At 38.4% G+C, this 72,089-nt stretch overlaps 1 protein-coding gene across 4 annotated transcripts; it reads right to left on the reverse strand.

The window, feature by feature from the left end:
- Positions 1-29,385: 29,385 nt before the first annotated feature.
- On the reverse strand, positions 29,386-60,492 carry VSTM2A (V-set and transmembrane domain containing 2A). Of its 4 annotated transcripts, none has more exons than XM_024249873.2 (5): positions 60,000-60,492; positions 58,036-58,202; positions 55,754-55,804; positions 52,587-52,923; positions 29,386-31,876 (listed from the first exon to the last, which is right to left on the reverse strand). In XM_024249873.2, the coding sequence occupies exons 1-5, from the start codon at positions 60,076-60,078 to the stop codon at positions 31,788-31,790; spliced, it is 723 nt and encodes a 240-aa protein (XP_024105641.2). In that variant the 5' UTR covers positions 60,079-60,492; the 3' UTR covers positions 29,386-31,787. The 4 variants fall into 4 exon arrangements, with proteins under 4 accessions (XP_024105641.2, XP_024105642.2, XP_054415140.1 ...); XM_024249874.2 differs by having other exon boundaries at positions 29,386-31,998; XM_054559165.1 differs by lacking the exon at positions 29,386-31,876 and adding an exon at positions 32,007-32,136.
- Between the last annotated feature and the right edge of the window lie 11,597 nt (positions 60,493-72,089).

Below are 72,089 nucleotides of genomic sequence, written 5' to 3' on the forward strand. Positions count from 1 at the left end.
AACCCCCGTCCTTCTAGCTCCACTGTGGGAAGGACACAGGTCATGGCTCTATCTATCACCTGAACTTCACTGCGTCACTTTGGCCAGGGGACACTGCAACCATCTATGTCTCCAGGGGCATAGATGGAGAGCTAGAGTCAGAGTCAGATCAGAGCTAGTCTAATTTGAAGACAGTTTAATAAAGAGACTCTTTACAAATGTGTGAGCAGAGCACAGGGGGTCGCAGTGCTCTGAAGCACCCTGGAATGTCCTTGTTCTCACTGCATCAGTATACTGGTTAATGTCGATAGACTCCTTCAGGACATCATGGGGAGATTCGTGATAGACTCCTGAATTCACATTGCAGGGGCTGCTTCCAAAGAACCCAACACGTCCTCTGGACCTTTGGACTCCTTCCTCTGGTGGCTGTAAATCTTGTGTGCCAAGTAGAATCATCTGGGAAGCTTCAAAAAGCACTGGTGCTTGGTGCAACCCCCAGAGATTCTGATTTGATTGGTCTGGAAGGTGACCTAAGCTTTGTGAATTCTGAAGGCTCCCCAAGTGCCTCTGATGTGACTGGAGTTTGAAAGCCACTGCTCTAGAATAGTAGAGAAGACTAGTAGCAGAATAGCTTTTTGTATTTTTAGCAAGTTCCCCAGATGACCCTGATAGGACCAGAGAATCTCTACCAGAACATGCCAGGGTAGTTGCAGGATTTGCACTTCACAGACTGTAAACCACTGCTGAGTTTCAGCTTCAGTTAGCCAACCTAGCAGATGATCTACGTTAGCCCAAGAGCTGGATGCAGCACATTAAATACAAAGCCTGAAGTGAGTGCAGAGATTTTATTGACAATGACCTGCTCAAACTTCATGCCTAACTCTCCTTGGTCTGATGCACCCTGCAATCTACCCTCTCACATGCTCCCCAGACCCTGCCGATAGAGTTTGGCGTGATAGTAGACATATTCTGATAGATATCCTTTTCCAGAGAAGCCCTGGTACTTCTTTGTCCTGGCTGTACTGGAATCTAACTTTAACTATGGGCCTGTAGGCATGGAGGAGAGGGTGTGTTCTGAGGAAAATTGGCATCAGCTTGTGGCCATAATGGTTTAGGTAAAGTCATTTCTAAGGTTTTATGTAAAGAAAGAGTGGCTCCTTCTCATGGGGAAGTTAAGGGGCTCTCAGAAAGATGTGGGAGTTCTACATCCTGAGCCTGTCTTCTGGGTCTATTGTCTCATGGGCCCATGCCTCCGTAGCAGGACACTGATATTGGTGTGCGAGGCCTGTGAGGGCTAAGTATTCCTCTGCAGTCCTGTGATCAGATGCCTGGCTTGGTCTTTCATCCCACCTGCCCCCTGACTCCAGGAGATAAGGAGGTCTTTCAAATTTGTTGCAGAGACTCTTGATTTCTACACATGTTCTTAATTTGATATTCACTGCTTTCCAGTCCACCCTAGGGCACAGTTTCTCAACTTCATCACTGTTGACATTTTGGGTTGGATAACTGTAGTGGTTGTACACTGTAGGGTGTTTAACTGTATCCCTGGTATCTATCCACTAGATGCCAATAGTAACCTTCCATCCCCAAGTTATGACTATCAAAAATGTCTTCAGACATTGCCAAAAGTCTCCTGGAGGGCCAAATTGCCACCAGTTGAGAACCACTGCTCTAAAGCTATCAGAAAATCCACATAATGCCATGATCTTGCAATCCGTATTCTCACTATAGGGACTAATTGCTACAGCAAATCGACTTTCTAACAACTTGCCCTCTACTTGCCCTTTATTCTCTTCCACTTTAATTTGAATAATCATGATCTCCCACATGCAGTTGGTTACTCATGTCCCCCTTCCCTATGGCAAAGAGAGTAACTCAATCCTAGAATCCCATGTTGAGGGGCTGTTTCCTGGAGCTATTTCTAGTACCAATTTCTGTATCAGTTAACATCCCAGCAGGAAACAGATGTTACACTCAATTTGAGCAATTTGACAACAGTTTAATCAAGGCACTATTTACATAGATGTGGGCAGAATGTAGGGAATCCAAAAAGAAGTGTACGGCACCCCTGATTTAGTAGTCGGGGAAGGCTCCATTCCCAACTCTAGGACTGAATAAGCCAGAAGAGAAGGGAAGGGAAGCGTCCCGAAATCCTCAGAACCAATCTGGAGAGATGGAGAGAGAGCTTTGTGTGGTGGTTGGGGCCCTTGCCAGCAACTCTCCTGCAGAGAGGGCTGGAGCCTGGAAAACCAACCCCTCTTCCTTTCTGCTCCTTCTCTCTTCTGCTGGTGGTCCTTATCGGCAGCCTAACTGCAAGATGGGGCAAGGAACCCCCCTTTACCAAGGTGTGATTGATCAGCCTTCAGGGACACACAACAGGATGACGAAAGGTGAAGACCAGATTTAGAGGAGCAAAAGTAAGACATTCAGCCCAGAAGCTGTGTTTCCAGTACTGGAAGGGAGGAACACATTGGGGAGAAGAAAAAAAATTCAGACACAGAGCACTGCTTGAAAAGATTGTCAGCAGCAAGAGAGATTGTTAAAATGAGAACGGAGACAGTTTGAAAAATAGGAGGAAAAAAATCCCCAAAATAAAGGGTATGTGTGTATGCATGTGTGCGCACGTATTCCTCCTCTTTTCCTCATATTCTCCAAGTTGTTAGGGTGAAAATTCCCATTTTGTTTGGTCAAGGTAAAAATTAAAGTGCTAAATTTTCCCTTAGCACTAAAATCCAATTGCTCACAAACTTAAGAGATTCTACCTCGGAAACAGTCCTTGCTTCCATTCTTTTCACATCTCCTCACCCACTGGCTTTGTTCTTTCTTCTAGACCAAGCTTATCCAACCTGCGTTCCCCTTATTTTGTTGGTGTTATTGTTCTGTTTTGTTTTGTTTTAGGCTGTTAGCAGCCTGAAGCCATGGTTTTTAGTTTCTGTCTCCAGTGATAAGTGGAAAAAATGGATGAGGAAGGGGTTTACTGGCCCAACTAGAAACAGAAACTAAGAATGCATAGCTGTATTCTCTCCCTTGGACAACCTTGTTCTAGATGATTCCAAAGGCCTGACATTTTTTGTTTCAGCTTTCTTTTTTCCAACTTGTCCTCTTCACTACCTTCAATTATGATTCCAAAACAAAATCTGATAATGCAAATTAATTGATTAAATAATTTTCGTTTTGTAAAGAAAGTTTACAAAACTTACCATAGCTTAAAAACAACCTGCACTCTATTTGTCCATCCTTGTTTTCTGAAATTCTACCCACATATTTCCGGGGTACATTAAACAGATCACGGCCTCTCAAGTCCTCCTCATTCCACACCTCCTCCTGTGTGCTCCTTACTCTACTGAGAATGAAGCCCTCCACACTGCCTGCCATGCTTCTCAGGGAAACATTAGTAGCCTACTTTCAGAAGTCACCTCCACTATCAATATTCCATGAAAGCTTAACCAAAGCATTTGGGCAGATTTAGTGCTAGGTAATATAGTTTTTATATGCATAAAGAATATTTAACACTTAAAAAAATTTTATTGTGGTAAAAACACTTAATGTAACATCCACCCTCTTAATAAATGCTTAAATGAATAATACATTGTTGTTTACTATTGGTCAACACTGTTAACATAAACAACAACAACAAATTACAACAATGTATCGTCTTTTGCCTATTAAACGGTCATGGCAGATGTCCCATGCTGGTAGGGATTTGATAGGATGACCACTCTCACAAATTTTCAGTTAGATGTTAAAGCAATAAAACATTTTCTGGAAGGGAAAACAAAAGACTTACCAATCCAAGTTGTTACCGCAATAAATTTGGCTTTAAAACTCAATAATTTATTAACAATTTATAAGACCCAATAATGAGACATGTGACTATTACTCCTGATATCAATATTATTTCTACTGCAGCCTCACACTTGTTAGCAGTTGTTACAGATAGGCACTGAACTAAGCACTTTTCTATTACACTGTTAAAGCCTCATCATGATTCTAGATGAAGAATTCTAATATCCTCATTTTACAGATGAGGAACTGAAACTCTGAGAGGTGAATTACATGCAAAAAGCTATTCAACTAGTGAATGGCACATCTTGGAGTAACACCCAGGTCTCTCTGCCTGAAAAGTCTATGCCTGTAACCATGACACAGAACCACAAAGAACCATCATGAAATTCATTGCAGCTTAATTCTTCTTTCAAACAATTCTAAGAACCATGGATAAGTGAAGTGGTGTCATTGTCTGGGGTAAATACCTGGGCTTCACTGTCTCATGCCAAGAAGATTTAGGACACAGACACACATGACAAGTTTAGGAGCGGAGGTTTAATAAGCAAAAGAAAGAGAAAGGAGAACAGCTTTCTCCCTTATGAGAGAGAGGGGCTTCTGAAAGGAAAATCCCGCCCATGGCACACTGCACTAGATTTTATAGACAGGCTTGAGGTGGCAGTGTTTGATTTAATGAGGGCCCACAGATTGGTTTGATCAGGTGTGACGTTTACACAGCACACGGAGAAGGCTGGTTGCCCCACCCTGATCTTATTACGCAAATGGGGTCTTTGCCTGGCTGGTGCCATATTTTCTTCTTACTGTACCTGTGGTTTGGCAAAGAGAAGGGAAGATAGAACCGCCATTTTGAAGACGCCTAGTCCCAGGTAGCTTTTTCCTATTGGCACAACTGCCAGCATTCACCTGTGCAAGCTTCCAGCTTGCTTGTCTATGTCTGCAGCTTGATATTACAGGCTGCTCTTTGTTAAAAAAGAAAATGGTTTTGGGGCTGCTTTTCATTAAAACAAAAACCTTACTGAGGACTCCCATACCCTCACTATCTGCCTAAGTAATTTCTTAAGTCCTATATCAAAAGAGCATTTTTATAAATCATACTACTACTCTATTAAGAAACATGCAGCCAGTACAATAGGGTTTTAGAAGATTTTTGAATAATATAGAAAATACTATATAAATTTGAATAAAAATAATATTAAAAAGGTATATGCCACATAATTCAAATATATATATATATATATATATACATGTTTACTATATTATTTTCTGGATTATGAAATTGTAGAGGATTTTTCTTTTTCATTTATGTTTTTCTATATTTTCCAAAATATCAGTTGAGATCATGTATTATTTTCAAAATAAGACTAAACTCATTAAAAAATAAACCCACGTTAGAAACCTAGAACAGGCCTTAGAGAAATAGGTATGACAAGAAAGACATCTGAGAATTGGGGCACCCAGCCAGTGACTCTCACACCTGTGTTGCAGCAGAAACCTTGAGAGGGCTAAATGCAGTGTGGATTTGGATTGCTGTGTCCCCAGCCACAGGGATTTTGATCCTGTAGATCTGGGAAGAACCCTGAGAATTTACATTTTTCACAAGTTTCCAGGTGAATTGAGAGCTACTATTTGAGAATCATTGATTTAGGGAAAATTGTTAAGAGGCTCTTTCTGGGCAGCAAAACTTATGACGCATTTCATAACTGCCTTCCTGAGATGTTACTTCTCCTCTCTCACTGCAGATCTCATGGCTTCTAATTTCTTGGCCTGTTTTCTACTTTTCTCCAATGAAGTATAGTCTCTGTTAACTTCCTGAGAAGGAGTAGTTAGGACATCTCTGTCTTCTTCCTTTAAAATTTTTTTTTGAAATATTCAACTTTGAATTCATTGCTGCATGTTTTTCGGTGTCAGAAATGCTCTGAAAAGTCAAATGCCCTACTGATCTCTAGGCCTTTGAAAGGCTTTCTTGATCTGATTTTCTTTCTTGGAGGCTTTAAGATTTGTTCTTTATCCTTGATGTTCAAAATTTCACAATTATTATTTTTCATGTGGCTCTGTTTTTGTTTACTTTTTAATCTGGTCAAGTTCTGTGAATAACTCTTGAGATTTTTATGACAGTTACTCTGAATTTATAGATTAATTTGGGAAGCATTGTCATCTTTATGATATTTAGCCTTTCTATCTATGAACACATTGTAAATCTCTCATTTTTTTAGCTCTTTTGTTTTGTAATCACATGTGTTATAATTTTCTTTTGAATGGCTTTCACTTGTATTACTAGGTGTTCTTTTTATTCTAACAACTCATGATTCATACTCTCTTGGTTATGCCAATATTTTCATGGAAAATGTTTTTAATACCCTGGCACTTCTCATTTCCTTGAGTTTTCCACTTCTAGTAATCTTACCCACAATCAATGGTCAGTCATTCATTTTTACCTTTAATATTGTTATTACCAATAATGACAACCCCTCCACAACCTCAATTTTAGGTATTACACTCTCTAACCATCACTTTGAATCACCTCTGCTTCCTTTCTCTACACTCTAACTTCATTCATTCACGGAATCCTCCAATCAGTTGCTCCACAGCTTTGCCACTGTCCCTCGGACCCCACACATGCCGCACTTCCTTTCGTTCCTAGCAGAAGAAGCCCCCTTGTCATTTGCTGTTGTCACTTTCACATACTTTCCTTTTATTTCTGGCAAAGCATTCCATGCAGTTAATTCCAATTCCCCATGCACTTTAAATGAGACTAGCGGAAAACATGCAATGATACTGGTGGGTCTCACACTAAATTCACAATCAGTGTACTTCAGAGAGTTTTTGGTGACAGTAATTCCATATTTCCCTAGTCTTTTTAATTTCCACTTTTCCAGAGGTCTCCTTTAGTCCCTCCCTCTCTTTCTATTTCTCTAAGAAAATGTAAATGTGAAAACGTTCATAGCTCCCGCACCAATATACCTGCATCTCTCTCACACACTCACTCTTTCTGTGTGTGTATGTGTATGTTTTTTTCCCTCCTTTGTCTTCCATTAAATTTACATCTTTCTGCTTCTAAAGCTGATTCCTCTATTCCTGTACTCACATTTATTCCCTATTTCTGACTCAGGCACCTGCTTGAATCATCTGTGTTTTGTATTATTAGGTTTTTTTTTTCTCTGTTGGACCATTTTCATCATCATACATGTAAGCTTAAAAAAAACTAAAAAAGTCCTCCCTTGGCTCTGTGTTCCCCTCCAGCAATGCCCTCCTTATCTGCTCATTTTTTAGAAAAATTTCTTGAAAACATTTTCTACACTTCTTTTCTTCATTTTACATTCTCTCATTCCCTCTTGGACCCGTGCAACAAGCCTCCACCCCTACCATTCTACAGAATCCTCACTCAAGGTCATTTGTGATCTTTATGTTTTCAATTCCAGTGACTATTATTTCTCAGTCCTCATTTTTTCCCATGTGACAGCAGCAGTTAAACAACTTGCTCTTCTGTTCTTGCTTTAAAAAGTTTCTTCACTTGGCTTCGGGGAATAGTTTAAATTAATCCTCCATCTCAAGGTATTTCTGCTAATGTAAAATCTCTCAGAGGAAAATTCTTCAGAAGTCAAGAACCTCTAGAGAATTATTAAAGAGGGACCGTTTTCATAAATAGAAATTATCTTTATTCATGTAAATGGAGGAGGTGAGTAAGCATCAGTTATTTTTCATTTAAAACTCCTTTTCTCCCATTTGCCTGTTTATCTCAGGAATAAGAATTTCATGGTCAGCAAAGTTTCGCCTTGTTTTATCAATGCAATTTCATTTTGTTGTTTTGTTTGATAAGAAATTAAAGTGCACAATAGGATGCCCACGGTGGTTTCTAGATGCATTGTTCAGAAGGATGTGTCCTTCATGTGTGCATGGTTTTGGGTGGGCACGTGGTCTTCTGATGGCAGTCACCTGTCTCTGCTGTTAACTTACCTACTTCTTATTAAAGATTTATGGTAGTTTACAAAGAAAATTAAAATCCAAGCAGATAATCAAAGTGGAAGCATCAGAAAATAGACTAAAGATGGAGACAAAAAAATGGTGCCAGAAATCAGACAAAGTTGAAAGAACTGGGTCAGCCAGAAGCTTTCCAGCAGAGAAAGCAGAAAGGAAAGCCTTTTAGTTATATAAATCATTGTCCACAAGATGAAAATAAACTAAATTTTCAGAAGACATACAATTAATTTCTTATGAGCACCAAAGAGGACTTCCTCTCAGAAGTAATGACTGCATGCGGTACATAAAATTATCCTTGACAGCATCATTTACATAAGCTCCGTTAATGTGTTCACAGCTTTTTTATTTTTCATATGGTACTCATTAGATGTATGTGCTATCACGCTAAAGTGAACTAGAATGAGAGTAAGAATTCTCATGGTCAGTGTGACAAGGCCTAGCTACCTAGATCTCTGATTTCTTTTAACTTAGAGATGAGGAAGTATCTTCAGGCAGGGAAAGATAGCAGTCTTTCCCCTGAAGTGTGGATTAGCTCAATAGAATTTTAATAAGTTCTGAGTAGCAATGAGCTCAAGGCTGTGTGCCCCAGATGAGTAGCTTGACTGCACTGAATCTGCTTCCTAATGGGGACCAAGCCACATGACTTAACAAATAATCACTTGAGGTAGTGTTGATATTCTCTTTTGAAAGCTTGAGATTACCAAGGCACCTGCCCAAATGGAGATATACCTTCCTCCATTTCAATGACACTCTCTCTTACAGGTGGGCAAAGCAGTCAAGAAAACCAGAGTGACACCAAAAAGCTGGTTCATTGAATAAGAGCAGATAATTACAGTCATGTTAGGACACAGGATATGAGCCCAGGAGCTTAACACCTACTAATGTCAATATAGAATGCTCAGTGTGTAGACAAATTAAATACCAACTAGACAAGTGGACATTCTAGATGTCCACTTTTCTCTTCTTGAGTGCCTTTTCTCTTCATGAGTTTAAAAATGCCTCAATGCTTTCATCATCTCGTGTTCCCTTTCTATTTTCAGATGCGTGTAAAGCAGTTGTTGGTGATGTGTATTTGTAATACTGGAGTCTTCTGTATTGTGTTCAACTAAATAAATCACCAGTGCATAACAAAAGCCTACAATCACATAAAATTACTCCTGCCTTGTTAAAATCTCATTTGTTATAGGAACTCTTAAAAACTTAAGGTGCCTCCAAGGAAAAATTATTACTACTCATACTGCAATAGGAAATAATGCTCCCTATAAATCAATACCAGCAGGGATGTTCTTATTAAAAAGGGATGCACAGGTCAATTGCTAATTTCCAGTTGACAGCGTAATTTAGTAAGGCATACTGTGCCCTTATGGTGACTAGTGATCATTTTCAGAAAGAGCAGGGGTTATTTTTGTCAGGTTCTGCTAGAAGCAATTTGCAATAGAAATAAAATAGAATCAAAATTTCAGATAGCAATTTCTTTTTAGATATTTTCTTTATCATAGACTTTAAACCGAATGGCAGGAAAATTAGTGACAGGTGATTGTCTTGGCCGGGCCGAGTTTGGTTGAAGGAGTGCTTCGCCAAATGAAGCTGGAACTCCCGAACCCAGAGACCTCAGGAAGGAGGCTGGAGGGGTGGCATGCAGCCAAGCCTCTGTCCTCAGGTGTGAGGACAGCCACACAATAACAAGCCACGTCTGTGCTCTGGATCAGGGTTTCTTGAACAGCATCTCCCGGGAGGTCTTGCTGAAATGCAGATTTTGATTCAGGCATGTGGGAGGGCGCTGAGATTCTTCATTTCTAACAAACTTGCTGGTGATGAAGGTGCTGCTAATCTCAGAAACACACAAGGTAGAAAGGCTCTAGTCTATTCATTTTCATCCAAGGCAGCCTTATCCACCCACTACCCACAGGAATTACCTTTCTATGAGGGAACATAGGAAGGCATGGTGCTGCTTATTTCCATTGCCCGTTACCTTATTTCCTAAATAAGAATAGTAGTTAACATCTTTTGAACACTTACTACATAGCAAGCACTGTTCTAATTAAAAATCAGCCTAGGCAAGCTAATGAGACTCTGTCTCTACACAAAAACTGAAAAAAATTAGCCGGGCATGAATCTGTGTGCTTGTAGTCCCAGCTACTCCAGCGGCTGAGGTGGGAGGATGGCCTGGGCCCAGGAGGTTGAGGCTGCAGTGAGACATGGTCGCACCACTGTACTCCAGCCTGGGCAGCACAGTGAGACCCCATATCAAAACAAGCAAACAAACAAAAAAAAGAACCTCACACCCACATTACATTTTATGACAACATTTTATTTAATTTTCCCAACAACCTTATGATACAGGTTCTATTATTATCCCTAGTTTATGGAAGGAGAAATTGAGACACAGGGTTTAAGATCTGAAATGATCCCAAAATGTGGCTGCCTGACTTGTGCTCATTGCACTAGTTCCTGTTCAACATGGCCTGAGCAACAGGTAGTTTAAACTCACACTCACTGCATCATCTTGAATGTGTTGTGCACAGTTTACTTCCTTTCAGGTTCTAGGGTCTGGTCCACTTATTTGGATATTATCAATGATTTTACCTTTTTACACTATCTGAATTAAAAGCATTGTTTTAAACAATGTATAAATACAATTAAAGAAATAAAGAAGCCCTAAATAGAAAGAATGGAATAGGCCACCTAAATTAAGTCAACTTGGAAACAATACATCACTGAATCAACATGCTTACTTTAACAAGAATAAAATCCACTTGGATTTGTCTACACAATTGTACAGATGGTGTCTTTTGTACTGTTTATGTTTATCCTGTTGCTCATGTCTGCATTGATGGATGGTAAAGTTATTTTTTTAGATAAAGTACTTTAACATTTTAGAAGTATTAATAGAGGGACTTTCATAATAAAAATTATTAAGTAGTACAGGACTGTAAATATCCTTGAATCCTATAGCTTAATACAACAATCAATAGTGTTCCTGTGTATAGCCTTCTAGCATTAATTATATGTGTGTGTATACTGTGTGCATACTGTATGTATATGTTGTATGATGTATGTGTGCATATATGTGTATACTGCATATGTGTGTATACTGTATGTATGTTTATTCTGTATGTGTGTGTATATGTGTATAGTATATATGCATGTGTATACTCTATGTATGTGTGTATACTGTATGTATATGCTGTACACTGTGTGTATAAGTGTATACTGTATATGTGTGTATACTGTGTGTATACTGTATGCATGTTGTATACTGCATGTGTACGCATATGTGTATACTGCCCGTGTGTATAGTGTATGTGTGTATACTGTGTGTATACTGCATGCATATGTTGTATACTGTATGTGTGTATATGTGTATACTGTATGTGTGTATACTGTGTGTATACTGTGTATATGTTATATACTGTATGTGTGTATATGTGTATACTGTGTATATGTGTATACTGTATGTGTGTATACTATGTATGTGTATACTGCAGGTATATGTGTATACTGTATGTGTGTATACTATATGTGTGTGTACTGTGTGTATACTGTATGCATATGTTGTATACGTGTATACCATATGTGTGTGTATACTGTATGTGTGTGTACACTATATGTATATGTTGTGTACTGTATGTGTGTGTATATGTGTATACTGTATGTGTGTATACAGTACGTATGTGTTGTTGCTGTTGTTAATGTAGCACAGTCATTATAAGTGAGGAATCTGAAACCAGAGAGTGATGTATTTTAAATTCTGATTCTACCATACCATCTTGGTGACATTGAGTCATTGAGATTCTACCATACTGTCTTGGTGACATTGTGTCACAGATTCACATTACTTAACCTCTTTGAATCAAGTTTCTTCCTTCAAGAGAGAAAATTGCAGTGTCTACTTCACATGTTTATGAGAATGAAATAAGTTAATATGTGTAAATATCAGAAATGTGGTTGGCACATTGTGAGTACTTGGTAATATTAGTTATTATCATATTTTGTGTAAAATTTCATGTTTTGATATTTTTCAAAAACATTTTTATAATGTTGTAAACACATATCCTTTTACCCACCCCCATAATGCCTTGATTATAAAACCTTTGAATTGATATATTGATTATTGTTTCCATGTTTGGATCCATTTGTCTTGGAATAGACTATGAAAAGTGGTTACAAATAATTTAAGGCTTTATATATTATTACATTTATTTAAAACATAGTAGTAGCACTTATATCTGATTGGTTTTGTGATCAACATGTACCCTTTTCATTACATCCCACTGTTTTGGGTTCATTTATTTTTCAATGTATTTATGCATGAGTTTTCTCTTTTTGCAAAATAAGAACTAAAAGAGAGGGCTATATCAAGACCTGTTGTCTGCTTTCAGGGTAGGAGTATTGGTCTCAGCACTTCTAACATCCACCCTGGTCCTTTGTGAGTTCCCATCTCCAATCTGTAACTGCTGAACAAGCAAAGCCTCGGAGTAAATGTCCAGCGATTCACTTCATGTGGTTCTGCTGTACTAAAATCAGATCGTGAAGCGATCTGGCTTGTTTATTGATGTTGAAGAGACGGTGGCATCCATGAAAAACCCCAATTCCCAGATTGCTTGGACATCGGACCTCTTCCTGTCTTCTCTGACCTCATCCTCTGATTGGGAGCATACACTTCTCTGCTGCCTCACAGCAGCTACAGCTCAGCCAAGGATGGCCGCTCCTTCCTCCCGGGGAAGAACCATTGTAATCTGTGAGCAGCAGCCCTGTGTGATGGATTTTGAGTGTGGTAGACTCTCAGGGACAATTCTAAATCCAGCTTCCTTGATGTTGTAATTAATATAAAACCCTTGCAAATTCTAGCAATACACTTACTGTCAATCTTAGCTTTTAAATATGGAATGAATTTTCATTAGTCTTCCTAGGCCTTATTTTGGAATTTTCTAATGAGACTTCAGTTTAATCGAAGCACAATCGGTAATCTTACTGAAAACCCAAAGGCATTGTACTTTAAAGAAGAACGTTTCTAAGAATTCTTAAACACTCTTAATCTTTTGCAAGTTTGCTACTTCTTCTGATGTCTTGAAGGCTATTTTAATTGGTAGGTGGGAAGGCGTGAGTCACCATCAGTTTCCCACAAACCTTGGTTCCATCCCTAGTAGGGACTGTGCGAACATTTTGTTTAACATTGTTATTTCATAGTTTGGAAAAACATAAAGCCCAAACAGCTTTCATTATTTGCCATGGCAACACAGTAAGAGGTTAAATCTGGTATTTTTAATCCCAGTGCTCATGAGTTGTCTTTCATGTGCAGATAATAAAATGACACTTTTAATTTTTTATTAGCACTTCAGAAACTTCTTCACATACATTATCTTATTTGCTTCTTGCAGCTGCCATATGAGACAGGCAGGGCAGAACTCATAATTCCCCCTGACAGATGAGGAAATTGGGGCTCAGGGAGGTTAAGTGGCTCATCATGGCCACGACACTTCTCTGGTGAAAGGCATCATTTTTATGGAAAGGAGCGTGGAGGAGGAGGAAGACACTGGCTTAGAAAACAGTATCTGTGAATCCTGTCTTTTCCTGTCTTCTGTAACTGGCTTAGCCATGTCATTTAAATTCCCTGAAATCTGTGTTTTTAAATGAGACACCTAAAATGAAACACACCAAATTACAGAAACACCTTAACTGCAAACCCCTAAGGTGAACTGGAAGCTTCAGATAATGAATGTGATGAGCCTAGAGTGGGTAAAGTCACGCAGGGTGGACCAGGCCAACAAAGAGGTCAGGTGACAAGGCAGGGAGGGGTAAAATACTGGCAATGACATGCAAAGGTAGCTTTTGTGACTATTACAGCCATGTCCCACACAAGTTTTGGTCAATGATGGCCCGCAAATATGATGGTGGTCCCTGAAGATTATAGTGGAGCTGAAAAAATCCCTATCTCCTAGTGGCTTAGCCTTCCCAGTGTTGCAGCACACGCATTCCTCAGGCATTTGTGGTGACACTGGTATAAATGAATCGCTGTGCTGCCGGTCGTAGGAAAGTCTAGCAATACAATGATGTACAGTACCTAATACTTGATCATAATAAATGACTGTGTTACTGGTTTATATGTTTATATACTATACTTTTATTGTTATTGTTTTATTTATTTTTTTTGAGACATTCTCGCTTTGTCACTCAGGCTGGAGTGCAGTGGTGTGATCTCCGCTCATTGCAACCTCCACCTCCCAAGTTCAAGCAATTCTCCAGCCTCAGCCTCCCAAGCAGCTGGGATTACAGGCGCCCACCACCACGCCTGGCTAATTTTTGTATTTTTAGTAGAGATGGGGTTTCATCACGCTGGCCAGGCTGGTCTCGAACTCCTGACTTCAGGTGATCCACCCGCCTCTGCCTCCCAAAGTGCTGGGATTACAGGCTTGGGCCACTGCACCCAGCTACTGTTATTTTAGAGTAGAGTATACTTCTACTTATTAAAAAAAGTTATCTGTAAAGCGGCCTCAGGCAGGTCCTCCAGGAGGTATCTAGAAGAAAGCAAATTGGCCCTGAAGACTCTCCAGTGGGACAAGATGTGTAAGTGGAAGACAATGATATTGATCATCCTGACCCCGTGTAGGCCTAGGCTAATGTGTGTGTTTGTAAGACATTAAAAAAAAATTAAGAAGTAAAAATTAAAAAAAAATTAAATAGAAAAAGCTTATAGAATAAGGATATAAACAAAATCTTTTATATATATATACATATATGTACATATAAAACCTACATAATGTGTATTTTAAGCAATGTGTTATTACAAAAGGGTTAAAAAATTTAAGTTTGTAAAGAAAAAGTAAACTAACATTATTATTGAAAAAATATTTCTTTATAAATTGAATGTAGCCTAATTGTATAGTGTTCATAAAGCCTACAGCAGTGCACAGTAATGTCCAAGGCCTTTCCATTCACTCATCACTCACTCATTGATTCGCCCAGAGCAACTTCCAGTCCTTCAAGTGGTAAGTGCCCTATGCTGGTGTACCATGTTTTGTCTTTTATACTATATTTTTATGTACCTTTTCTATGTTTAGATATGTTTATATACAAAAATACCTACTATTATGTTACAACTGCCTACAGTATTCAGGACAGTGGCGTGCTGTGCAGGTTTGTAGCCTAGGAGCAATAGGCCATACCATATAGCCTGGGTGTGTAGTGGGCTCTACCAGCTAGGTTTCTGTTAAGTACACTCTATGATGTTCATACAATGATGAAATCACCCGAGGATGTATTTCTCAGAATATATACCCATTTAAGTGACGCATGACTGTAGTTGTGATTATTTCCTCTGTTGAAACACTTATCTGTATATATAATTGATGAAGACCCATAATGTTTTTTGTGCTGAAGAATAGTGGACCTTACTGTTTTGGACATTATAACCTTTTCCCATAGTATCTGCTACTTCATGAAAATAATTGGATGAACAGGTGGTTTTTTTTGTGTGTGTGTGTGAAGAGACATTTAAAAAACAGTCTGAGATGTATCATCCTGAGGCTTGGGTTGTGTCACTAATGACAACTTGCAGTGCATTGGGGTGTGGTAAATAGGGTTTTCGTTGAACCAGAGAGTATCTGGGAAGAATCAGTATGGGATGGGGCCAAGACCATAGGGTGAGCCCAGGCCATGAAGATTTCTAATTGCCGACTTAACATAATTTATGTTTTATGGACACATGGGAGCTATTGAAAAGTTTTGAGCAAAATTATACTATGCATTCATTGGATGGGTTCATTGGTTACCAACTGGATTTAACAAGCTAAGTGACTTTAAAATTGGAAACTATTTACATTATGTGGTTTGCATATTATTATAATTGTGTACATATTTCTTACTTTGTTAGATGCTTATTATAAATATGATAAATATTATAAAGAATATATAGGTTAATACCTTGTGGCCATAGTTCCTGAAACCATTCAATATGTACATTCTCTACTGTATATTGTGGGAAAACAATACAGGACCTAAGATGAATTAGACTGCGTCAGCATTCATTTAGGATTCTAATTTTGCTGAGTTTAATGGTGACATCAGTAACTTCACCTCTTCTAGTTTTCCTGTCAATATAATTAGTATTTTGATTTTAGAGATTTTCGATGGAATTCTTCCCTATCATGCTTTAAGATTGGTCTCCTGGGGCCATCTTTATTGTTGTCTAGTACCAAGAGGATCCCCTATTTTTGCAATTTTATCTGTTCTTTCCCAATGCCCATACCCACTCTTCTCAAATTTATGAGTTTCTCCTTTCTACCCTCTCACTCCCTAAAGGAGCATAAAAGGAAGATAAAAGAGAAAGAAGGAAGGCGATCAAATTAATATGTAACAAAAAGAAGCATCTTTGTCATCTAAAAGCCTAGTCATGTTTCTACAGATAGGTATAATTTAAGAAGCTTGTATAAATCATTTTCATTCACTACCTGAAACTGTGGTAATAAAATGCAACGCTGCACCACAATAAACATCTAAAATGATGTGACAGTGCTGTTCATTCCAACCATGCTGTTGCTATAATAAAGGGAACAGGTATGTGTTAATGCTGGGGAATATGAGAATGTGTGCTGTCGCTGCCAATTTAAAAATGAAGTGAGGCTCTTGTTAAACATTTGACGCATTCCTGTCTTGGAACATTAAAATATTTTAGGCACATCAGCCTTATCCATAACTGTCATTGAAGCAAATACATACAAAACAGATTCTTTAAGAAAAATCTGCAAGAGGTTCGGGGGAAAATGAGCTTAGTTTCAAGGCAACCAGTGCTGTATCTAACACTTTCTGATATTCTCAGAAATTTGAAATACAAGTCAGATACAAAAGAGTTTGACTGTCTTTCTGATTCCTGAAATTCTGTAGGATGGAGAACACTCAGAACTCTCTCAGGCTTAAACAATGAATTTAGGCATTTTCACACACAGCTCAATCAAGGAATCTTCATTCTTTCCTTTATATTTATTTTCTTTTGCTTTCCTCCTCCCTTGTTTCCTCTTTCTTTCTTTATATGCATGCATTGTATTTCTACTCCATTTCAACTTCAAGAGCCTACACTACTGCTAAAGATAGCTATATTTTAGAGAGACTTATGAAATGGACCACTGGCATCCACCCATAGGTCTGTGATTCACATTTTCAAACCTTTGAATTTGACATGCAGGCAGAATGAAATCTTGTAGCAAAAATTCCTAGCTTGGCATCATGTAGAAAGTGTGTATGATATACTTTAAGGGCTCATTGCTTGTGTTATAGTTTTCTTTGCATAATCAACATAATCATAACATTTTTAGTAGCATAAGGATTAGTGTATATTTTGCATCTCGGTATGTGAAGATGTAATTATTGTTTGTCTTGATTTTTAGTGGAAGATATTGACTTCATAATTACTTAGTGACATTGGCATTTGACATTAAAGACATAAGAGTAATAGCAAAGTGATTGCTGCAACCCTGTCCAAATCCTTGACCTCAATCATGCTGAGTGGTGAGAGTGTCTCAAATTTTTTTGAAACACAGTAAAGTGTGTTGACATATTTTACAGCATCAGAGTCACCTTTTAAAAGAAGATTAATAGCTTTTGTTTTTTAGAGCAGTTTTAGGTTTACAGAAAATTGAGCCGATAGTACAGACAGCTCTAATATACACTCTCTCTCCTCTACTGTTTTCTCCTATTATTACCATCGTGTACTGGTGTACATTTGTAAATATTGATGAACTAATATTGATATGTAATTATTAACTAAAGTCTGTAGTTTACATTAGCATTCACACTTTGTCTTGTGTAGTTCTAAAAATGTACTTCATGTACTATTATAGTATCATACAGAATAGTTCCACTGCACCAAAACCCCTGTGCTTCATCTCTTCATATTTCCCCTGAACCCATGAATTCCTGGCAAGTATTACTCCTTTTAAGTCCCTATAGTTTTGCTTTTCCAGAATGTCATATAGTTGGAATAATACAGTACGCACCCTTTTCAGATTGACTTATTTCACTAAGTAATATGCATTTAAGGTTCCCCCATGTCTTTTTTGTGACTTGATAACACATTTCTTTTTGCTAATAGGCTTTTTAAAAATTCATATATAATATTTTCCATATATATGGGGTACATGTGAGTATTTGTTACATGCATATAATGTGTAATGATCAAGTCAGGATATCTGAGGTGTCCAGCACCTTGAGTAGTTATCATTTCTACGCACTGGACATATTTCAAGTCCTCTCTTCTAGCTACTTTGAAATATGCAATACATTCCTGCTAACTATGGTGATCCTACTCTGCTATGGAACATTAGAACTCATATCGCCTATCTAATTATATGTTTGTATCTACTGATCAACGTCTCTTCATTCCCCCAACCCACACACCCTTCTCAACCTCTGGTATCCATCATTCTCTGCATCTGCATGAGATCATCTTTTTTAGTGCCCACATCTGAGAATATAACTTTCTAGCTTATTTCATTTAACGTAACGACCTCCAATTCCATCTATGTTGCTGCAAATGACATGATTTCCTTCTTTTTTTATGGCAGAATACTATTCTCTTGTGTATACAGACCACATTTTCTTTGTCCACTTTTCTGTCGATGGACACTTAAGATTCCTTATCTTTGCAATTTTGAATAGTGCTGCAATAAGCATGTGAGTGCAAGTATCCCTTTTATATACTGATTTCTAGGTTCACAGTAAAACTGAGCAGAAAGTACAGAGAGTCTCCATATGCCACCTGCCCCATGCATGCATAGCCTCCCACACTATTAACATCCCCTACTAAGTTGATGAACCAACATTGACACACCATTATCAACTAAAGGCCATGCTTTACATTAGGGTTCACACTTGGTGTTGTCCATTCTGTGGGTATTGAGAAAGCCAGAATGCTATCTGTCCACCATTATACTGTCCTACAGAGTAGTTTTACTGTGCTAAAATCCCCAGTGTTTCACTTACTTACCCCACCCTCCCCCCAACACTTGGCAACAACTGATCTTTTTATTGTCTCCATAGTTTTGCTTTTGCCAGCATATCTTATATTTGGAATCATACAGTATGTGGCCTTTTTAGATTGGTGTCTTTCACTTAGTAATATGCATTTAAGTTTCTTCCATGTCTTTTCATGACATGATAGCTCATTTCTTTTTTAGTGCTGAACAATATTTGATTGTTGGCAAACCACAGTTTATTCACCTACTGAAGGACATCTTGATTGTTTCTAATTTGGGTAATTATTAATAAAGCTGCTATAAACATCTTTGTGCAGAGTTTTGTGTAGAAGAAGTTGTCAACTCTTTTGGGTAAATACTAAGGAGAATAATTATTGGATCATATGGGACAAGTATGTTAGTTTTGTAAGAAACTGCCAAATTGTCTTCCCAAGAGGTTGTACCATGTTGCATTCCTACTGGCATTGAATGAAAATTCCTGTTGCTCCACATCTTCACTAGCATGGTGGTGTCAGTGTTTTGGGTTTAGATATTCTCACAGTTATGTAGTGGATCCCATTGTTTTAATTTGGAATTCCTCAGTGGTATATGTGCTGAGCATGTTTTCATAGGTTTTGTTGCCATTGGCATCATACTTTCTTTTGGAAAGACGCCATATTTTCTTTGGTAAGATGACTGTTCAGATGCTTTAACCATTTTTAAAATGAGTCATTTTAAATTGTTTTTTGTATATTTGGGATGCAACTCTTTTATCAGATATGTGTTTTGAAAATATTTTCTCTTAGTATGTGGCTTGTATTTACCTTTTTTTTTTCTGTTCTTTCACAGAACAGAAGTTTTTAATTTTAATGAAGTTCAACATCAATTTTTTTTCTTTCAAGGAGTATGCTTTTGGTATTGTATCTAAAAACAAATTGCCAAATCTAGGGCAATTTTCCCTAAGTTTTCTTCTAAGAGTTTTATAGTTATAGCTTTACAAGTCTTACATTGTGATCCATTTTGAGTTAATTTTTGTGAAAGGTGTAAGGTCTAGATTCTTTTTTTTTTTTGACATTTGAGTGTCTGGTTATTCCAGCACCATGGGTAAAAAACTATAGTTGCTCCAAAGCATTGCCTTTGCTCTTTTGTCAGAGGTCAATTGGCTATGAATGTGTGGCTCTATTTCTGAGTTCTCTTTTTCACTACATTGATCGATTTGTCTATTTTGTTAATAGCTTTATAGTGAGTCTTGGAGTTAGGAAGTGTCAGTCCTTCACCCGTGCCCTGCTTCAGTGCTGCATTAACTTGAGTCATTCTTTCATAATTTGCATTACATTTTCCCATTGTGGATTTGCCCACCATATCAGAAGAGAAACTGCATGCTGATTAAACCAAAATGGAAGTCTGGACTATTCCATGAAGTGATCTTGTCATCAAGAGAAACTACAGAAGGAAATATTTATTTTCATCTGCTTTGCACTGGATGCTGAGCAAATCACTTTGGGAAACTTGAGCAAAAACAGATTAAAGCGAATGTTTAAACAGTTCATTCTCAGGCAGGTCCTTGATAGTTTTGCCGTATGTGTATATAGGCTCCTGGAGGCAGTTTTTGCTGCCAAAAAACTACCATCACATCTTACAGCAACAAAAATGGCAGAGAGTGCTAATATTTAGATAAAGGTTAAACAGATAATTTGAGTGAGGGAAAAAATATTTTCACAACAATTTTTAACATTAAGGAATAAAATTAAAAACCCTAAAAGCTTTTAGAAAAAAAAAATTGGACCAACCCTAAGATAAAATTCAGACTGTCTTCAGGCATTTTCTTTATAATGACAAATACCAGAGATCACCTAGGCAATGAATGTCTGCAGAGTATTGAGTGGATGAAAAAGCATTTAATGCCTATATCCTCAATACATTTATATTTTCAAATATATTTGCTTAGATTTATATAAAATATTCTCTTATAATTTTAATTTCTTCTATATCACTTCTGTGTCCCTTTCTTCCTATTTTAAATATATTTTTTTCTTTTGTCTGGTAGCTGTATGTGTCTTTAGCCCATTTTCCAATTAGTCAGTTCTTTTCTTATTTATAATCTCCTTAATATTAAGGGTATAATTCACTTATCTGTGTGTTTTTTTTCCTTTTTTCAAGTTGTTGTCTTTCAATTTTTTGTTTACTTATAGAAATTTTATGTTTCAACACAGTTTATTACTTTCCCTTGTAATTGCTTATTTCCAGTGCTTCATGCTTAGAAGTTTTCTTGCCACCAGTTTCGAATGTCTTGATTTTTCCATGTAATTGTCTAATCCTCTAGAATGTTCATGGGTTTGTGGTGAATAGGGACTATTCAACTGCCTTTTTAATCAAATCATAATTACTGATTGAATATCCCACCTTCCCAGTTCCTGTCCATCTCACCTTTATCATGTATTGTTATTTAAATACAATCAAGCACTTTCTGGACCATTTGTTGTGTTTCATTCATCTTCCTGTCAATTTTTGGACCTGCACCACAATCTTTTAATTATTGTACTTTCATTATCTTGGTGGTTAACTCTCCATTCATTTATCTTTAAAAATCTTCTTTGGTTATTTTCCTTCATTTCTTCTCTAAGATCAAGTTTAAAGTAATCTGGCAAAATCCCAAAAAAGAAAAAATCCACAAAAACTATCTAGGATATATTTGGAGATGCATGACTTTAGGAAGAATTGTTATCTTTATAGAGACTCATTCTGAAACAGTGTATAATTTTCCAATAATTAATCTTCCTTTGCGCCCTCAGTATTTTGCTTTGTTTTGTTTTCTTCACTTAGGTATGGCATATTTCTTGACACTGTTATTCTTGCTAAATTTATGTGTGTGTGTTCTCATTGCGAATGCATTTCCATTTCCATTATGTTTTTTCTAACTAACACAGAGGAAAATGCTGTTTTGTATATTAATATTTTATCTTTTATCATACTAGAGTCAATTACTAGCCCTAAAAAAGTCAGTTTATTCTGTTGTGCTTTTTAGCAGATAATTATATTACATTCCAATTGTAATGATCATACTCTTTCCAGTTTTTGTTTCTTATTTGTCTCTTTTGTGCTCACTAGATTATTAGATCAATATTAAATATTAAACATTAATAGCAGAGATTCTGGTTGTTTCTAAGCTTAATAGAAGTGTTTGTAGCGTTTAAAAGTTAAAAAGGTGATCTGTTGTTAGTTTTAAGTAGATTTAATTTCTTTTATTGAGAAAGTATCTTTCAAATTCAAGTTTATAAGGTTATTTTTAAAATATTTTAAATGTTATCGAATACTATTTATTGTCTATGGAGGTGATTACTATTTTTCTAGTGTATTGCAGTCTTGTACTATCTTGCCTAACTTCATCTTAAGTGCATACATATGCTTGCTTGGGCTCAAGGCCTGGAGCTCCGCCACACAGGGGCTGTTTTGGTTGCTACAACTGTTGAGTGACCAACTTGCTGATAGTAGAAACTGGTGCTGAGACCCCCACATTCCCAGGATGCTCTGATATTCAGTTGGTGACACTGGATTCTCTCCATCATGGAGGAGGTGAGCCTTTGCTTGGGAAAACACAGGCTTTCTGCATGTGGGTTTTCCTCTCTATGATCGTGCTTTTGCCGGCACTATTATCCCAACATTGCCTCTGATTAATGTGCTTATTGCACAGAGGACACGTGTTGAAGGACTCAGGCCCAGAGGACTCACCATACTACACCTAGCCTCCCTCTCACCCAGAAGCAGCTAATCTGATGAAACAAATGGCCTGGCCTCCGGAAGACTTAGCTATATCCTAATTGGAACCAACACCCAGAAAAAAAGAAGCACTGTCCTAAAGATAGTAGATGATTTGAATCAGCATGTGATATGGGGTGCTGATTTTTCCAAAGCTTGAATATATGGGTCCAGGAATCGAAGACCAAGTGGGAATGTTTTCTCCACTATTATGCAAGATTTCTCACTCACAGAATTTTTATATTCTTCTTCTATCAAGCTCTACTACCTTTGGTTCCAACGGAAGCATGCCTCTACCAGGTGAAAACACTAGTTTCATTTAACTGAAAATGGAGATTAATCCCTGCCATTTTAAGCTTTATATGCCACTGAATATGCTGTAGAGTATCATGACATGTAACTTATATTCTTCTGTAGTTTTTTCATGTTTCATCTCTCTCTCTCTTTTTTTTTTTTTTTTGTTTGAGATGGAGTCTTGCTCTGTCACCAGGCTGGAGTGAAGTGGTGCGATCTTGGCTCACTGCAACCTCCACCTCTGGGTTCAAGTGATTCTCCAGCTTCAGCCTCCCAAGTAGCTGGAATTACAGGCACACACCACCACATTCAGCTAATTTTTGTATTTTTAGTAGAGACAGGGTTTCACTATGCTGGCCAGGATGGTCTCGATCTCCTGACCTCGTGATCCACCTGCCTCAGCCTCCTAAAGTGCATGGATTACAGGCATGAGCCACCATGCTTGGCTCATCTCTTCTTATAAGTCTTAAAAATTTATTTCTTCCACTTTTTTCTTGACTTTATTACCCAGAGTTTTACTTATTTTGCTATTATTTGTCCAACAACTTTCTCATATCTGTTCTTTAAAGTTTTTCCATTATATAGTTTATTATTTTTATCTTTATTATTTCTTCTTATCCTGTGGTTCATTTGAATGGTAATTGTTACCTTCTCAAGTTGAGAATATAATTTATACAATTTCTTTCTTGTTTGGAAATAAAATATTTAAGAACATCCATTTTTCTAAAATTCAGAATTATATATACAAAGCATTAATTACTCTTTGTTTTAGTTTATTCAGGCTGTGAAAATAAGAATAACATAGGCTGGATGACTTAATCAAACACTGACTTCCTATGGTTCTGCAGGCTGGGAAGTTCGCAGATTTGCTGAGGGTTTGCTTCCAGCTCATAGGTTCGTAGTCAGCTGTCTTCTCACTGTGTCCTCACATGGTGAAAAAGGAAGAGGCAGGTCTCTGGTTCTCTTTTATAAGAGCACTAATCCCATTTCATAGACTTCACTCTCATGACCTAATTATTTCGCAAAGGCCTCAGCTCTAAATACCCTCACTTTAGAATTAGAATTTCAATTTATGAATTGATGGTTCACAAATATTTAGTCCATCATGGTCATGGTGTAATTGCTTTCTTTTATTTTCAGTGAGACTGAAAATTTTCATGTACTGGCTATTTTTTTCTAGAAAAATTATGATTTGCCCAAATTTTAAATTACTGAGGTATTTTTCTGTGTTTATTGAAATAAGATTTTTAAAATTAATATGTGAGGATACTGATTTTTGACAATCATGTATGTTGGTTTTTTTCCCTTAGTTTTATATCTTTTGAGCTTGAATCTTTACCTACTTAAAATTTAGGTGCTGTACTGTCATTTACTCTTTTCTCATTTAGATTTTACTTTGCTAGATTTTTTTCAAAGAGTCCATCAATTATTCATTCATAATGCTGTAAATAGCCCTAATTTATTTATTTTCTTTACTGCCCAGTCTTCCTTTTGGTGAATATACGACTTGCTTATATATTCTACTGTTAATGATTGTCATTTATGTTCTTCCCAATTGTGGGTTAGTAAAATGTTTCTAAGAAGAGTTTTGCATGGGAGATAGATGTGGGGTAATGGGCATCGTTGTTTTGTTCCTCATTTCTGATTATAAAAGGAAAAATATTCCATGTGTCATAATTAAGAACAATGTTTGCTAACATTTTTTAAAAATACCCTTTACCAGGGTAAAGATGGGTATTTTTCTGTTCCTATAGTTTTCTAATCATGAATGGATATTGAATTTCATCAAATGCCTTTCCCCCTCATCTAAGGAGATCTATGTATGCTTTTTCCTTTTATTCTGTGAATTGAGCACGTCAATATGTAAGCAAGTCTCCAGCTGCCACCATCTGCAGTTCTCCTCCTGAAGACTGTCCTGGAAGCTGCAGAAAACTGTTCTCTCTCCTCATAAGGCAGGCTTGAAGTGCCTGGGTATCAACCTCTAACTTTCTTTTTTCCCTCCCAGAGCCAGCACCCTCAACCAGTGACTGATAGGAGCTGGTATTTCTATATTCCAGATTCTCCTTTGGCTGGGGACAACCCTGAGGTGTGTGTTTCATGCTATCTGAAACCCCCGTGGGATTAAACTCCTGTTGCACGCAGTGATAACGAGTTTGATAACACATTCTGCCTAAATTTTTTTTTATCTTATTTCCTCCTCCTCTACTGGTGGTTCCTGAAACTCTTATATAAATTGATTAGACTCAAATTCTTGTCTTGCGTCTGCTTCTGGGGGAAATCCAATCTAAGATTGTTGAGCATTTTATTGTTGGTTTTTCCAACTTTGCATTCCTGGAATAAACCATGTTTATTTCAAGTGATATATTATATATTGCTGGGTTTGTTCTGCCATTATTCTGTGGATGATTTTTGCACCTACATCCATGAGTTAGATTAACCTGTAATGGCCTTTTCTCTCACACTGTCATGGTCAGACCCTCTAGCAAGATAATGCTTGCCTTATAAAATGTATTGGAGAGCATTCCTTGTCTTTTATTCACTGCAATAGTTGGTGAAAGACTGGAATTTTTACTTCCTTGAATGTTTAAAGATATGTTTGGAGCCATCCATGGCTTCACATATTTTATAAAGGTTTTCCATCCTGTAGAGTGTGTATATAAATACATAAAGGCCTCTAAGGTGCTGCTTCTTCCTGATCTGCAGATCTCATCAATAGGACATCCTAGGGGACGGTCAGGCTGACTAAATTATGGCTTAGATCTGGAAAATCAATGCAACTTGGAGGCAAAATTATAATGTAAAGGTACTTCCATCCCTTCCAGGTAAAAAAACAAAAAGAAAACAACAACAACAAAAAAAACCAAGCCAGACACCTCTTTTTAAAATTCTAACTGCAGTAAGGTAGAAAATTACCAAATTATAGACTACAGGACAGGAGCCAGGAACTCTGCTAATTTGCTCCAGTAAGGAGCCCACATGAGGACCAGCAGCAACCACTGTGCTCAGCACGGAAGCAAGCCTGTGATGGCCCAGAGTGAGGACTCCACTGCCCCGGGTACTGCCAAAGAAAGAGGGAGATCCACATTTCCTCCAGGGACAAGACATTGCTTTTTACTGACTATTTTGGTAAAGAGGAGACATTCCCGGTCCCTTCATAAAATTACAGCCTTTACAGGACAGAGAACCAATGCAGACTTTCTTCCATCTTTAAGGTATACCCTTCAACTGTATTTTTAGAAGCTGCAGAAATATTACATGTGGGTATAGTGGTCTCCTAGGGCTTAAGGGGGTCTAAGTATTCTATTAATCACTTGCCCCCTAAATCTTTGACTAAGGCACTCTAGTGACCCCAAGATATAGTATTAGTTCTGAGCCATTGTCTGATCGCACAATGAGGTGTATTTCTTTTTCTCTAATATTCTCCAAAGGCCTCTCTCTGTGGGAGGCTGAGAGTAATACTCCCAGTACACACAGGAAATATTATCGTTGGGGCCAGTGGGCTCTTCAGTGATGGTGCTCTAGGCTTATAAACTCTGCTGGTGGGTTTGGATCAGGGGCTGTGACTTTATTGTGGTGGCCCAAAACTCTGCTTTTAAGAACTGAAGAACCATTCTTATGAGGTTATACAAGTCAAGTGTGTCTTCAAGAAGGTTATCCTTCTCTTTCCTCCCTAGTAGCCCCATGGGCCATGTACCATTCAAAGTTGGTCAGACTAGTGATTACCCAGAACTTCTTCAAAGTCTTCTGCTCGCTCTCTGGGTACTCGGGATAGCACAGGTGGACTCACAGGCTGGCATGCTACTCTCCAATGCATTCCTCAAGCTTTGAAGAAGGAAATGTCTTCTGGAAGACCCCATGACTTGTCACTAGGGGTTGAGGATAACTCAAAATAGGAAGGGGTTCAGAGGATGATAAGCCAGAAAAGAAGGACAGAAACCCAAAACAACACGCAAAGATCACAGACATGAAAAGCAGCCCCATTGCCTCCCAATGCCAACAAGAGTCACAACTACTTTTAGCAGGGGACAAATAATGCATTTTTTTCTTCTTTGAATCATTTCTGACTTCCTGGCTTTTAATAACATAATAAGAGTGTAAAACTCAACTTATCATTTTCTATGATATATCCTCATTTAATTATGTTTGCTATTGGTATTCTATTTTGGAATAAATACATCTGTGATTTTTATTTCAAATTGTAGGTTGCAAAACCAATTTAATGTTTTGTGTCAAGCATGAACAAAAAAAGAGACAGAACAAAATAGAAATTATTATAATGCACTGCATATACAAAATAAGGGTAAGTATTGTTTTGTGAAACTTTTGTTTCTTTTCACATACAGTGAGATACAATAAAATACTGAATCATTCTTTAGATTTAACACAATCTGGTGGACAGTTTATATTATCCCTATTTATTTTCAACCTCACCTTTGATTCCTATCTCAGCTGGGGCATAAAGCCAACATAGATTTCAAGAAGAGTAAATACATGCTATTCTTCTCTGAGCTTTAACTACCTCAAAATGGTTTGTTTATTTCTTTAACAATGAAAACATAACTAAATATACAATGATTTTATCACAATGTTTCTCCCCTGACAACACTGTAATCCATTGTCCTCTGGGGTTTGTATTGTGGAGTCTAAGATCTAATTTTTTGAATGTCTGATAACGTGTGTGTGTGTGTGTGTGTGTGGTGTATATGTTGTAGCTCCTTTCCCTTCCTTATCTTTTTAATTACACTGCTTTCTCAGCACCTGTCTAAGAGTCAGTCTCTTCTTTCTGTCCACCTGCCCTTTCAATTTATATACTCATGCTTTTATTTTAAATTGCATTTGTAGTTATTACAATGAGTTCAGTGCCATCTCCACTCAAAGCGGTCCCAATCTTTCACTCTTTCCTTTGGCTCCTCAAAGTGATCAACTGTAAAGCAGAGGTACTGATTGCCTTCAAGCTTCGGGTTATAGGACCTTAGGCTGGGAGCTGATGGCCCAACATAGCTGATCTTCTGGTTTTGTAATGAGAGAAAATGGAAGACTCTCTCTGGAAGGAAATTGAACTCTTTAATAGTTCTGCCTATCTTTCTTTGCCAGATCAATTGTAAATTAGCACTAAAATGTCTCTAGAGTTACTAGAGACATTCTAACTCTAGAAAGTTACAGTCTCTCGTGCCTCCTGCATCTCTGCCATGTCAATACAAAGGGGCAGCTTGGCTGGAAGACTCAGTGCTGTGCCCCAAGGAGTTTTGCTAACAAGTTAGTTAAGCACCAGAAGAGGTCAGGCTGGGGAGAGAGCCTGTGTCCTGATTTTGGAAGTCATTCACTTTGGAATTTCCACACAGTCCTGCTCTGCCCTGTGCTCTCCCCTTGGTGTGGTCTTGTCTGAGGCGCCTTGCCTGATGATCTTGCCTCTCGCCACTCTCCCCACACTTAATGCTCTTGTCCTCTTTCTTGTCTTTGAGCAAGCCTAGATGGACTTCACCTCTGGGGTTTTGCACAAGTCCTTCCCTTTCCCTGGAAGGCTCTGCTCCCAGATCTCTTGCCAGGCTTCCTATCATTCAGATTTGCAGAAATGTCACCTCCTCAGAGCAGCCTCCTCTGACCTCCTAGCCATACCCCTGTATATTATCCTATTGGGTTTTCTTCTTAGAATTTATCAGTATCTTATGTTCTTGCTTTTGAATGTTTATTGTCTGTCTCTTCCTAGATCTAGGGAAGAGCCTTATCAATTTCGTTGCTGAAACCCTGACGTCTTAACACTTCCTGAAACACTGAGTGCTCCCGTAATTAATGAGCAGTTCTGAAAATAAAATTACTTGGGCCTAATATTTGAAATTATGTGCACACATATTTTTTAGCTTCATAGTCTTAACTCCAAAATACAATCATCAGAGTTTTATGTGTTATCTCAGACAGGTTACACTTACCTCCTGCAATTATTTTTTCTTATACAAACTATGTTTAATATTTTTACTTTAAAAAAAATAGGATAAATAACAGAACCACTTATTTGAATGGCATCTATGTATCCATTGCAAAGTTACATTGCTAGTCCTGAAAATTCAACCAACATCATCCTGTATCATTAGTCCATGCTGTTTATAACAAATTGCGATGATTTTTTTTCTGAACTTAAAAATGTGTTTTTTTGTACCCCCACCGGCACACACCCACACATATGTGTGTCTTAACATACTTTCCTAAATTATATTCAAGAACTTTAAGGCAAACCAGTTCAAAATTATAACTATCAGGTTTTCTTAGATGCTCAAAATCATCTAAACATTCTTCTTTTAGGCCAGCAAATCATAATCAAATCACTCAGAATCAATGAATTGATTGGCCGTATGAAGGACCACCTCCATAAAACAGATATGCAAAAATATACATGGAATTCCATTGGGTTCATGAACTCCACTAAGCTTATTTACTAACCCCAACTAGTGGCTTCTGCTTTAAATAATTTTTATCTTATTTTATTATTTTACCCTCATGTGTTTTCATTTGCATTATTTTATTGCAAGCAATTTATAAGTCTTTAAGAAAGAACAAAAGCATTCAACTTAAATTCAAGTAAGCAATTTTAATATTTTAGGATTCTCTCTTATGATAAACATTACATAAACTTGGAAACAAGGTTAAGAATGTCTGATAACTTATTTTTAAATCTTTATTCATATTCAAAGTTATGGTTATTTACAAAGTTATAGTTGCAGAGACAAAATATAAGGTTAAAATCTCTGAAAGATCTCCTTAATTTGTTTTAGTTTCTGTTCCAATTTTTAAGGTTCCATATTAACTTCTTGAGTGTAAAGCAAATAGTGCACCATGTTCTTTCTCAAAGTAGCCAGTGAATTGGACTCTTGGTGGCACAGTGACAGATAAATCTTCATTATTTTGGACACTGATACAATGAGCCTAGTAGCTCATTCCAAACTAGCATACATCTTTGATTATGAGCGTGGTAAACACTGCTGATACAGGTACAAGTCTGTGTTGCTTTAGAAATGACCAATCTCATGACCTAAATTTTGAGTAAAAGTACATTACATGTAGATTTTTCCTAACTTGACCAAATTTGAAACAGTATGCTTACTTATGCTTTAATGTATGCAATCTTTAAGGCCCAGATAAACTTAATAGATGGTGTTTATCTTACCATTATTTTATGCATTTTTAAGTATTAAACTTTGAAAGAAAATACATTTCTAGGTTAATAAAATAGTGCAATCAAAACCTTTATTAATTTTTCTCATTAAACTGAAATGATAAACCAAATGAGAAAAGTGGCAGTAAAAGATTTAGCATGAAATATTATTTCTCAGGTAATGTCAAGAATATTATGAAAATATATACTTGCTTATAACTGAATCAAAGAAAATGAATGCATTTACCTTTGAAAAGCAGAGGTACTGATTGCCTTCAAGCTTCGGGTTATAGGACCTTAGGCTGGGAGCTGATGGCCCCACATAGCTGATCTTCTGGTTTTGTAATGAGAGAAAATGGAAGAATCTCTCTGGAAGGAAAACTTAGGTCATTTATCTCTCAAGCTGTATCTATTCCATAATGTATATGGAACACTTTAATAGTTCTGCCTATCTTTCTTTGCCAGAGTAGAAAACAGGTTCAAAATAAAATAGTCTGAATTATCATAAAGCCAAAAATAAGAATGGAATATTTAAAATTATAATTCACTTAACCAGTGAAACTGAACACATTAATCTTCTTTAGTCAGGGACCTGCCATCATCTTTTGCATATTGTATTTAGCCAACAACCAAATTTTAATTTTTAATTAGGAGACATTAAAATATAATTAGCAGCAAATAACAGAATGACAAAGGTACAGAAATTCATAAAGGTCAAAGGAAGCGGCATTTTTAACCATAGCAAGAAATGTTCTAACATGAATTTAGGGAATTATGGTGAGTGCTTCACCTTCCCCATATTCGCCTCCAAGGCAAATTTTCTAGAAGCAACATTTCTATTTGACAAGAGTATAATGATAATAATACAGAAATAGCTGTCAAAACCAGAGAGTGTACATTCTTCAGAGTCAAGAGACTCTCAAACCTCAATAAACACCATATATAAAGGAACATAGCAAATTCCAACTTAGCACAGACGTAACAAAATTAATTCATCGATCAGAGACTGATACAATTTTGAATATGCACTTTCCAGAATGAAGCAGAGGACAATAGAGACCATCTGCAACTGTCAAACCTGTGGAAGTGAAACGATGAATTACAAAATTCACGCAGTGTATGAATTATCAACGAAAAACAAATGCTTGGTCAAAAAAAGTTGGTCAGTGGCCCAACACATAGATATTCTTAAGTATATATTTATATATATAATGATAAAAATCAGCTTGCATGAGGGTCGCAGTACATCTACTTTGAAGTTATAGCACACATACTATAAGCAATTTACAGAATTTGTCAGGTTTGCATATACAGGTATTGCAAAATGAATTAAAATACATTGAAATATAGAACACTCAAAATGTAGTTCTATAAACCTCCTAGGATTGACGGAGATTGGCCATAACCAGCACTTGCCACCATTGAACAAGAACTGAAATCAAGAAAAGAAGAAAAATCCAAGAAAAAAGGGGAAAATAAAAAAAAATTCTTTCTCATGTTATTCCTTATTTAAAGTAATGTCCTCCTTGTTGACTTGCAGTGTTGATAGTTTTGTTCTTGCCCTAAAAAGGGGGTTTTGTCTGATGATAGCTTCTGTTCTGTAGCCTTTTGATCTCTGTTTGCTTCCTGAAGATGCTGGGTCCTTTAGTAGGAAATTAGTGGTATCCATAGTGAATATTCCCTATCCTGATGACATTCAGGCCAACCCTTGAGCAGTCAGTGAGATGATTTTAGTCGCCGAAAGAAAAGGGAAAAAAATAGATCTTGCTATTAGAAAACTTCACACTAATTCTCTTAAAATAAAAGATCAGTGTTTTGCCAAAGAAAATATGATCAACAAAGCATGTGATAGCCTCTTCATTTATGCTTCCAGAAGCAGGCGCTCCTTGTGTAGTGAATTAGAGTACAGTGGGTGCAGGGTGGTGCTTGGAGTTTAGGGTCAACTTTGCTGTCCGCTCCGTAGATTTTACAGGCGATTTGCTCTTTGCTTTAAGAAGAGAAAGTGATATTGGAAAAAAGTCAGCACTTTAGATTAAAGCAAAGCACCCTTCACAAAGCCACAAACAAGAAGCAGGACAGAAAGTCCATGGCTTGTAGCTATCCTCGCACCTGCGGAAGAAGTTATAAGATATTCGCTCATCTTGAAGATTTCCAACGCTCCTTATTAGGCTGTTTTAAACACATACATATATATATTTAATTAGCTCGCCAGCTTGGCTCTGGTGCTCATGAATGTCTTGGCATGCACTGCAAACAACAACACATACAAAGGATTTCAGTCCCAGGAAGTTGGTGTTGTTTGTTCTGTCTGTTTTCAAACAATGCCATCCCATGGCTGGGAACACTGAGAGGGGCAAATCCAGATACTTTTCCCTCGAGTAATTCCTTGAGGATCATTCCCTAAGGTCATCTGGTTCTTCCTATACTGGTACCTAAAAACATATCCTTTTTTTTTTCCTACTGCATGAGCATAAATCCACAGGGGATATGACACAACCCGAGAACAGCAGGCTCCTCAACGAGGGGCAAACTTGTTCTAGGGTGGGTGCATTTGGGCATTTACTTTTATAGTGAGTTTTTTTTTTTTTTTTTTTTAAATCCTTGAAATCTTGGAGAAAGTTAGTGCTATCAAGAATTGGAAACTCCTGAAAGAGCTCCAAGACTATCTCAGGGAAGAAATAGTAGTTTTGCATTCTTTTCTTCATATATTTTATTCAATAAGCTTCTAGCTACAAATGACATATTGAATACCTTTATTAGTAAAAAACAAAAATGTGATGAGGATCAAAGCATTACCGTCTTTCATTTTTAACTGGAGAAAGATTAAATGTGTTTGAAGGGGGTAAGCGTGGGGAAATGCAATCTTTTGAATACTTCATCTAAATAATGTTTGGGTCCACATTGACAATGATAAAAATTGTGGCAGAACCCCTTGTTCTCTAAAAGTCACTGTATGTAGAATAAATATTTGGGGCTTCCAAAGTAGCCACTTAGTAAACTCACATTACTGTATTTCTGCTAGGTTACTTTAGTGTTGTCATTGATTTGCCTTACTGGTAGGTGGGCTATATATTTACCAGTATACAGTATCTCCTCACAGAAACCTAGTGACTGGAGGAAGACCCAGAGGTTAGTAATGGGGCTCTGCAGAGTGGTCCTCTATTCAAGCTGGGTGACAAGTTTCAAAAAATGCAACAGTGATAGCTCAGTTCATGTGCAGTTCTAAGTACAGAGATTTTGCAAGGAAAATGCACACAATCTATGTAGAACCAATAACATCAGAGCTTTCAAAAATTAAACACGTATTCTCATTATCTTTTGAAGAGAAACTCTTTGACAGGGATTCATTTAATGAAAAAAAAAAAAAAGAAAGAAAAATAAATTATTAAATGCTTCCCCAAATAGGCAACAGTCCTTGATTTCACACAAAGTATGTCTGGTATTGAATACAAGTTTTAAAATGCTGAAAGCAAATACAACTTGGTAAAATAATTCACTATTTAAAATGTATTTTGTAAAATAATGGTTTTCTTTTCAGCATGGGCATGGCAGATTGGCTTGAATTTGTTGAAATTGCACCATAATTTATGTCATCCCTTTCTTAATTAATCAACCCTTCATAGGACATGCCCGACCCCATTAGCCCATTGAGATATTATGGAAACAGCTGCTTCATTTTGACCCAGCATTTCCTATCATACTATATCCAGCATGTGCAAGTTAAAGCGTAATTTACATGAGTATTATAACTAAAAAGAAACCCAATCATGCAGTGTAAAGAATATTTTGAGGCTACTAAAATTTTGAACGTCCATCAGATATGTAATATACTATTGAAGCATGGTACTTTTGTTTTCAGATTGTAATCATTCAACCACTCTAGGTGCATGCATTTATTAGCATGTTTTTAATTAAATACAATTCATTTTCGCCAGGAAAATTACAAAGATTTTTTCCTATATAATAAATTCTAAAGCAAAGCTGTATTGTCATCAAACCACTGATTGTGTTTCTCTCCTTTCTGTTTTTTATTTATGTCTTGAAAGAAAAGATATGTACTTCTTTATCTTTGTAGGCCCGGAGACTTTTAGAAGTGAAATCTGAGGATCTAAAATGCTATAATTTGTCCTGTGTAATTTTAACAAATAATCATCATAGTCATTTTCATTCAGATTTATACTAATTACATAATGCCATTACTTCTTATCAAATATGTTATGGTTTATTGTATGGAAATATTAACTTTTATACAAGTAAATTTCGGCCACTCTGTGCTCATTTTAAAGATAGAAATGCTTTACTTTTGTGAAATACGCAGAGCCAGGATTGCCGTCAGGACCGCTGAGTTCTGATTTCCTCCGCTGCCACTCACTTTTGAGATCTTAAATGAGACACTATTTCCACATGTTTCCTAAAGTGAGCATAATAACTGTGTAGAATTGTTTTATTCTTGTCATGTTAGTATGCCAGCTATTGCATTGTGATAGGATTGCCTATTTTGTTTTATTTGGTTTCTTTTGCTCTCTGCTGAGGCCAAGCAGGATAATCTGTTATCCCCTTAATACAGTCACACATTTAAGCAACTATTGCCCTCAGATAATTGCCTGTCCATTTATCTGTTCCTAATAGCTAGTTGTAATCTCTCTCTCCTCTGAACTTCAGCAGTATTTTCTTTTGCTAGGTTCTTTACCAGGCCTACATTGTGTGTAATTAATCATATTTGTATCTTTCCTCACTGATTATGCTATTAGCTCATTAAAAGCAAGGAGTAAAATTTTTTGCAAGTTTAAAAATTACTTTCAATGTGTAAAACAAGGCCTCTAGAGTTTTCAAACTTTACCCCCAACATAAAATGCTCTGTGAAGAAGAAAGGAAGATGCTATTATCTAAATTATGTGAAGAAAATTTACAGGCAGCAGGCCTAGATGAAGAGAGGCCTAATAGGACCTAGAGGTTTCTCTTGGACACAGAATGCCATTTCATAACGTCCTTCGACATCTATTTAATCATGATGCCTTTCATTTGCTTTGTTTTTATGCTTGAAGATTTTCATAGTGCTCTCGCGAGTGTAATTCCCCCGTCTTTGTAAGGCAGAGGAGGTGTTTTCTCCATTTTGTAAATGGAAGAGTCTGAGAAGTCTTAGAAGTCTAAGCAGGGCAGAAACTTGGCTTCCATTTCTCACCCTTCTCTCTTCCTCATGCAAGAGTGGTGTGGGCCACACCTCCCCGGAGATGCATCAGGCAAGCATTTCTCAAGAGAGTGTGACAAATGAAAGCCCGGCCAAGGAGAAACATGGAAAAAGCCTTCCAGATATTAATTTCACTATCGTATGATTTCAGAGAATAACAGAAATTCCATATATTTCATTACAAAAAGAAAGCAAAATTAAAAACAATCAAAACATAGTAGTTGAGACCTTGGCAGCCTCAGCAGTCTGGCGGAAATGGTGTGAGGCTGCCCCTCCCTCCAGTGGACTGCCTGTTGCCAGCCAGATAGGGCCACTGCCTGGAGAGGTCAGGGCCTGCTTCTGCGTCACTGCCTGAGTGCCACCAGCTCCTGTTCTCGTGCCTCTTGCCCCTCCATGCCCCTCTCATATGTCCGCCAGGTAGAAGTGCTCAGCTGCCTTTCAGCACCTTCCTTTTTAGTTTAGACCTCCGTCTGTGCTACCATTTTTTCCCTGCATCTGCAGTCATCAGGCTGGGAGACAGTGGGCATGCTGAACAGTGCTGCATCCCTCCGCGTGCCCACACCTTGCCCTCCAAAACGGCTGAAACTATTGGGGACCTGTAGGTGCCAGGCAACATGCAGTAGGCACTGTGCCTCCATCATAATGGTTAATCCTCACAACAATCCTGTGTGGCAAATATGCAGATCAGGAATATGTAACCCAGCAAAGTGAAATAACTCATCCTAGCAGGGAGTGATGCAAAGACACAGAAATGAAGAAAGAGCAATGTGGTCCATCAGCACAGAGCAGAAATCTGCCGTTTTCGGAAACCACATGAGGCAAGCAACCTTGCTGCAATACCCCACATTTGTTAAACTGAGATGTGCAGCTATCATTTCAATGTATACTCATCTTTTCAGAGGAAATGTACCACATATACCATAGTTTACATACAACATACTTCATACTTGATATAAAACTTAACTTTTCCCCAACTCTGAACTGATAAATATTGGATATGAAAACATTATCAGCCTCTTGGTTTTTATTTATTTATTTATTTATTTTCTTTTTTTAAATTATTATTATTATACTTCAAGTTTTAGGGTCCACGTGCACAATGTGCAGGTTAGTTACATATGTATACGTGTGCCATGCTGGTGTGCTGCACCCATTAACTCGTCATTTAGCATTAGGTATATCTCCTACTGCTATCCCTCCCCCCACCCCACAACAGTCTCCAGAGTGTGATGTTCCCCTTCCTGTGTCCATGTGTTCTCATTGTTCAATTCCCATCTGTGAGTGAGAACATGCAGTGTTTGGTTTTTTGTCCTTGCGATAGTTTACTGAGAATGATGATTTCCAATTTCATCCATGTCCCTACAAAGGACATGAACTCATCATTTTTTATGGCTGCATAGTATTCCATGGTGTATATGTGCCACATTTTCTTAATCCAGTCTATCATTGTTGGACATTTGGGTTGGTTCCAAGTCTTTGCTATTGTGAATAGTGCCGCAATAAACATACGTGTGCATGTGTCTTTATAGCAGCATGATTTATAGTCCTTTGGGTATATACCCAGTAATGGGATGGCTGGGTCAAATGGTATTTCTAGTTCTAGATCCCTGAGGAATCACCACACTGACTTCGTGGGACGTGAAGGACCTCTTCAAGGAGAACTACAAACCACTGCTCAAAGAAATAAAAGAGGATACAAACAAATGGAAGAACATTCCATGTTCATGGGTAGGAAGAATCAATATCGTGAAAACGGCCATAATGCCCAAGGTAATTTATAGATTCAATGCCATCCCCATCAAGCTACCAATGGCTTTCTTCACAGAATTGGAAAAAACTACTTTAAAGTTCATATGGAACCAAAAAAGAGCCCGCATTGCCAAGTCAATCCTAAGCCAAAAGAACAAAGCTGGAGGCATCACACTACCTGACTTCAAACTATACTACAAGGCTACAGTCACCAAAACAGCATGGTACTGGTACCAAAACAGAGATATAGATCAATGGAACAGAACAGAGCCCTCAGAAATAACGCCGCATATCTGCAACTATCTGATCTTTGACAAACCCGAGAAAAACAAGCAATGGGGAAAGGATTCCCTATTTAATCAATGGTGCTGGGAAAACTGGCTAGCCATATGTAGAAAGCTGAAACTGGATCCCTTCCTTACACCTTATACAAAAATTAATTCAAGATGGATTAAAGACTTAAACGTTAGACCTAAAACCATAAAAACCCTAGAAGAAAACCTAGGCATTACCATTCAGGACATAGGCATGGGCAAGGACTTCATGTCTAAAACACCAAAGGCAATGGCAACAAAAGACAAAATTGACAAATGAGATCTAATTAAACTAAAGAGCTTCTGCACAGCAAAAGAAACTACCATCAGAGTGAACAGGCAACCTACAAAATGGGAGAAAATTTTCGCAACCTACTCATCTGACAGAGGGCTAATATCCAGAATCTACAATGAACTCCAACAAATTTACAAGAAAAAAACAAACAACCCCATCAAAAAGTGGGCAAAGGATATGAACAGACACTTCTCAAAAGAAGACATTTATGCAGCCAAAAGACACATGAAAAAATGCTCATCATCACGGGCCATCAGAGAAATGCAAATCAAAACCACAATGAGATACCATCTCACACCAGTTAGAATGGCAATCATTAAAAAGTCAGGAAACAACAGGTGCTGGAGAGGATGTGGAGAAATGGGAACACTTTTACACTGTTGGTGGGACTGTAAACTAGTTCAACCATTGTGGAAGCCTCTCGGTTTTTCAACGCATTAATAAAATGTAAAGCTTCTTTGTTCTTTGTAATGTACCAAATTTCTTATGATATAACAATGTTTTGAACTTTTTATAGCATAGACTTTTACAGCTTACAAAGGTTCCTCTGAATTATTTTAAATATTCATTTAATACCTGGCTCCACTATTATTCTAGCATTCCTTCTTCTTTCCAAAAACCTCTTTTCCAAGCTTTTTATTCAATTTTGGTAGTCTGGGCCCAGGAAAGGTTACATTGATGGGTCAAAGTGCCATCATTAGTTAGTGACAAGGAGAGAATGAGAACCAGAGCTCTGGGCTCTAGGAAAGATCCCAGAAGAGGATGTGGGTATTTAATTCAAGGCGCTGAGTGGAGAAAACTAAGTAAACAACTTATTCCATGTACATTTGATCAGTTCTCCAAATATCCACTTTCTCTTGGCTTTGAATATTTTCTGATGGATTAATTTTCTGTGTAAATACAAGTTTAATTGGTTTAGATATGGGGCACATTCAGCATTTTCAGGGCATCGTTCTGCAGCATTAAGCGTGATTCCTGATCGGCTTTTCTATTCTTTCTCTTCTTGTTTGGGTATCTAATGTAATCAAAAGGAGCAAGAAAAAAGAAAGAAAACATTTTCTACCCCCACTCGTCACCCCACTGTGGCTGCATGGTCTGACTCCAGAATCTTTGTTTTGTAAAAGTGAATATTAGTGAGGCTCATAACAAACCTAAAAATGGAAATCCTCCAATAGTAAAAGTAGCAACAGTCAAACACTTTTCTGTCTGCGAAGAAGGCCAGCTTATGAAGAACTGAGTGTCCATTACAGCTCTTCGAGTAGACGGGGCCCTTCTACGTATTTCTCTTTCATTACAGGTGCCAGCTTCAGAAATGAAAATCGCTGTGTGAGAAAAACTGAGCTAGCTTCTAATAAAATTTTTATTCAGGTTTGCACATACTAAATCACCGTTTAAGGGGAAAGGTCAAATAATAGAATGATTTTACCCCATAATTTTTTGAGAAGAATATCTTTTTATTAGAATGCTTACATGTCCGGTGCCAATTTCTTCCAGAAATCTGTTTTTTAAAAGAAATGTGCTTCACTTTGACCTAATACATAAATTGCCTATTTAGTGTGCCCTGGCATGCTGGTAGCAGCTGTTTAAATTCCCTTTCTTGCTTTCCTTTGGTCAGCAAATTTACAGCTCTGTTCTAGTTATGAGGGCTCTTACTGTAGCTGAGGGAGAATGAAGTTGAACATGAACGCAGGTCTACAGGACAGGGTGCATGGGTGCCACTCTATTCACCAGAGACCATTCTCTCCTGTTGCTTAGAACCCTGCTCTGCAGCTGTCACGCCTTTCTACCTCCTGCAGCTACTGAAGAGTGGATGCGTGCAAGCCACGCTGCCTTCCTCCTGCTGGGGACACGGCACATCTGAAAACAGCACATTTTCATGGTAGCACACCCATTCAAGCAAGAACTGATTTTGTGCAGATGGGATGATGGTTATGATAGAAGCTGCTAATAATTTTGAACACTTATGATTTCTTTACCTCTGGCTGTGATCCCAGGAGGTAACCATAATCATTTTACTGATAGGGAACTGAAGCTGAAGGGGATTATGTAACTTATTGGAGTTTATTCAACTAGTAGGTGGTACAGGTGAGACTCAAATCCGGTTTCTGTTTGACTCTAGAGCTAAGATGGTACAAATATTTGCATCATAATTTCATCTGGCAATTCCTCATATCTGAAAACTTTATACTTTCTCAATTCTGCCTATTAAAAATATATAGAGATATGAATGGCTTTGGCAAAATGCAAAGGAGAACAATATAAATTGGTGGAAAAACAAACAGAAACCTTTCCAAGAATGAAATTCTAATACCACATATATTTAATAATGGCTTAAATGCATAAATAAGAATGATTTATAATTAGTACTACATTTACTGGTATATAGACAAATGTTGCTAAAATGTTTGAAACTATTTAGTCGCAGAGTTTAAAAATGCTTCCTGACTGTCTGCTTTCATTATTCATTAGCATTCTCTTTATTAATCACACATAGGTAGTTTTAATTTATTTGAATAATCACAAATTCCATATTAGGAATTCCATACGTGGTTTTGTTGCCCTGATCATGAATGGTGCTAAATTTGACTAAGGGTTTCAGAAAGTGTATTGAAGTTGGGGAATGCAATGGAGACAAATGGCATCCATGTGCACTGGTGTCCTTTCAGCGATCATGCACCCAGAGCCCTTGCCTGGCTCAGTGAGGACAGCTTGCCCTGAATTAGGAAGCCAACAGAAGTGCCTCACAGCTAGCATTATTGACTACTAACTGAAAAGGGCAGAGAAAAGAATAACTTCGTGAGTTGAGGAAACAGAGGTCAGTTTGGCTAAATATCTGAAAAATCGCTCATCAGTTGGTGACATAAAGAATACCTCTCCTTATCCATGCCCTCTTTGAATGTTGCTATAGACCTCCATCACCAATACTGTCAGAGAAAAATCTCTCATCAAAGCAGGTAAAACAACTCATATTTTTAAAGAAATGGCAACTGAGGAACTCAGAGTAAAAAAATAGAAGAAAAAGAAAGAAGGAAAGAAACATAGCTGCAAACATGTGATTTCATTTTCCGCATATCTTCTTATGTAAATTGAAAAATAAAGATATAGCCATGATTTATAAATATAAAAACTAAAGGCTGGGAGTGGTGGCTCACGCCTGTAATCCCAGCACTTTGGGAGGCCGAGGCAGGCAGATCACGAGGTCGAGAGATCAAGACCATCCTGGCCAACATGGTGAAACCCTGTTTCTACTAAAAATATAAAAATTAGCTGGGCGTGGTGGTGCGTGCCTGTAGTCCCAGCTACTTGGGAGGCTGATGCAGAGAATTGTTTGAACCCGGGAGGTGAAGCTTGCAGTTAGCCGAGATTATGCCACTGCACTCCAGTCTGGGTGACAGAGTGAGACTCTGTCTCAAAAACAAAAAACAAACAAAAAACTAAAAAACTAATTTTTATGGTTTATTAATGTCTGACTTTGAGGAAGGAATTATTGGAGGACCTAATGTCAATAGGACCTACAAAAGCATAAATTATATGGCTTCAGAAAACACACCTGTTTTAACACAAGGAAATGTCTTAAGATTTTACCCATATATTTTCCAAGTTTGAGCCAGTGGCCTTACCCTTTTCCTTAATTTAGCTATTTCAAGTTTTCTTAATTAGAATGCTTTATTAATTATCTTCATTAGTAGAAGTTATCTTCTTGGCTACCAGCATTAAGTAACTACAAATATTTGAAGCAAGATTTTTAAAATTCACATCTCATTTATCAAGATATACAAATAAAAGGACAGAAGTAAGCCATTGCCTGGAATTTGTTCATCAAACTTCCCAGACATAATTTGCCTTTAAATATCATTTTAAATAAATTAATATTATCATCACGAATATGTAATGAAGGATGGTCCAAGGGCTGTTTTTTAATCTTTTCTGATCATTGCTACATAGGCAGTCTGGAGTTGTTTTCTTAAACATTCACCAAATTACATTAAACTTCATGTATATTCTTAGCAGTGGTATTATCTTCAGAAGTGTTTTGCACTATACATAAACCAAAACGTAATTTTCTATCCCTAAACATTTAAGTCTAAGTACATGCTAAACACAATGCTAGGTGCTGCAATAACACCCAAAGTTCAAGACACAGTTCCTATCTTCACAACCCTACTAATATTTTCAGATAGTTTGAAATAGAGTGAGGTTTTAAATTCTAAAGATTTTTTTCTATTTAGTGGTTGTGATTCTACTGCTTAATCCCTAAATGTAGGATTTTTCAAATTAACTATTCACAATGCTAGAAGTTAGAAAATTGCCTTCATAGCATATGAATTTGTTTAATCAGAAAAACTAAAGATAAAAGATTATATACATGGCTGAAGAACAGGCTCCTCACGGTGTGTCTGTAACAGAAGCCATCAAAATGAAGCAAGAAAAACACTGATCTCATAACAGAGCCCTTCACTGCACAGTGCTTCATACCTTTACATTTTAAAATTTGAAGTATTTCACTGCATTATTTAACTTCATTAAAATGTTTGTCTGTGAAGATAATAAAACTGCTTAACTTAATTTCATCTTTAAAATTTTCTCTACAGCTTCATATTTGTCAGCTTCATGGAATAAGAAATCACAACTCCTAGATTTTACTATTTGCTTTAATTCAAGCACTGTTTCACCTATATCAGGTATGTTTTATACCTATAGGATTCTGAATTCATGCAAAAATGCTCTCTCAGAGTCTGTTGTGAAGCAGTTGCATTAAGTAAAACATAATTCTCATTTATAAATCTTCCTGTGTCCGATTTCCCTTGATACTCCTAATGACAATGCATTGCTCCTCACTTTGATCTCCCTTGGAATTGGGGGTTGTGTGAGTCATCTCACTGACAGGAAAAATGATTGCATGATATTTTATTTACTTGTATGTGTTTGATTTATTTAATCAATATGAATTCATCAAGATCACACCTATTTGCTTAGAAAAACAAGACTAACTTGATGGTCAGATTCTTCACCCAGCCTCCAGGAAACAAGATATAATAAAATACAAAGTTCCTAATTTCAATGCTACTAGCAATTTCTGAGTACCGACCATTTTCATAACAGTACTTTAGGTACATATATGTACATGTGTAGATATTTTTAAGATTTTGTCATGAACTCTATAATTATACACCATTATTTTACTTTGCTTCTCTTTATTTGTTGAAATATTTTATGTGTTTGCTAATTTATTTTCTCTCTCATGAGACAACTGTTTACCATTTTTTAATTTTTTAATTGGAAAAAATTTAAATTTTCTTTTTCTGCTTATAACAAAGTAATACATTATCATTGTACAAATGTTATAAATAAGCAAAACAATAAACAATTAAAAATCATAACTTACATTGACTGCCGTACATTTTTTTCTTTTATTTTTCTATGCACGTGGCTCAGACTGATTTAAAGTTTTGTATGCTATATATTTTTTCAGTTTAAAGTTTTGTATCCTATGTTTCTTCATGTGATGTTATGTACTGAATCCTTTCTAATGTCTCTAAACATTCTTTGAGAATATGATTCTAGAGGCTGCTTAATGTTCACTGCATGCTTTAACACATTCACTAGCTAACTTTCCTTTTGGTCATCTGTGTATTTCCAGGTGTATGAAAAACTCCATGGTAAGTATTGCAATTCATGACTCACTATGATATCCTTGGAATTTCCTCTCAGAAGTATAATTTCAGGGACATATGGGCTGTACAATCTAAAGCCTTGTGACTACTCTTCCCTGACAAATTTTCCTTCACAAGGGAAGTACTGATTCACCATGCCAGTGGCAATGTAGCAGAATGTCTGATTCAATGTAACCTTTATGATGCTTGTTGATCCAGAAAACTTTTGCCAAGATTATATCTGTCAATTTTTTTTTTAATGACGAGGGGTTTTGACTGGGACTGCATCAAATCTATAAATACTTCTGAAAAACCTGACATATTTGCAATTCTGAGATGGGCCATCCACAAACATAGCATTGTAACTCATTTATTCAAACCTAAACTCTCTCAATGAAGTGTTTTAGTGGTCTTCATATTCATACTACTTATTTGCAACCATACTTTTTAAAAAAAGATTATATATTTTATATCTTTTACTTGTTGCTACTATTGAGGATTCAATATTATTCCTAAAATATTTTCTATTTTGGTATTGGAGTTATGTAGAAGGTTGACCTAAGTTTATACTTTTATCTTAATTTTATTCATATTATATGATCACTTTTAATATCTCTATTAGGATTGATTAGGAGTGAATAGGAGTGGGTTACATAATCATAGCGTCCATAATATTGACATTTATTATTTTCCTAAGTATTAGACACGAATATTTCCTTGTTTGATGCTTTACTTTTTAGTTACATATTATTTAGTTAAATAAAATTTTAAAGTTATAGCAAAATATTTTCACTTGCAAATTATTTTGTAACTTTTAACCTTCAAAGCCACAAGTATCTTATTTTATGCTAATCTTCCTATATTTGATTTTTCTTTTCTGCTTGGTTCTTTAACTGGTGTTCATTTGGATATATATTGTAAACTGTGATCATATGTCTCCTTTTGGCATTACTAATTAAATAAATCCTTCTTTAATTGTTACATTTTAAAATTAGATATTATTTTGTATAATTTTCAAGCTTTCCAGGCTTGTTTTTATTTTCTTTAATCTCTATTCATATTTCTGTTTCTTTATTGTCCTCTTAAATAATAGTTATTTTGTAGCATATTTTCCTATCTGGTAGGTAAAGAGGTAGAGAACTAGGCATTGCTGAGCTCACTCACATGCTAGGTTTACTCTCCTAGATTTTTAAAATCCATTATCTCATTTAATGCTGAAAATGACCCTTGGCAGATAAGTATTACCATATCAGTTTTACATATAAGACTTTAAGGTTCAGAGAGATTTTGTGAGCAGCTCACTCAAAGTAACAAGCTGGTAGATAGCAAATCTAGGAATCAAATCTATATCTACCTGGTACCATAAACTATGAAATTTTCATTATTAATTTATATTCCTATTTTATTTTTGTCTCTTTTTAAGGCTTTACATAATATTCTAACTTGTTTATGTTTTCAGATGTATTGCTAATTACTTTGCAATTTTAAAAACTCAGAAAATTTTTTTGAAAGCTTGAGTTTAATTAAGATGAACACCAGTTTGTATAATTGTAGCTTTAGAACACCTGTTATTTATTCAGGTTGCAGTTTAAATGCTTAAAAATCCTTTGGAATTTTATTACGTTTTACAATAAAGATCTAGTTACAACTTTGGACAAGACAGCTGGTGGCAATATGTTGTGCTTATTTAGAGGAAAATTTATCATCAATTAATGGCACTGTGACAGAAGAAAAAAAAGCAAGCTCTGAAATTATAAATCATAAAACATAAGCCGGAAATGGAGATCTAGTCTTCCTTCCTTAACCCATCACTTCCACACAACCAGCAAGGAAGATATTTGCCTAGAAGAACCAGGTGGTAAAGACCATTAACTCTACTCATTTCATTGCTGATAATTGTATATAAGCATATGCAATAATAGTCATATTATTACAGCAACTAGTCACCATTCATTCAGGGATTATTAAGTGCCAATCTTCATATGTACATCATTTCCTTTAATTGTCAAAACCCTGTGAGGATTATAGTACAGTTCTCATTTAAGAAATGAGGAAACAGGCCGGGGACAGTGGCTCACGCCTGCAATCCCAGCACTTTGGGAAGCCAAAGAGGGTGGATCACTTGAGGTCAGGAGTTTGAGACCAGCCTGGCCAACATGGTGAAACCCCACCTCTACTGAAAATACAAAAATTAGCTGGGCGTGATGGTGCGCACCTGTAATCCAAGCTACTCAGGAGGCTGAGGCAGGAGAACTGCTTGAACCCGAGAGGTGGAGGCTGTCGTGGGCCACGATCACACCACTGCACTCTAGCCTGGGTGACAGACAGAGCAAAACTCCATCTCAAAACAACAACAACGACAAAAAAAAAAAAAAAAGAAAGAAATGAGGAAACAGACATACAGCGCTGTGAGTGATGGAGCTGAGATGTGAAGCAGCCTTCCTCTTTAACCGCTGTGCACTAGTGCCTCTACCAATGAGTAGGCAGAGCCAAGAGGCAGAAGGTCTGAGGAGTGTGTCCCTGCTCATTTACGCCCCTTCGCTGCTCAGATGAAGGCACTGGTTCAGCCTATCAGTGGCAAAAGTGGTCCTTGAAAGAAGGATCTCTTGACCTTTCTTGCTCTTTTAGGGTGTGTGTTATTGTGACCAACAGAGTGAAACCTTTCTAGCAAGTTCTCAACACTTTGGCCATCTAGCCAGGAAGCTGCTCCTCTGGTGGCTTCCTGAAGTGGCAGACATCATGGAATCACTTGAGTCAAGAACGTAGAACACTGGCAAATTCTGTTTCATGTCTCCTTAATTACAGAGGAACTAGTAGTCACAAGCAAGCCTTCGTGTGGCCAGTTATGAATGGAAAAACCCATCCAACCTTGATATTATAGGCCCAAATAGTTCTGAACTTCAATGAGTAAAATTAAATATGGTTTGCAGGAGAATTTAACCAGTATAGACTCTTAATCTACATAATTCAAATATAGCCCTAGCAGATTCCTTGGCCTGTATTATCCAAATCATTCCCTTATATCTATTTTTTGTCTTATTCATAGACACTTGATTTACATAGTTGCCATTTATATGATAGAATTACAATGATCAAATTAGTTTAACCTGTGTAAGCAGCCAAGTTGGATCATTTAAACAAAAATCAGCAGTAAGGGCTGAATTATATGACTGACTCTACCTCAAAGCAGTGCACCATTTACTCACATATTAAATGAGACAAGCACTCTCCCTGCAAAGACCCTGAGTCCCTCACCTCCCTCCTTCCAACGGCTTTGACATCCCGTGTTAAGATCAATCCTGCTGAAAGTGGCCACTCTGGGCTCCTGGCAGCTGTTGCAGCATCTGCCTCTTAACAGTCAGGTTCACATCATGGTGAACACACAATAATTGTATTTCATAGTTCAGAGAATCAGCATTCCTTCTGAGCTACTACAGACTCCACACGTGGAGACACAAGTACCACCTTCACCGCAGCCAGTTTCCTTACAAATACCAGCTGTTGATCACAGGAGTGAACAGCTTCACAAAAGTCCATCCCAACACTGGAAACAATAAGAGCAACAGAACGGAGCCTCTAAAAAAAGTATTTTGTAGCATGACACAGATACACATATAGATATATATCTCATAGTAAATGATAAGAAGAAAATTTTTTTACCCCGAAAAACTTCAAAAAGCTAATGATTCTTTTAACTTTTGGAACACAGCATACTTATTTCTGGTTCTACACTCAGAGATGCTGATTCAGTAGGCACTGGGTGGAGTCTTGGAATATGAATTTTTAATAAGCTCCCTGATGAGTCTGGCATAGGTAGGCTGCACAACTCACTTTGAGAAACACTGTTTGGGAGTCTTGATCAGTTCTAGAGTAGTGGCAAAATTATCTAATTATGAAAACATAATTATACAAAAAAATAAGAAAATGAGCCCCACTTGTTCAGGGCACATAGAGGAATGGCAAAAACAAGCTATGATACTTGTAGCCAAGAAGTTATAGTTAGGGTGATCAACTGTCCAAGTTTGCTTAAAACTAAGAGGTTTTCCAGAATGTGTAACTTTGAGCACTGAGGGTTCAACAATACAAGGCACAGTGAGGGCTTCAAAGTAAGTATAAACAAATTGCTGAGAACTTGATGAGTAACCAATTCTGACTAAGAGAAAAGGAGAAAGCTTTAACAAAGGAGTTTGCATTTTTGTAGGAACTCAGCAAATAGGGAAAGACTCATCCAAAGGAAACGGCATTTGCAAAGCCATAGAGGTAACAAAATATCTGAAAACATTCAGGCAATACCAAATGGAAAGACTGAATGAGATCAGGAACTCAGAAGAAACAAGGCTGGAGTTAGACTACAAAAACTAATGTTGGCACTTTGAAAATAATAATCATTTCACACATGCTCTGTTGTGATACGTCCCTTGTGTTAGAGTTAAAACAAGAAATTCTTATTGGAATACATTGGATTAGATGAGGAAAGTGAAGAGGGCCTGTGTTGACAATGAAACCAGTATTGGTTAGAACAGAAAAGATGCAGTTTCTCAAGGATGTTTTAGGGAGACAATTACTAGGACAATTCAGTGTGGCAGCTGACAGAAGAGATAACATTTTCAAGGCTTCCTCAAGACCAATGACTGTGATGAATGCTATTAAAAGAGTTTGGGATCATAGGAGGAAGACATTTCTTTTTGGTGAGAAAGCTAAGATAAATTCAGTCTTGAATATTTGAGTTTTAGATGTCTGATCTGGGTATCCATCATGAAACAAACCTCACTACAACCTAGTGCCTTAAAATGACAGGAGATCATCATCTGCCTCTGTTCTGCGTGTTGTCTGTACTTAGCTGGGCAGTGTTTGCTTGGGCTCCCTCATGCTGCAATGAGACAGCCGCTGGAGCTGTGGCTGGAGGAAGGCTGGAGTGACTGGATGCCTGAGGCTGCTTCCAGGCTCGCACACCAAGGGCCTTGGCTGGGCTTCACTCAGTAAGGTGGCTGCACTGCTTCCACAGTGGCTGGCTTCCAGGAGGGCTCAGCAGGTGCTGCCAGCCCCTGTAAAGGATAGGTCTAGAATTGGCACAGCTCCCTTCTTCATACTTTATTGGGCGAGTGGTCACAGGCCAGCCTATGCTCAGGGGAAGGAAAATAGGCTTCAATGGGTGGGATGGAGAAAAGTGTGTAGACATCCTTACTCTGCCACAGTTCTTGCAGGATATATATGTAGATGCTTTGGGGACAAAAGTGAACATGAGTCTGGATCTACAGAAATGAGTCAGAAGTACAAAGCTGACTGGAACAATTTTCTAAGAAAATTTAGCAGTCAAAACCGTGGAAGTGGATGAGAAGATCAGGGAGTTGACAATGGGAAAAGAACTATATTTAAGAGAGGAATTTAGTCAGGGAGGAGGCCAATAAAGGAGAGAGGAGAATGCTAGAAGCCAGTAAATAGGGGACCAGCCTGCAAAGAGAAGAGAGGTAACAGTGTCAGGAAGGAGTGATCGAGGGAGAAAGGCTGCCTAGAGACTGGGAAGGACGAGATGTGAGAGGGTGGGGAATTGGAAGCAGGAGACACCAGTGACTTGCATGACAGTTTTTGGAGTGCAAGCGACCTGGGCAATTTACCTGGAGGAGCCAGCACACAGCTCTACACACCAGGGGTTGATCCATGGCCAGGTTGGGGAAGAGGAGCAGGAAGCTGCTTCACAGTTCTGTGTGACGTTGGGAAGGTGGGAAGGGGGTCAGTAGAAAAAAGTGAAGACAGAGAGAAGAAAGGAAGGACTAGTAGAGGTGGTCTGTGGAGATGTTTGACTTCTGGAAGGATTGAAGATACTGGATGAGACAGGAAGAAACAAGTAGAGAATGGCTTAGTATATAGGGGTATTTGGGCGCATGGTGGAGGGGCATTGAGTCCTGTGTTCTCTGCGAAGAGGGATCTAAACCGCTCCATCCTGGTCAAGATCCTGGGACTTCCACAGTCAGTTGTGCTTGGTGCCACCCTCCTCTCCAAAAGGTCTTTCTTCTCCATATTTGCTTGTATGAACTCTCCCTATCCTCCAAGTCCCTTCTTCCAGGTTTCCTTCCCTGATTTCTCCAGCAAGAAGCAGGAATTCACCTTCTCAGAACATCTATAGAACATTTCTTCTGCTTCTAACTCTATGTATTGCTTTCCTGATAACATCATATTTATTGGCATCTTCTCTTGAAAAGCTTCTTGTAAATAGAGCCAAAAAAAGTGGGCAAAAGGGAGTGGGTTTGATATGATCTAAGTTGGTCCTGGTACACAAAACTGGAGAGTGTTCAGAACAATTGAAGATGGCAGACTTCAAAGGGATTGTAAAAGCCAAGTTTTGTTTATCTGTTTGCCTAATCGTTTTGCTTCATTATTTTGTTTTAATTGCTGATTACGAAATGGAGGTAGAATTCAAATAATTTTACAAGTGAAGAATTCACAAAGATAAAAAAGAATTTTAAGTGGGAGGGGAAAGTCACATGCTCAAAAACTTTTGGAAAATATCTGGAAAAGGTATGGGACTAGCCATATTAAATAACAGTTAGCTTTATCTTGTGATAGGTAGATGGTCATAGACTATCTTTTCCATCTTCTTCTATCATGTAAATCTCTGCTCTAGAAAAACTGGTTAAATTAATTGTATGAAAATTTGAAGATTTTATATAAAATTATTTTCAGCTAATATGTTTTCCTTCATAAAAACAGAAATTCTTTGAAAGAAAAATAGTATCAATTAAGAGGTGAGTGTTTCAGTTTAAATAATTTAGTCAACTAAGTCAAAGATTATGATGAAAATAAAGGGCCAAACAGGCCAGCTTTTTGTGACAGAGATGACAGTGTCCCATATACCATAGATGAAGGATGCCTCTTTGTATCAAACAATAAAAGATAAAAGGCTAGTACAATATAGCTATTGGCTTCCAAAAGCAAGATTTTGATTTTTGTGCTTTCACCACATCTTGCCTTTCATAGAATAATGAAATAAAGATGGATGATAAATGGAATGTACAAATATTTTGTTTTCTTGCAAACTAAAATACAAACTCCTTGAGGAGAAGAAGTGTGTCTTCCATGTTTGTGTCCCTGTGCCTGGTATGTGAGTTCCTGGGAGGGATGGAAGGTGAGTAAATGAATGAATAAATGAAGCATGGGTATTGAAATAAGCTTTATTTGAATATAATCTGAAAATTGTAAAGCAAAAATCATAAATCAGGATGTGGGTATTACAGTGAATATAATATATAAATATCCACCCCAGATACTGAATCATATATAATAATTGTGCAAGTATAGGAACTTACACATAAGTAAAGTGAGTGGCTGGACTGCCCCAGCTTCTGAAATAGAAATTAGAAAATGTCGATAGAAGTATATAAAAATATTATCCAGTATTCACTGGTTGGAAATATTGAAATTAAATATTTTGAGATATTTCAGGTTACTCTGATATAAGCAGATATGTTTAGTGAACAGGACTTTTAATGAATATAGACTTCATGAGTCACTTTTTTCTCTCCTTCTACCTTTAACTCTAGAAAAAGCAATTTTGAATCTGACAGCAAGGCTGGCAATGGGATGCAAACAGAACAGTAATTTTTATTTGATAATTGTTAGAAAAGATCTAGAATTTATCATTTAGCACTAATCACAGCACTAAGAGATATTAAAATAAAATAAATAGATATTTTGAGATTGCATTATTAAACCCCAAAAGCTAAGAAAATATTCTAGAAATAGATAAAGCATTTCATTCTATCCTTGGAATTCTTCACTTGGAATAGGTAATCTGTTTGATTTTATTCTGCCGAACAGATTGATGACATCTAACTTGGAACAGTCTATGTAGGATAATATTAACAATTTTACTTCCATGATTTGGAGTTCTTGCTAATTAGGTTGTAAATTGTCTGCTTAGGCTACTCTGTAATCTTGCTGTAGTGTCTAACTTCTTTTTTGATAATGTGAAGAAAGAGGGGAAAATCACTCCAAAGACATTAAATCTTCCTCAAATAATAGTCACAAAGTTGTAACCATCATTTGATTATCATTACAATTTAGCATATACCTGTGTGTTTAGTGTGTATGGATACACACATATATGTTCCAGCTATATTAGTTTGTCCTTTAATTTGGAAAACAGAAAAGATGATAAAGAAAAAAATTAGACAAATCCACACACATTGGGCTTCAGAGAGGCTAAGCCATCTATTCATCAGACTGACATAAATTGCAATGACCAAGGCATGCCAGGAGACTTGCTCATCTACATTATAAGGCAGGGCAAACTCAGAGAACCCTAATCCAAGTGCCCTACAAATCTGCAAATCACATCCATTAGGAAGTAAAGCATTAAGAGAAAACCTATTTTGGCATACAGTATTTTAAAAACATTTAAAAGCATTGTTCACAAGCAAGGACTTAAAGATACATCCCTATATGTATTTCTACATGCATATATATATTTGATATATATAAAGTCTATATTTGATTAGGATGATTTCTGAGATGTGTGTGTGTGTGTGTGTATTCAGGACGATATGAGATGAGATCTCAGAAATCATCCTGGTGAAGTAATCAGACTTTTTAATTTAATGGCTGAAGAAACCTTAAATATTAGCAATATAATTTTCCATTACTGATGGTAGCATCAATACTTCTTTAGGGAAAAACCTAAAGAAGGATAAAGTCGGTATGTTTGTGCTGCCTTCATCCTATGTCATGTGTTTGAGGAAATCGGGATGGCTGCGGGGTTGCGCAGGGTACTGCTCGTTCCACGAAGCCTTTATCCCACATCAAGGTTAAAACTTCCACGCGTTTCCATTGGCTGAATGACTGCATACGTTAATGCCATTCAGAACAGCTTTAACTTGCACAGCTGCCTTCAGAATCCTGTGACTAAGCTTCTAAATTGGCCTGGAAGGCACATTCACAGAGGAGTTGCCTTATCTCTGCACCACTTACTGTCTTCAACCCCCCCTCCGTCCTTCCATTATCATCATCACAGGCAGCTGAGGTTTCTCTTCAAAATCAAAAGCCCTTGGAGAATAGTCCTGCTTAGAGCTATGGGTCACTGAAAATGCATGATATGGCATGTCTCTCTCATTTACATTTTGATTAAGTGAAAGCCTCTTAATTTGGGTCATTATCGATACATAAATCTGTAGAGAAAATGAACATGCATTTGTAATGTAACCAACATTACATGATTTATTGTTCTTATAATGTGTAAATACAGAAGAGATAAAAACCAGAGTCCAGCTCTCAGATGCCCTGGAAATGAAGCACCACTAGGGGACTGACGGGGCGCACCCACATGCTTTGAGCTCTGAGTGAATCGGTGTAAGCTCGGCGCTCACCTCTCATAATCATTTGCACTGAACTAGGTCTCCGATTTTAAAAACCACCATTCATAAATCTGTCTACTCTATATGACTGACCTTGCTGTGGAGGGTTTGTGAGTGGTAAAATAAAAGGCTCGAAATGGGTTTCCATACCTGATTGTGGACTTTGTTTGGGGATTTTGGCTACCGCTTGAGGGCTGGAGGTGGAGTGCGTTCGTTGGTTGGCAGAGCCATGGATGCTGCTGGGGACGGCTGAGGAGACGTTCTTGCGGGGCTTCATATCCTGCAGCCACATGGGCGAGGCTTCGAAGGCCTGCATTCTGCGGGCATGGCTGTTGGCATTGACTTTCAGATAGGCCTGGGCCTTGTGTTCCTGAAGCTCCCCGTAGTTGGCATCAGTCACCCTGCACTCGTATAAGCCTTCATCCTTTTTCCTCACTTTGGAAATCTGAAGCTTGTGGGAGATGTCATTGCCTTGGACTTTCACTGTCTGAAAAATTGCAGGTAAAAAAAAAAATAAAGTGCTACATCAAGTGATTTTGTTCCCATTTTTCACCCTGAGCTTGCTAATATTGGAAAGCTAAAGGGTCTTAATGGCCCCATAGCCATAGTGAAGGAGCTTTTTATTTCCTTAACGTCACATCTGAAGGCCTTGGCTATCCTATTCCACCAACCACTGCACTTGCAGACTCAGGGGATAATTAGTTCAATGCAGCCAGTGCCAGATTCTGTCAGCCACATGCCCCTCATTGTCTAAATGCCAGTAGCAGCTCCGTCATTTTTCCATCACGGGATTGGCCTCTGCCTGCTTAACTCAGTTCAATGAAGCATAAACCAATAAGGCCAACTCTATAGGTGAAACAACCTCTTTTCTTCCCTGTGGGCTATAAACTAACCCCCTCAACTCTGAGACATCACAAAAATATTTTGTTGGTCATGAGTTTGATTGAGAATGTACTTGTATCCCCACACTGGGATGACTACTAAAGGTGCTATTAATGAACTTGGATATTAACATTTTTCTTCTTAAATTTTAGATGCAGTCTTGCCTCTAGTCATGGGGTGGCATGGCTTGAGGTACAGCTTCATATCACCTGAAGTCTTGTTGCTCAAAGTATGTATCCCATGCCATTATAGGGACTTTATGCTACAGGGACTTGGGATGTCATTGATAAAACACCGGCTTGATTTTCAAAATTGAAATTGGCTTTCTTATTTCTTCTAATAAGTTTTATTCCAGATTAATAGCAAGATCATATATCTGATAGATATATTAGATATATGATTTTATATTATATATCCTATATTATATATATATAAGCATCTTTATCAGAACAGTTAGGTTTAGTACATAATCATATGTTCCTCATAATTGAAACAATGATAGGGTTCATAAGACATTCGGGATTCAAGAATTTGGTCGATTTTGAAAGATACAGAAAAGAAATGAAGGAGGCTGAAAGTTATTTTTTCTGCTAATGACCACTACGCTTTCAAAAGGCCATAAATCAGTAGGAAAACCTGGGAAGCACTCATCTGTTTTTACATATAGAGGTATATATACAAATAATTTCCAACATTTGAACCCTATGGGTTTATGTGTATATAAAATTACATATAAATATACTAATACTATAAAAATGGAAATGAATACTTCCACATTTATTCTGGGTTAAATCTCCTAACAAAGTTTGAGGTAGCTAGAGTATTTATATTATTATCCCATTTTATAGTTGAGTAAACTGAGGCTTGGGGTGTTTGGGTCAGTGATTTTCAACACTGAGCGTACATTAGAATCACCTGGGGTGCTATTAAAAATACTGGCATGTGGAGTAATGCAGAAATATTAAGTCTGCATCTCTAGAGGGTGGAGCTTATATCAGTAGTTTATAACAACTCTCCTGGGAATTCAAAGTTAATAACTAGTGGTTGAGAACATATGGTCAAAGTCACACAGTGGGTAAACAGGGAACAAACTACTTTCTGCCTCAGTTTGTGTCTAAAACTCTCTTCTACTCATTAACTTTCATGCATTATTGGCATAGGTAATACTATCAACAGTTGTGTGTGTAATCATGTTTCTCAATGTATGCATCAGGGGTCAGGATGTATGAGACTATTTTTGTTACTGGCCTTTAGATGATAGGCAGACAAGTGAAGGGTGAAGGAAGAATAGTCACCAAGCAATCTATCTAGTTATATATGTATGTGAAAAATAAAATAATTAAGAAAAAACTAGATTTTACCAATAAAGCTTTTCTAATATTGTAGGAAAACAACAGTTTCTGTGATATAAGAATAATTGAAGTATTCTAAAAAGTCAGTAATTTTATGAGTTTTAAATCAGAGTTTATGGTTGATATTTCATCTTTGTCATTTTTTCTTCCATGTTGAGATTACACATTTAGATCACAGAACTAGATTCTGTGTACAATATATTTGTACATTTTTAGTTATGATGTAACTCCAATCTTCTACCACTTTACGCTATTGTAAGAGCCTTAAAATACATTTTCTTTTAAAATGTAGGTCATTGGGATTTTAGATTTCTAAAAACAAATAATAACAATATGTTTATGCTTAACAGATTTCCTCCTTTTGTATTACATACCTGTATCGTTTCTATTTATCAAATGAAGCAGTATTATTAACTGATGCTATGCGGCTTCATTTGAGGTATAGTAAAAAAATAAGACTTTCACTTTTTAAATTTTACGCACACTTATTAAAAGTGATAAGCAATAGAGTGGAACTATAAGTTTACATTTTCAATAGGTCAAGCTCCTATAATGGTTTTACATTTATATTGGCTTTTGGCATTATATTTATATATGCCAAATATTTAATGCACTGGAAATACATTCCATGCATTAAAGTGACATTCAAAATTTAGTTGCTTAATTTCATCACAATTTCAGTATCCTGTTGGATGCTTTATATTTTTCTCCCTAAAAATATTTTCCTATTTAGTGTTTTATTTTCTACTAAAATATAATTGTTTCCATAATTTTGAATAGATATTAGCAATGTATTTACTCTTACTGTTAGGTAAGTTACAAAAAGCAAAGAAAGAAAGTGTCACACGACCTCTCTGGATAGCAAACATTCTCTAGAATGTTTAGATATTTACGTGACTAAAATATGTAATTTTATTTAGGGAATCTAAACGTGCTTCCATTTGTATGTATCTAATGAGGCAAGCAAGGGGCACCCGGCTGTCCGGCTGTCCTGCAGCGCTGGCAAGCCGCCTTCTCGGGGACAGGGAAGGGCTGTGCGTCCCGGGCCTGGGCCCGCGGCCCTCGGCGCGCCCCCGCACTCACGCTGATCTTGGTCCCGTCGCTGTCCGGGTCTCTGTCGGGCAAGAGCTCCACCTGCGGGCAAGGAGCGAACGCTCAGTCCCGCGCCAGGCCCTCCCGACCACCGGCCCCCACGCGAGCACAGACTTCGCGGCTCCGGGCAGGGCCGTCAGGGTGACCTGGGGACAGGGGAGCGACCAGGGGCGTGGCCACCCCTGTCCAGGCCCCGACCGCACCGCCCCCACGCCGTCCCCGCGCTATCCCCGGGGCCGTCCGGGCGCTGTCCCTGCCGCGCGGAGGCTGCGCTCTGGAGGCGGGGCCGGGAGCCGCCGGGTCTTTTTCGCGGGTTGACCCGTGCGGACGCGCGCCCGGAGGTGGCGCGGAAGCTGGGGGTGGGGCGGCCGGCGTGAGTGAAGGTGAAGTGCCCCTGGACGAGTTTTCGCGCCTTTGTTCCGGCTACCATCCCGCCAGCCGTCCCGCCCCGCGCTCCTGGCCCCAGATTCTCTTGCTGGCTTGCAGGGGCGCCGCCTTTCGCTCAACTAGGTCTCCTTCGCTCGGACCCCCTTCCCCTCTCCCCTCCTCCCGCTATTTTCCTTTTCCTCATCTCCTCCTTTCTCCCTCTCCCTCCCCACCTCACCACCCTCTCTCCTGTCTCTTCCCAAGTCACCCTCCGTCCCCTCCACGCTCCCCGTTCCCCTACTTCCTTCTCTCCTCTTCCTTCCCTTCTCCACTCTCCTTCTCTCCTCTCCCTGCCCCTTCTCTACTCCTCTCTCCTCTCCCTCTCTTCCTTTCCTCCCTCTCCCTTCCCTCTCTCTCCCTTCCCTCTCCCTCCCTCTCTCCTTTTCCTCTCCTTCCCTCTCTCCCTTCTATGCCCTCTCTCCCCATCTCTCTCCTGCTCCTCGTCTTCCTCCCCCCTTCCCTCTCATTCTCTCTCCTCTCCCACCCCTTCCCCCTCTCATTCTCCTCTCCCACCCCTTCCCCCTCTCTTACCTCTCTGCCTCTCTCCCCATTCTTTCTCCCTCTACCCTTCTCCTTCTCTGTTTCCCACTCCAATTCTCCCTCCCTTCCTTCCCCCTCCCTTCCTTCCCCTCCCCTTCTCTCTTTCCCTCTCGCCCCTCCCTCCTTTTCCCCTACCCTCTCTCCCTCTCTTCTCCTTTCTCTCTCCCTGCCCTCTCTTTCCCTTCCCTCTCTCCCTTTTTCCCCTTCCCTCTCTCTCTTTCCCTTCCCTCTCTCCCTTTTCCCCCTTCCCTCTCTCTCTTTCCCTTCCCTCTCTCCCTTTTTCCCCTTCCCTCTCTCTCTCGTTCCCTTCCCTCTCTCCCTTTTCCCCTTCCCTCTCTCTCTTTCCCTTCCCTCTCTCCCTTTTCCCCCTTCCCTCTCTCTCTTTCCCTTCCCTCTCTCCCTTTTTCCCCTTCCCTCTCTCTTTCCCCTTCATTGTCTCTTCCCGTCTCTCCCTTCCCTCTTTCCCAGCCCCTTCACCCCCCTTCCGTCTCTCCCTCTCTCCCCCTTCTTTCTCCCTCTCCCCCTCTTCTTCTCCCCTCCCCACTCCAATTCTCCCTTCCCTCCTTCCCCGCTTCCCTTCTCTCTGTCCCTCTCCTCACTCCCTCTCTCCTTCTTTTCCCCTTCCCTCTCTCCTTCTCTTCTACCTTCTTTCTCCCTCTCTTCTCTTTCCCTTCCCTCTCTCTCCTTTTTCCCCCCTTCCCTCTCTCCGTCTCTTTCTCCTTCTCTGTGCCTCTCCCGGTCTCCCCCTTTCTTCTCTCCTTCTCTCCCTCCTCCCCTTTCCCCCTTTCCTTCTCTCTCCCTCTCTCCCCGACACCCCACGTATCTGTTAGAGGTGGAGGTGAGAGGAGCTGGCCGCCCTGGTTCTCTGGTTGTTCAGCCCGGGGGCTGGGGTCCCAGATGGTGCCTGGTGCCCCGAGAAGGGAGAGGGGGTGGGGCGGGGGGTGGAGGCCGCCCACCGATTCCCCTCCCCCTCCTTTTGTCCTGGAAAGGGGCTCGCGGATGTCCCGGGATGTGGCAGCGCGGTAGGGGCAAGGCGGGCATCTGCCTAAGTACCAGAACTTACAGGAGGAGGCGCTTCCCGGTTTAACAGGAAGAAACTGGGCAGCAGGACTTCCTTCTGGGTTTTAACTTCGCGTCCCCAGGACAAACTCCCTTTCCCTCCCTGGAAGCCCTGGGGGTCACTCGCTTCACAGAACCGGGCAGGTCCCCAGGGGTGTCCAGGCAGCACCTCGGCCCCCAGCCCCGGGCCAGACACCCTGAGGACCGGGCGAGCGAAGGGGAGACGCGGGGTCGGCGGGCTCCGCTACCTGCGCGCCGGCCCCCTCGGCCCCGGGCTCCAGGTCCTCCGGCCCCCGCAGGAACCACCATTGGATCTCCAGATACACCGAGGCGGAGCCGCTCTGGAAGGCGCAGGACATCTCCACATTCTGCCCCTCGGTCGCCGTCACGTTCCGCGGAAACTCGGTAAATTTTGCTGCAAAACAGAAAGGCATCCTTTTGGAATATCCACACCCCTCTTGCCAGAGTCTCTTTCCTTGAGAGCTCGCTACATTTTTCCTGGACTTAAATAGCAACAAAACCCCTCTCTTACATCCTCGGCTTCGTCTGGTTCCTCAGCCCCCTTCCTTTGCCTCTTTCCTGTCTAACTTCTGGTATCATACCTAAATCACTATGTTGTTGATCAAATCCAGATAACGGAAAGGTTAACAAGCTTGCCAATAACTCTTAGCCAAGATCCCCGTAGGTAGATCCAAATACCTTTTGTCAGACTGCAGTATTCCACAACATTTACTGAGAGAGTCAGTGAGATACAATTTAGGCAATCTGTCAAGTTGATATATGAGGAGAGTCTCTTGCCTCTAAGTTTCTAAACAATCTACCACTAACTGGATGTTTCATGTAACAGAGTAGATCATGATTATCTGTCAAAATGCACATTCCTGATACATCAAAACGCTTATTAGCAACACCAGTGAAACACGCCTGCAGCAGTGAAACAAGTTGCACACTTTATAAACTGTATATGTTTCCTTCTCTCCAAATTAACCTTTATTTGTTCCCATCAAGTCACTGTATTTTGAATTGCCATACATCTTAAGATGTAATGATCACACATCCAGGCTTAGTTCAGATTAAATATTATTTAGAAGTCATTATGGAGATGTTTCTCAGCCTTCTCATTACCAACCTTGACACTGCTAGTTTGCAAGATTCATGGAACCCTGGTGAAACTCACAAAAATATAATGTTTCCTTCCTCCTAAAGGCATTTCTTGAACATGCAATGCTCTTATCTTGTTACCAACATGGTTGTTCTTATCTAAGGGGCACTTTGCAAAGAGCTGATGGTTCCCTAAAAGTAGTCCTGGAAAGATTTGTATGGCCAATGGAAATGCACAACCACAATGCACACTTATGGAGAGGAGGGCTATGGGGACTGCAGAAATGATTTGGGGTGGATGCACTCCTCCCCCCACCCCTCACCTCACCCCCGGTTTAAAGAGAGACACGGTCTCTTTTCAACGTTTTATGAAATCCCAAAAATGATCTCTAGTGAAATGAAACTATATTTATACCTAAAACAGGGAAGCTATTAAGGAGACATTCTGATCGGAAAAGGACTTTTCTATTCTAGCTGACAGAAGGAGTATGGCATTTCTGCTTGCAGAAGTGATGCAGTCTTTTGGCAGCAGAGATGTGATCTGTTCATGGTGCTGAAACGACCACTGCAGCCTATGAAGTCCTGAACAATCGGGTTCAGCAGGCTGCTGCTGCTTGTCATGCAAGTTGTGGCTTTTTTGGGTCCTCAGAAGAGTCTGTCCTTTGATAAACACACATACAGAAGGAGTCACACGGACCTAGAAAAGGGAAACTCTAAGCCTAGTCTGACTACACAAGGAAGAGGGACTGGCAATGGAGAGTCCCCATATCCAGCCCTGTGTATGTTTGCGATGATTATGTATGCATGAGTGGCTACCCTGTGCATGCACACAGATAGAAAGCACGCACACACCACACGACCCTGTGTTTGTGCTCACCGAGGAGCCCACCTCATTGTCAGGCACCAGCTAGATTTTCTCTCCAGCCTAGCTTGTCTACAGTTTAATAAACTTTAAAGAAAATCGTCAAACAGAACACTATGTATACAGTCTAAGCCCACTGTTACTTGCTAGGAAGCTTATTCTATCTGCCTGTCCATTCTTTTTGAGTGTAGGAAACACACACACACACACACGCAAGCAAATGTATATTTGCCATTGAGCAAGACTTACCTTGAGAAGAAAGCCCTTGTTGTACATATAAAACGGAAAAGAAAACAAATCCAACATACACCAAAAAGATCCCCATCATTCCAAAAAGGGAGGGGGGGTCACATCAGTGTAGCCAACAGCCGAAAAGCCCTGAAAGAAAGGCGTGCGAGTGGATGGCAGGCTCAGTCTCAGAGCCCTGGGCGCGACACTGCAAACATCCTGCTGCTTGCTCGGCGAGGGCTGGCTGTGGGGAGAAGGGATTGCGATTCTGGAAGGTTAGAACCAGCTGGCGGGGATTCAGCGAGGCTTCCTGCGGAGCCCAGGCTGGAATCGCTGGGAAGTGTCTCGGCTGCCTGGCTGCCTGCTTCCAGCTACCTGGCAGCTCGTCCAACGTCAGCCCGCCGCTCCGGCTTGCGTGATCACTGCCCTCCCAAACACGGAGCCGGCTCGGGAAGTGGGGAGTGGGCAAGTGGGGCGGGCTGAGGACTTCGCCGGGCTCGCAGCGCCGCAACTTTTCCCTCTAATGGCTGCGATGATGCCTTTAACTCTGTACGCGCTGGACAGCGCCCCGCCCGGGAGCTCGCGCCGGGCGGCCGCGGAGGGCGCAGGGCCCGGCGGCGCCGCCGGGGTCTCCCTTCTGGAGAGCAGGGACGTCGGTTTTTTTCCACTTTGCTTCTCTCCCCCATCGGGTGTCTTTCTGGCTCGGCGGATCAGATCGCTCGGTGCCGAGGAGGACAATACAGTGGCGGGATTGCGGCGCTGGCGGGGGGCTCGGAGCGAAAGGTTCCGGGAGGCAGTTGGGGCATTGCTGAGGACCGGGGAGCAATGGGATGGGGGAGAGACGGGTGGGCCGAGGAAAAGAGCCATTTAGGGAAATGCCGCTTAACCAGTTATTAACTGCTCCAACCAGGAGCATCACATGCTACGATTTCACACGAATTTCTTGCTGAACAGCCTTCAGTACAAGCAGCTCATGCGGGAGCCATATCGCTTCAGCTGGCAGACGGAGAAGAGAAAAAGTACAAAAAGTCACGCATTGAGGGAATTTTCTCGAAAGAAAAGCCCACCATACTATGTTTACTTTTTTAAAAATTATATACCTCCTGCCTTCTTTTCCTTCATCTTCCATGTATTTTGGAGGGGGGAGGGGTTTTAAATACCATTAAGGTCTTCATTACGTGATTTTGTTTTGTTTATTTGCTTTTCTTTTGCATAGCACAATACTTATGTAATGTTCCCTGGGACTAAGTGAATAAGGAATCTTATTTTAGACACAAAAAATCACAATAAGTTTCAGAATGTGGAACAAATCTACTTATCTGCCTTGGTGAAGATTTGAGATGTACATTCTATTTTTTATTAAGAACTGAAACAACAATGTATATTATGTTAAAGACTCTGTCTGTCCTTATGCAATCCAACTATTAGTGGATTTAAATCTTTTTAACAAAATTAATAGCATTTGCCATCTAAGAAGAGTACACATTTTTTATTCCCATTATTATTTCTATGCAACTATGCCACAAATTCTCAGTATTAGTTTGAAATATGAATTAGTCTTAATAATGCTATCAGGAAGCCAATGTAGGGTATGTATTTTCATTTTACAGATAAAGAATTTGTAGTTGGCTAATGCCTTTACTAGCCAGAAAAAAAAAATTAACCTTAACATAGCGGTTGCATTTTAAATCACTTATCTTCTATTTTAAATCACTTATCTTCTATTGCTGAACGCAGCAATAACTTAAAGCTCAGAAAACTAAAGACACAACAAAACGTCATCACAATATTATTTATTTTCCTAAAATATATTTATTTTTTACTGTGAGTAGGGGCAGAATATGGGATTTGGAGACAATCATGGGAGATATTTTATATCTGTTCATGTTTAGGCCAACCAGACTCTGTATCCTCCTTGTATTTAGCAAAGGATTTTGAAGTTTATCGTTCTAAGAAAAGAAATCTCTTTATGTTCAAACATTGACGGACAATGAGTTCAGAACATAGAAACATAATCCAAGTTAATACACCTGAACCATACTAAGCATTACTTGGAAAGTAAACAACAAAACCTTGCATATGCTTTAAATGTTATGCCTAACAGAATGTTTTCAATGTGCTAACATGATTTTGGCTTTATTTCAACCTTTAGCATAAACATGGGTATAATATGTCATGGAAATGACATGACTTCAAGGTTATCTGCTGTTAAAACAGTTCTCAATATAAAGGGCATTTATTTTAAGTAAGAGGAGTTCTAAATTAATTTAGCAAAGCATTTCAATGATTTAAAAGAAGTACTTGATCACTGTAACAATAAAAGTACAATAAAAATAAGCTTGAGTGTGAAAAATAAAGTGTGAGAAAGCTTCTATAGTACAAATAAGCCATTGAATTACTTTAAAAGAAAGTTATAAGCATTTAAGCTATGAAGGAAACAAAGAAGAAAGGAGGGAAGAAAAAAAGGAAGGAGAAAGATGAAATTGGAAAAGTCTTTTGTTCTCCTTATGAAAAGTGCCTGATAGGTATTTTAGTTTTGCCAATGTAGACCAGCGTTTTTTCTTAAATATGTGTTATATTATCTCAAGGACTGTAAATAGTGCTAATAAACATGTATGCATTATCTTCTATAGGTCATTTGCCTTGTTAATGACAAACTGTCTCTATGTTAACAATTTGAAATGAGAAAATTTAATTAAGAAGTAAATATATTCAGTAGATCACATGATCACAGTTCTGAGACTAGGTCCAATTCTTTATACAAGTTCTTGTAAAACACTGTACTCTCCTACGAGATTGGAAGTAAATTATCAGGAAAGACAATCTGTCTGCATCCAGATATAAGAGAAATATTTCCTGCCCATTTCTCCTTTGCCAAAATTATTGCTGATGCCTTATCCTATAAAAATAACTGCAAATCTCTTCTTAAAAAATACCTATTGATAGTGCTCCAAAAATCAAATTCTACCATCTCACTTTTTGATTGCTTTGTTGCCCTCTTAATGAGCTTTTGGTCATTATTTTGCTTCTTAAAAATTCAGACATTTCCCCCCAAAACCTAAAATAGGAATGTTTATCTGAATATGCTTTCCTCGGGCATAATAAAATCTGTTGGAGATCATTCCATTATGTTCCTTTGGCATCTTATTTAGATTATATGTATTCATTTTTTTACATATTCAAACTTGGTTAACTTACTCTTTCAAACACTGTTTCTTTGTGATGTCTGTAGGCTTCTACATAAACTTTGAGAGCAATTAATCCACCTAAGAGCTAAACCGGTGAGGGGGAGGGTCTTTATATTTTGTGGCTCTGTCCTTTTCTCTTAAGGATTTGGAGACATTTTTCCATCTTGAAGTTGAGGGAGACCACTGTATTTCACTCCCATAAGCTCATGATAGAATGGCTTTCCCTATCACACTTTCAAAATTTGTCATAAGTTGAGGCTTAAGAGCCAATGTAAACTTTAAAAGTTTTTCATAAGTAAATGGAAGATACAAAATTAGATATTTCCTTTAGAAATAACTTTTAAAATAGCCATCTAAAGAATTGGAAGACAATCCTCACTGGGTTAGATGAGCTGTTCCTGTCCATGCCCTTCGATGTGCATCCTACTGTGTTCTTGAACACTTTCTTTGGAGACGATCAAAACTGCGTAAGAGAGAATATTTCAGGGTATTGAGAAACATTTTCACTCACAATCTCATTCCTGGATTAAATTCTTTTCTCACTTCAGGAAATAAAAGGAAATAGTACAGAGTCTTTAAAAGTTGAAGCAATATAAAAAATATCCACAAAGAAATTCTATTTCATTTGAAGAAAATAAGAGTGCAGGAGAAAGCTGCTAACTCATACTAACCAAAGATGAGCTTTTCACATTTGCTTTCCACTTAATTATATCAGTCAATGCTTTGGCCTGCTGAATGTCAGTCTTTCCCTGTTGCAATTTCAAAGACACAGGAGAGTCTGTCATGTGATAATGATGGAAGAAGCAACATGAATAATACCTCTTTCCATATGTGTACAATGTCTTCACAGCATGTGTGAATTTCAGAATTGGAATAGAGTTTAATAAGCAATTAATACAAACCACTCATTCTACATATAAGGAACCTGCCATAACTAGTCACTTGTGTCACAGAAGCAAATCAATACTTTATTTCTTCAGCATCCTAAGATCTAAATTGCTTTAAAGGTAGGGTAAAACATTAAGTGTCTTGAGGCAAGCAAATAAAAGTTGTTTACTAAGAAAAATACCACATAAAACAAAATTAATTGCACCGAAACTCTTTTCTAGACACAGGTAAACAAGTCTTTTAAGATTCCAGAATCCTAGATAGTCCCCACATCTCAACACAACTTGTTGTTTTCTCAGAGCTTATGTTTTATAAAGTGAACAATTGGTAGAGAGAGAATAACTGCTGGCCACTGGAAGTGTCAAACATTTTAAAGAGGTAGGTGACTTATGTGGACACTAACTGCCCATTACATGGCTACTGTTGATTTTAATCTTCCAGATGGCATTTCTCCTTTTATCTCTTCCTTTTATACATGACTAAAATGTAAATTACTTACATCTGGCTTTCATTCTATGGAACTCTATGTAACTTTGTAATTGGAGTTCATGAAGTTAGACCTCAAATTATTCCTCAGGTCATGTTATGTCATTTTAAATCGTAATATCTGGCCTAGAGGCAACATCCAGGAAAGGCAAAGGGAAGCCTCAATATCACAATCAGCTTAGATGCCCTCTACAAAATTCATGGCCACTTACATTCATTTTTTTTCTCTTATGAGAAATTAAAATGGGCTCTTGATCAAAACTAAGCTGTGCCTCTCAATTTCTTCATTAGCAACACAGTTAGCATCAATATTATGTGTCCATCCCTTTGTGAAAAAAATCTTCAGCTAGAGGCCACCAGGTAAGAAAAGCTGAGGATGTGGTGGCTGAATCTAGTGTCTCAGGAATGCTCCTTCCTGCTTCAGAATTATGCTGCGGTTAAAGCTCAGGATTTGTGATATTTAATAATTTCAATATATGTGTTTCTCATTAAAAATTCTTTTATGGATTTTTAGCACGAATAACCAAGTAACCGCCTTCCATATCTATTTTTGTGCAGCAGATAATTATTTAGAGAAAGAAAACAAAACTGTGAGAAAAGCAGCAATTTTTGATAAAGTCTATAATTTCTAAGTTTGTCTATGGTTCTATACCTCTATTTACAGTTTGAATGAATGTAAATAATGACTTAAAACAATGCTTTTGAAAATCTTTAAAGAAACAAAACAAGTTATAAACATTTAGCTAGCCTTACATTTTTTAAGTATACACATTCTCAGTTAAAAGTGGTTTCTGGGCCAGGCGCGGTGGCTCACGCCTGTAATCTCAGCACTTTGGGAGGCTGAGGCAGGCAGATCACGAGGTCAGGAGTTCGAGACCAGTCTTCCAACATGCAGAAACCCCGTCTTTACTAAAAATACAAAATTTAGCCAGGTGTTGTGGCACATGCTTGTAATCCCAGCTACTCAGGAGGCTGAGGCAGGAGAATTGCTTGAATCTGGGAGGCGGAGGTTGCGGTGACCCAAGAGCATGCCATTGCACTCCAGCCCAGGTGACAGAGCGAGACTCCATCTCTAAAAAAAAAGTGGTTTCTGAGTTCTACCAACCTGGGGTCAAATTTCCTCTCAGTATTTATTGTCTATATGTTCTTAAGCAAGTGGCTTACCCTTCCTAGACCTCACCCACTTTCTCTGTAAATAGTAGTTCCTGTTTCATATTTTGTGCAGATCCATTGAGATAATGCATGCAAATGCTTAATCACAGTGTCAGGTATACAGTAGTGTTCAATAAAAGCTAACTTATTTTTATCGTCATTTATCCCTATCTTTGATGCATTAACCTGAGGCTTTGTAAAATTCAGATGGGATGAAAAGGGAAGTCTCATTAAACCTTATAGTGATATTTTTAGGAGAATGCATGGGAATATTCTGAGCTTCTCCTGAGGCAAACTGTGGTTAGTATACTCTGTGGATATTGAGGAGTTAAGAACTAATATTTGAAAGGAAAACTGAAATTAGTTCAAAACAAGACTACATAAAAAATACACTAGGGCCTTAAGACTATATTTATGAGATATGTGTGAGAAGAGGGGCAGGGCAACAGTCTGCAGTTCTATATTTGATTTAGCAGTGTTCTAGCAGAGTTATTTTCAGAAAAGCGTTTCGGTATGACTCCAGTATGTATGGAGCTTCCACCCATCCTAAAGTAAACTGAGCCAGATATGTTATTAAATGGCAATGAAGTGATTCTTTATGATAATAAACTTGATTGGAGTTATTCGGGTCACAGTAGGAAGGGCTCAGTGACTTAGGAAAGGGATCCTAGTCATCACAGAGCTCTGTGTAGTCCCTGGACTCTTAGAATCCTGAGAATTAGGGGACCATCATGGAAATCCTAGGTTGGTTAAAAATGTGACACCACTAGAATGGTACTGATTTATGTCAGTTGTCCCATTGTAATTATTAATAGCACACACTTTTATTATACTGTCAAAAGCTGTGCCCTTTGGATGGTAAATGATATGACTACCCTAGCTAAAGAGTAATATGAAGACCTTAGATCCGATATCAAGTTAAGCATCATGACTGGGTAACTGGCAAGGTACAAGATGAAAGATCATTTAAGAGTCTTATAGGCTGGGCGTGGTAGCTCACGCCTGTAATCCCAACACTTTGGGAGGCCGAGGTGGGTGGATCATGAGGTCAGGAGTTCAAGACCAGCCTGACCAACATGGCGAAACCCTGTCTTTACTAAAAATACAAAAATTAGCTGGACGTGGTGGCATGCGCCTGTAATCCCAGCTACTCAGGAGGCTGAGGCAGGAGAATTTCTTGAACCCAGGAGGTGGAGATTGCAGTAAGCCGAGATCGTGCCATTGCATTCCAGCCTGAGTGACAGAGTGATACTCCGTCTCAAAAAAAAGAAAAAAAAAAGTCTTATAAACAGTCAGAATTTAGTTGGGAGGTTATTTGAGGCGGATAAAAGTAATTTTTTATCCCAAGTCAGAGTGTTCTAAATTCAGGAGTAGGAGTTAGCTTACATTCTCTTTGGAGAGACCTATATGTCCTATGGGAGTAACTCCAATGGCTGGACTGAATCATCAATTAGTCTTGGTAATTGCTAAGATTGGGCAAAGACACTTTAGATTTAAGGAAACATGGGTACAGGAAACTATACTTTGGAAACTGCACTGCAATTTAAGAAGGAGAAAAGAAAAAGATAAAGCAAGTCTTCAAAATTTCCTGGGATTTGTGCTATATTCAGAGGGCTTGGTTAATAATTGTGAATACTGTGTTTGCTACTCCATACTGAGAGGGGTGGATATGTGTGTTGTGTGCCTGCATGCACGTGCACAGGAATGGTGTGCTGTGGCAATGAATTTCAGGGGTGTGATAGAACTGCAGATAAGGGAGTAAATGTAAGAGTAAAGGGAAAACTGTAGCTGGCACTCTTTTTGTTGCAGTCTTTTAGCCAGACAACATGACTGGATCACATGTGCTAGATACCCTCATTCTCCAAGCAAGATGTACCAGCCTTCTGTACTCTATGGGACCCTCTCTTTTCCATACTGGTCCAGACCTTCTCCAGTTCTCTCCATTGCATCTTAGAGTTCTCTCTTCTTCTTTTATTATTTTTTTTGAGATGTCTCACTCTGTGGTCCAGGCTGGAGTGCAGTGGCACGATTTCGGCTCAAAGCAACCTCTGCCTCCTGGGTTCAAGAGATTCTCCTGCCTCAGCCTCCTGAGTAGCTGGGACTACAGGCCTGTGCCACCATGACCAGATAATTTTTTTTTTTCTTTTAGTAGAGATGGAGTTTCACCATGCTGGCCAGGTTGGTCTTAAACTCCCGACCTCAGGTGATCCACCTGCCTTGGCCTCCCAAAGTGCTGGGATTACAGGCCTGAGCTACCATGCCCAGCCTAGAGTTCTCTCTTCTAAGATTAGAGACATAGAGAAACTTCTCTATGTCTTCTCCCTCTTCAGTAAATATTCTCTCTCTATCTCTCTTTCTCTCTCTCTTTCTCTTCTCTCTCTCTCTCTCTCTCTCTCTTACACACACACACACACAAACACACACTCAGTTCTTAATAGAGATCTACTCTCTGGATGATACCACATGCCTAGTCATGTTTCTGTTGACCAGATCTAAAGTCTTTTATGTTTTTTCCCAGTTGTATATGTTGGGTAATACTATGTATCAGTAGTTACATATTTAGTTTCTAGGTCCATCATGATTAATGGGCCACAAGCAAAGATCCATACCCGATTAAAACCCCTGGATGGCCATGGCATTATTTGGCTTATTACTGCACTTTTGTGCTTAATTAAATGTTTAAGTGCTGCCACGAAGAAGTCATCCCCATCAAAAAAGGAGCCCATTACAATGTTGCACTACAGAAGGCTGACACCACAGAGCTGGCTTTATGGAAGCTAGTGATGCTTCACTTATAACTGGTAATGTCTTAGAGAACAGGGTGTCTTCTGAGCCCTCCCAGGGAATAGTGGGAAGGTAAATGTGTTTCACATAATAAATATATACAGCATTCCTATCTTCCTGAATCTTTGGTATCTTTCTCCATATTATACTATGGACGTTTATAATTTTAACTTCCTTGAATGTAAGCCATCTTTAAATCCACGTTTTCGAGCCAAGCAAATGCTTAGAACCACTTTCAACTTCTAATGCTAGCATGGTAAATCTTGGATCTCATTTAGTGACCACTTAAGAAATTAACGAAAATGTAATAAAATTAAATATCAATTTGTGATTATTATTTTAAAAATTTCTTAACACAAAAATATGAGAACTTTCTTAATATTAAGAAGGACATCTATTACATATCAAAATCAAATATATTTAACAGCAAAATATTGATGTGTGCCTCTGAGTTTGGGACTTAGAAAAAATGTCCACAACCTTCAGAACCATTCAACATTGTATTGGAGGTACTAGCTAACAGCACATTAAATCAAGAATAATGAATAAAATATATAAGAATCAAAAAGGTTGAAATAAAACTGACAATATTTGCAGTTGATATGACTATATATGTAGAAAATTCAAAATCTAAAGATAAATTGTCAGAATTTATACGTAAATTTAGAAAAAATTGTTGCATATAAGGTCAATGTATCAAATCAATTGTGTTTCCATATTCTAGCAACAAAGATTGACTATTAAAATAGTTTAAAAAGATAAAATTTACAAGAGAATAAAATTATCAAACACCTGTGAATAAATCTAATGAAAAAGTGCAGGATTTCTATATAGAAAACTATTAATATGTTGAGAGAAATGTAAGAATATCTAAATAAAATGAGGGTATTTTCATCTTCATTGACTGGAAGACACATGAGTTTATGTATTTATGCAATCTAATAAAAATCTCACAAGGTAATTTGTGGTGATTGACAAGCAATTTTACATTTCTTCTGGAAATTTTTGAGGATAAAGAATAGCAAAGATTTTTTTTTTTTTAAAGAAGAGAAATTGCCATAGTCAATTTGGGCTGCTACAACAGAATACTATAAGGCTTGGTGGCTTATAAATAACAGAAATTTATTCCCCATAATTCTGGAGGCTGGGAAATCCAAGACGAAGGCGCTGGCAGATGGTGAGGGTGCATTTCCCGATTTATAGATTATTGTCTTCTCACTGTGTCTTTACCTGAATATACATGGTGAAAGAGCTGTCTGGGGTTTCTTTTATAAGGATACCAATTCCATTCATGAGGTGTTCACTTTCATAACCCAATCATCTTCTAAAAGCCCCACCTCCAAATGCCATCGCATTGGGGATTAGATTTTGTAACATATGAATTTTGTAGAGGACACAAATATTCAGACTATAGCAGCTATGAAGGCTTGATCTACTAGATATCAAGACAATATAAAGAATTGTTAGGACATTGTCGTATTAGCACGAGGTTAGAGAAATGAATAAATGATATTAAAGGAGAGAATTTAGGCATCTGAATGTGTATATATGGACTTTTATATATGATAAAGCTGAGATTTGAGGTAAATAATCAAAGGAAGATATTTTCTATAAATGATGGTCGGTCATTTGGATGGCTGCATGGAAACAAAGGAAAATATGATTCCTAACTTCAAACTCTGTTCAGGAAAAATCTAGGTTTAATATGATCGAAGTTAGAACACCAAAACATTAAAGTTCCTAGACAATAATATAGAGGTAAATACTCTTGATTTTGGTATAGGGAAGTATTGCTTAAATGGGGTTAAAAATACCACCCATAAAGGAAAAAATGGACAAATTGAACTCCATTAAAATTAAGTTCTGTTCACCAAAAGACACTATTAATTAAGAATGAAAGATGTAGAGTAGAATGGGAAAGCTCATATTCAGAATATATTAAAAATTTCCATAGATCAATAAGAAAAGGCATACTATTTTTCAAAATCAGCAAAACACTTTACACTCACTTCACAAAAGAGAATATCTAAAAAGTGAATAAATACATGAAGACATTTCATCTCTTTAGCAGCAACTCAAATGTAAATGAAAGCACAGTGAGATAGTATGCTCCCATGAGAATCTCCAAATTTAGAAGATTGTTATTTTCAAGTATTATTTCAAGTATTGACCTGTGAAGGAATATGTGAAGCAATATAGGAAGGCTCATGCAATGTGATGGGAATACCACCAAATTAGTACTAGCGCTTTGGAACACAGCTTAACATGTCTGCTAAGCATAAGATGTACTTACGCTATGAACTCTAATTCCATTCCTAGGTATATATGCAATAGGAATTTGTGTATCTGTACACTAAGAAACTTATGCAATAATATCACAATAATTACCTGGCATAATCCATCATAGTTACCTTTAAGAGGTCAAAACTGTAAATACCCCTAATGTCTATCTACAGCTTAAGAAGTTGTGGCATATTCATATAATTAAATATCAGACATCAAAGAAAATCAACAAGTATAGACAACAAAATTGATAAATCTCATAAATGTGTCGAACACAGGAGGTTAGATGCAGAAGAGCACATACTCTATGGTACCATTCAATAAAGTCTTAAAACCAGGTAGAGCTATACTATGGTAATAAAAATAAATACTGGAAAAGTGAAAGGGGTGTCATGTGGGCAGAGGCCCAGCGGGTCTCATCATATTCTATTTCTTGACCTGGGAACTTGTTCTATGGGTGATCTCTGTGTTGATTTGTTGATCTGGACATTTATGTTTTCTGCGGTTTTCTTTAATTAAAAAAAACAAGAAATTCAAAACCATTACCATTAAACTGATATCATGAAACATTCATTCTTAGTAGTCTCAAATGGGCCCTTGGTGTTGCTTGTAACTCTATTATTTTCATAGCAATAATTATAAATCTATTAACTCTATTATTTTCAAGGTAATAATTATAAATCTATTAATCCCTTACTTGGTTCACTCCACACTCTCCACAGTTACTATTTCACACTATTGCCAGCTACCCCTTCCTTCAGCCTCAAGAGCTCTCCTTTTGTGATAAAAAGACACCCACTATTGCTACTCTAAATATTCAATAGAGGCTATGGGAGGAAAGCTCCTTCAGCTTTCTGTCACCAAACACACCAACTTACCTGCAGGAGTGAAGCTAGCATTGTTAAGGCAGCAGGTTTTTTAGTAAGAATTAAATTGTGTTCAGAGTGATGAAACCCCCCAAATAACACCTTAAGCAAGATTGAACTTCATCTACCTGTCACACAAACAATGTCTGGAGGTCAGAGATTCAAGGCTTTTCTGACATTCTGCTCTTTGAAGTCTGAGACAGGCTGAATGTGGTCCTCATCTTTATGGTTCAATGTGGCCACATCTACATTCCAGACAGCAAGCCCGGGGATGGGAGAGGGCAAAGGACCAACGTGACGATGGTCACACGACTCGAGGCAGCTGATGCAGGTTCCCCAGGGGGTGATTTCCAGCTGTTCTGTTGCTCTGTGGCTCATTCCACACAGACTCTGTTGGTGTCACCTTATTCCCCAGATGGTCCTTATCGGCCAGATTTAGGCTGGTTCTCAGATGGCTTTCTCTT

This window comes from Pongo abelii, chromosome 6 (assembly GCF_028885655.2).
Source record: "Pongo abelii isolate AG06213 chromosome 6, NHGRI_mPonAbe1-v2.0_pri, whole genome shotgun sequence".
Classification (NCBI taxonomy): Eukaryota; Metazoa; Chordata; class Mammalia; order Primates; family Hominidae; genus Pongo; species Pongo abelii.

Coding starts and splice junctions, on each gene's coding strand:
- VSTM2A (XM_024249872.2), bottom strand. CDS start 60,078: ATGATGGGGATCTTTTTGGTGTATGTTGGATTTGTTTTCTTTTCCGTT. Junction 58,203..59,999: donor ACAAGGGCTTTCTTCTCAAG/GTAAGTCTTGCT, acceptor TCTGTTTTGCAG/CAAAATTTACCGAGTTTCCG. Junction 55,805..58,035: donor CCGAGGGGGCCGGCGCGCAG/GTAGCGGAGCCC, acceptor CCTTGCCCGCAG/GTGGAGCTCTTGCCCGACAG.